This window comes from Carcharhinus amblyrhynchos, chromosome 20 (genome assembly GCF_965287045.1).
Source record: "Carcharhinus amblyrhynchos chromosome 20, sCarAmb.v2.hapA, whole genome shotgun sequence".
Lineage (NCBI taxonomy): Eukaryota > Metazoa > Chordata > Chondrichthyes > Carcharhiniformes > Carcharhinidae > Carcharhinus > Carcharhinus amblyrhynchos.
This window is the reverse complement of record NC_137343.1, coordinates 45,422,526-45,481,644: the sequence shown is the minus strand read 5'-3', so window position 1 is coordinate 45,481,644 and position 59,119 is coordinate 45,422,526. Positions and strand designations below refer to the sequence as shown.

General features: G+C 42.0%; 1 protein-coding gene and 1 gene segment (V, D, J or C); both read left to right on the top strand.

The window, feature by feature from the left end:
* Positions 1-10,239: 10,239 nt before the first annotated feature.
* Positions 10,240-14,068, top strand: LOC145356157 (immunoglobulin lambda-1 light chain-like). The gene is made up of 3 exons (XM_080208768.1): positions 10,240-10,324; positions 10,460-10,807; positions 13,430-14,068. Exons 1-3 carry the CDS (start codon positions 10,276-10,278, stop codon positions 13,750-13,752), a joined length of 720 nt encoding a protein of 239 aa, XP_080064894.1. The 5' UTR covers positions 10,240-10,275; the 3' UTR covers positions 13,753-14,068.
* Positions 14,069-31,864: 17,796 nt separating this feature from the next.
* On the top strand, positions 31,865-57,911 carry LOC145356196 (Ig heavy chain C region-like). The segment is given in 7 exon segments: positions 31,865-31,949; positions 32,085-32,432; positions 35,055-35,369; positions 35,822-35,878; positions 54,360-54,482; positions 54,618-54,965; positions 57,589-57,911. Coding segments are annotated over 7 exon segments (1,563 nt in total).
* The last annotated feature ends 1,208 nt before the right edge of the window (positions 57,912-59,119 follow it).

Sequence of the window (59,119 nt, the reverse complement as noted above, 5' to 3'; positions counted from 1 at the left end):
GAATAAATTTTTCATAATTTAGTGGATGCAGGTGTCAAAATTCGGCTTTGTGAACTTGAAAGCAGGCATCGCCGCGTCTTCGGTAATGGGAGCTTGAAGTCGTCCAAGAAAAATCAATACCTCAGCCTGGAAAGAAATTGACAGGCAGTGATTGCAAGTGCAAGCGTGCCATTTATTTACAGGGGCCATAAAACTATCAATGATTTGGGCGTTGTGCCAGGACATGGATATGAATCTATGATATTTGATCAAAAAAATCTTAGTTTGATTGTAGATAGTTAAAAGGCAATTGGATGTGCATGTTTCCTCATTTCATAAGTGTCGAAAATTCCAGTTGTTTGAAGATAGTGCCGCCCTTGTTATCAACTGTAATCTCTAATCGTCGTTGGCACAATGTGGACGTATCAGTTTGTTTTTGTACCATTAGGTTTGTCTCCATTAACTGTACAAAGGGTTTCAGAAGACTGGGTAGAAAACAAGGTTTTTTATTCATTTATGTATTGAGAAAATGGTTACCCATAATGCCCGGAAGCACTCTGTGACCTGGGCGGTGACGCCTTCCTGTTTGAGCTCACTGAGGTGCTCAGGTAACTGTTGGGAACCATTCAGGTCAGAGTAACCAGTGCTCAGACTAATTCTGGAATGAACAAACGATACGTCACTAACTGAGTGTTTGAACCATGTTAGAGCATGGAAAGTTTATTCATGTAATAAATATTTATAAACATTTCATTCTGACGGATTCAAAGGTGTCCTTTGGCAGATAAGCTGGCGATGTAGTGAGTGCCGTAAGAAATTCAATGCCTCGGAAGTTGAGCCTGGGCACGTGTATGAATCCACGCTGTTCGTTATAAAATATAAATCTTAGGTTACAAGGTCACGTGATATGAGCAGTTCCTCATTTAAGAAGATGTGGTAAATTTCAGTGGTTTTGAGATGGTGCTGACTTCTCAACAAATGTTGTGTCTAATTTTCGTCCTCACAGAATGTTTTTTCTGTTTGCTTTCGGGTAACGGGAGAAAGTGAATCAACATTTCCTTTCAGAAGGAACGGTTGCCCAGAATGTCAGGGGGCACCGTTTACCCAGGGACTGTTTTATCCTCCTGAATGACCGCACTGAACACCGGGAATTTGTCCGGTAACTGTGTGCGTGTGTGGCCGGGGGGGAGGAGGAGGGGGGGTGGGTGCGGTCATTAATCCTCAAGTAGCCTTTGTTCATTCTGGTGCTATAATGCACAAACGAAACGTCATTAACTAAATGTTTAAACGGTGTATGAGGAGGGAAGTTTATTTCATCCGATCAACAATTGCAAACATTTCCCTCTGCTGGATTCACACTTGTCCTTGGACATAGCAGTAGGTCATGGTAGTGAGTCAGTGGAAGAGGTGCTCCTTGGGGAACAGGGCAGAGAGTTGCAGAGGAACGAGATGTCGAAACTGTGCTGGTGGAGGAGAAACAGCATCATCGAATGGAGTAGGGGGATGTACAACCTTTGTGTGAAGGCAGGTGCAGAGGTGCAGTGAGTCGTGTTCGTTTTAAACATTCAAGTTCCTGAAAATGGGGCAATGTGTAAATACCAGGTCACGACTTTGAGGAACGCTGATGTCATGGCTTCAGTGGAAGAAAGTGCCACACCGCAGTCCAAACAGAAGGTGGCGAAGGTGCTGCAAATTTGCAAGTACGTGTTCCGGGAAACTCATTAACATGTGGGAAATGTCAGACCCAATTTCAGACATCAGAAAGGTCAACAGAATACGTGGCCCGGAACTTGCTGCCCATATGCGAGTTAAAGTCGATAGTGCCCCGCACATGCGCGTCGGAACTCGATGCAAGTCCCGGCGCATGCGCAGACAAAGAGCACCAAATTTGAGCCTCCGATTGAGGTTTGCAAAGCTGCCGATATTGAAGCGTTGAGCTGCAATTGTACCAAAACCTTCGTCACCTGCGCTGATATTAACTTAGTTTTTGCCCTTATTTATTTGCACACTTATTCTTTGGTCTACCTGCAGCGAGTAGATGCAGCAGAAATTCCATGGGGGATTTTTTTGTAAAATATTTTAAAAAGATGTTTAACATATTTGGAATACAAGGAAAGGAAGAGAAAGATTTTAAAAAATGTTTTTACCATTTTGTCATGAGAATAATTCTAGTGAAAAGCAGGTTCCTGTATAACTAGGTCGATGTTAGTGTCTGGTATAAATTTCAGGATTTGGATGTTCCAACATATTTGAAGCACTGTCTAACTCTATTCTAAGAGTTTCCCTAATTTAGTGTTACAGAATACAGTGCAGATTCAAAATCTGGGGGCATTTCACACCACCGCTGGAAAGTTGTGTGTTTTGCTTTATTCTTAACTAAAGTTCTTTTTGAGCCTTTGATGCAGGCGTGGAAGAGTGAGTCTATTCATAAAATCCAAAGCCTCCTCTCTCTTTTTCCCTTATCCCACTCCCCACTTTTCCCGCTCCCTCCTTCTCCTGCTCACCATTTTCTCACTCCAGTTTTCTCCATCCACCTTTTGCCCTCCTCCCTTTCCCCCTTCTGTTTTCCTCTTCCCCAATTTTCCCCTCCCCACAATCACCTCTTCATTTCTCCCTCACCGTTCCCCCTACCGTTTTACCTTTCCCGTGTCCCCCCTCCCCATTTGCCCCTCCTTATTTCCTCCTCCCCATCTTTACCACTCCTTTTTATCCTCTCTCTTTTAACCCTCCCAATGTCACCTCTCCCCATATCCCCTCCCCTTCCCCTCCCCTCACACTCCCTCTCCTTCCTCTCCCCACCGCTGTTCATTTCCCTTGCTCACCTCCTTGTTTAGAGACAACAGACTGTTGTGTGAGCGCAGGAAATATTTCACTAACGGTTGTTATAGAAACATAAATTTTATAAGAAACCTGATAAGATGAGGCAACTAAACATGTCAGTGCAGCGACTGAAGTCAAATCTTTAGTTCAACATTAATGTGATAGCAATGTTTTCTACCTATGATATTACTTCTGTTGATAAATGTGTTCTATTAAACCATGAAATTCTACTCATATTTTATTGAACGAAACAAAACATTTAAATTTGGTTTGACGCAAACGCTTTGTAAAAACACTCCGGACAATTAAATATGAGAATTAAAAGTCAATTGAGCAAGGTAGAAGAATACCAATGATGAACACGTTTAGATTTTCCACGGCCCAAAACGTGAAGTCTGTTTTGCTCAATCTTATGCAAATCATAGTCTGAGAAGCTCTGATATCTCAGTTTCCCAATGAAATGTACAGTTTCAATGTTCTAAATTAAAACACAGGAACACTTATACAACTTTTACAATAATATAATGCAGAATGAAATTGTTTCTCAGACTTAGCACATTATAAAGTAAAACATATGAACATTTGTATGCGGACCATACATAAAGTTATATGTTAATATAATGCTGATTTAAATAGTACCTTCACAAATTTAGGAAAACTAATCCAACCTGTTTCTACATTAAATAATGCTCACTTTCAAACATTAAAATATTAATTCTTAACAACAGCATCAAGTACGTAAAATAATTAAACATTAAAAATGCTTCAACATTTTCAGAGAGCAATTTATTATGCTAGCTTTTACTTGAGAGGTTTCTCTTTATTAATTGCAGCTCAGCAAATATGAAGACTCACGGAGACACTTATTGTGGTTGACGACATTCTTTATTGTCCAGGCGTGGTCAACATGGGTAGGAGAATTATTTGTGGAAGCCCAAATTATTCTTATTTACATTGTTAGCAGTATTACAATTACACATTTTTCAGAAATCATCTGCCTGCCTACTCTGTTCATCCGAACCGGATGAGCCAATCATGTTAGTATGAATTATTCGGCCAGTATCATTCAACCCTCATATAGCATAAAAATACATAGATCCATACAGCCCGGGCACCCTTGCCCATTGTCTCCTAACAGCCCTACATACATAAGTCCACAGAGTTCAAAAGTTCCTTTCCCACTGTCTACTAAGGAAATCTTTTATGGGAAAATTGTATTATTCCATTCATTTGGCTGTCTGGGATAGCCCGAACTGTCTGAGACCCACGCTGATTAGAGAGTCATTTTCGATTTCACTTAGTGGCTGTAGTATTTTCAATGAATGTGGTTCTTTTTACTCAGCTCTGTAGTTGGCCAAGGTGTACAGAATATCCACAAATGCATGTTCATAATCTCGAACAGTGGTTATATGTGTTTCTATGCAAACTGTACCTTGGTGACTCCAGGTACTTTGTACCTTTTCTGCACACTATACATTCTAAATTAGGTTATCTTAATCGATTTAGCCTCAAATGGTCATAAACCCCTCCAAAAAACATAGTTTTATAACAGCACGGAAATCCTTCCGTTTTCAATGTAAAATTGCAAATTCCAAACTGGGCCTTAATGGGCGTTCCAAGTCTGCCTGCATCATTAGGGGACCTGGTGAGGACTCTCCTGTGTTGCGCTGGTTCCTGAGGAGATGGTTTTGAGGCGGGAGGATGCTGCTCTGATTGGAAGTTCAGGTAAATTTTTCAAACCAAGTAAGGGCCCAAAATTTCCTTGTCCCATAAATTCCAATGGCCAATGTAGGGTCAGGCAAAATAGAAACAAATTGCACAGTTAGGTCTCCTGACCAACTGCGCCGATACTACCAATGTATGCAGCAGGCTCGAACACGCAACAAAGTCACCTGACCAGGCCCATGGTGTTGCAAGACATCCCTGAACCACACTTCCTTATGTTGCGGCCAGCCTAGTAATGCCCTTTGAGATACAGGTTCCAAAAGGCAGTTTTGCTTAGAAAAGGGCTCCCTGCTCTGAGAAAAGTTCGTATTTGCATTTCATTTTTATTGCTATTTCTTTTATATCGTTCATACAGATTGCTCACTCAACCCGTATTTCGTTAAATTTATTTCAATTATTGAATATGAATATCAGTTAATATGTAAAGTTGAACAAATGTTTTATTGGTTTCAAGTTGGTGAAAGTAGTATTTAGTCATAGGATCATGGGGGTGAATTTTCCCTTTCCCGCTGCCACAAGAATCCTAGTGGTTGAGGAGTGGGCAATGGAAAGACCTGTTCACCTCTGGCAGTATTTTTCAGTTTTGAGTAGAGCACAGCCACACAATTCCGTCCACAGAACCTCTATAGTGTAGAATGGAGCCATTTCACCCATCCAGACAGCACCAACAACAATCCCACCCAGGCCAGTAGCCACTCCGTTCAGATACATTTGCCTGTGGGCAAGATTCACTTCCAGCAGGGATGCAGAAAAAGACGTCAATGGACGGGGCGGGGCCCCGGTGGCGCTGCGTTTCCTCTCCCTCCAACACTCCTACCTCTACCTTAACAAGTCTCCTGGCCGGAATAATGTAGGGGGAAATTATATGATAAAGGGTAAGCCTGTAAGGAGTATAGAGTCGCAGCGAGACCTCGGGGTGCAAGTGCACAAGTCTTTGAAAGTGGCAGTGCAAGTGGAGAGTGTGGTGAAGAAAGCCTATGATACGTTAGCCTTTATAGGAAGGGGTATAGAATATGAGAGCTGGAGTCTAATGTTGCAGTTGTACAGAACGTTGGTTACGCCGCACTTGGAGTACTGCGTACAGTTCCGGTCGCCTTACTACCAGAAGGACGTGGAGACTCTGGAGAGAGTGCAGAGGAGGTTTACCAGGATGTTGCCTGGTATGGAAGGACTGGGGTATGAGGAAAGATTGAAGAAATTGGGGCTCTTTTCCCTTGACAGACGCCGACTGAGGGGGGATCTAATAGAGATATATAAGATTATGAAGGGTATAGATAGAGTAAACAGATTTCCTATAATAGAGTCACGTAGGACAAGGGGCCATGGACTTAAGGTGAGGGGGGAGCGGTACAACACAGATATTAGAGAGAGGTTTTTCACACAGAGGGTAGTGGGGGTATGGAATGCTCTGCCAAGTAAGGTGGTAGAGGCAAACACGCTGGAGTCCTTTAAGAGTAACTTAGACAGGCACATGACTGAGTTGGAGATGGGTGGATATAGGAGAACCTTTAAATAAGGGTCATTAGCATTGGGGTGTCCCTAGAAATGTAAGTGGGTATAGTATGATAATAATGTTTTTCTCTTTTCATTCACAGGTTTTAAGTCGGTCCACCTCGTGTCCAACGAGGGGCATACACGCGATGGGTCGTACTGGGGCTGCTTTTGGTTGTTCGAGATTGGCCCAGTGCTTCATGTCGTTAGTGTGTGCCTAAACTGGACAAGATACTGGGCAAGACGACAGCTCAGTGACTATCGCTGATTGCTGTGCAGACACATGGATTTGGGCCGGTGTCTGTGGGAGTTTGCGCATTCTCCCCGTGCTTGCGTGGGTTTTCTCCGGGTGCTCCGGTTTCCTCCCACACCTCAAAGATGTGCTGTTAGGCTGATTGGCAGGAATAAATTGTCCCCAAATCAGTTTTCCCTCAATCTGGATGGCCATAAAGCATTAGATAGGGGTCATGGGTAGAGAGGTGGTGTTGAGATGGCAGCGTGGGCTCGTTGGCTCGAAGGTTTCCCGGGCTGATGTTGTTCTTTTGTTCTTTGTTCTGAGGCATGTTCCATTTTTCATTGTTTATTCCGATTTGTTTAAGATTAATATTTCTGCATTGTTTATTTAAAGTATTCCATTATTCTAACATTTGAATGTTGCATTTTGACGTTTGACGTTTGAATAAATGATTTTAATCATTTTGTTAAGTTTAATGAAAGAAGATTATTAACCAAATGACAGAAATAATTTTATCACTGTATAAGTTTAATCATGTTCACATTTATCTGAAATAACTATCTGAACTTTTCAAACATTTTTCAATAAAATATATTTCATAACTTTAGAAGCATAAAAAATGCAATCCGTTTTCTACTTTAAGAAAACACTTCTAATCTTTTTGTAGACAAGGAGGTAAGGGGGATGAAGGGCTGGAAGGAAGGAATGGATGCAAGTTTTGCAAGGGGCGTGTTTGGACATACGAATTAATCATTTTAACAGTTCATTGTCCAAAAGCAGCAGCTCCAGGCGTTTTAAAACTGCCATTGTGTCACCTGGAGCTCGGCCTCTCCATCAGGCTCCATTTTGACCTCGTCCAGCTTCCCCATTTCCGTAGGCAAGTCATCTTCGCGGTGAATGCCCGCTGTATGCTGGAGGGCAAAGTTTTGCAATAGACAACACGCGAGAAAAACCTTTGTCACGTTTCCTGGTGCATACCGTAACATGCCACCTGCCCTGTCCAGCCAACGTCACTTCAGTAAGCCAATTACCCTGACCATCACCTGACGAGATGCTATCTGAGCACGGGTGTAACGATCCGGTGCTTCACGTTCGTCTTGTGGAATTTTATCATAAGCCGTGTCCTCAGTCGGTATCCCTTTTCACCCAGTAACCATCCTGTCATTCCAGGTAATGCTGTCATGGTCAGATATTACATTGAACTCTCAATAATATGCATGTGTTGTACCTTTCAGCTCTTGGTATAAGTATATTAAGTTTGTTCAATAATTTCCAAACATATAAAGTTACAACAATTACACACAACTCTTTGTAAAATACATATTAATGTTTGAACGAGATTAGACGTGTTAAATATAACACAATACATTCAACTAACAGATATTAAAATTTGAAAGAACTACAAAGTTACAAATGCTAATTATAGCCCATAATTCTAAACTTACAATGTCAAAGATGTTGCATGGTGTGAAATAAAATGATTTCCCTTAAACATCACAAGTTAAACCGCACTGATTCAATAAATATGGCTGAAAGATTTAGCATTTGCTTTTTCCTGGACAGCAGGACTTTGAATTTAAGGAATGGAGCTGATAATTTTAATTGCTAGCGAGGTGGATAGTTCCATACAGATAATTGTTCATCCTTGACGTTTTACTTTACTGCCTTAAGATCGTGTGTCCTTTATTCCTTATCCAGTTTGACTGTGATGCCAAGATCAAGTCATGTGATGCGTTTGTGTCCCAGAATTCAGCAAAACACCAGGCTGGGTTGACACACTGCGATTGTGTGCACACTAATCTAAAACTGAGAATTAAACTTCACTTTCCCTACAACGGCGACGGTGAGAGTACACATGGAGTATTATGTGCAGTTTTGGTGTCCCTATCTGACGAAGGACGTCCTTGTTGTAGAGGGGTAAAGCGATGGTTTAGCAGGATGATTCCTGGGAAGGAGTCTGTCGTACGAGGACAGACTAAGTCGGTGAGGATTATATTCACTGGAGTTTAGAAGAATGAGAGGAGATCTCATAAAAACTTTCGAAATTCTAGCAGGGTTAGGCAGGGTAGATTCAGAATGAATGTTCCCGATGGTTTCGGAGTCCAGAACGAGGGGGTCATAGTTTGAGGATAAGGGGTAAACCGTTTAGAACTGAGGTGAGGAGAAATTTCTTCACCCAGAGCGGTGAATGCGTGGAATTCACTACCACAGAATGTAGTTGAGGCCAAAACGTTCTCGGATTTTATTAAAATATTAGATATAGCTTTTGGGGCTGAAGGCATCCAGGGATATGGGGGAAGGGAGATCCATTCAGGATTCAACAGGATATTGAATTGGATGATCAGCCATGGTGAAAATGAATGGAGGAACAAACTCGAAGGGCGCAATTCCCTACTCCTGCTTCTAGTTTCTATGTTTCACTGATACCTTGACTCTCTCGACATCTCCACTGCAAAAACTCACAGCTGTAGGGTGGGAGAATGATGTTTCTGTATTTTCTTCTTTTAAGTTGTGCTTTTAATCTTTAGCAAAACTTATGTTTACTTTTCACGGTGTTTGTGTTCCCTACAGCTGTGTTATTTATCTTTGTTATTCAGTGAAAATTTAGAATTGTATTTTCCCTACAATGTCTGCGCTTAATTCAACTCTGTTGTGCCTGTTCTACAGTAGCTGTAGTCATTGTAACATATCGATAAAGTTAATTAATGAAGTTGCAAAACGTTAAATCTTTCAAAACATCGCAAATTAACACTATGTTCCTGTCATTTTGCAGCACTAACACTTTTTCAACGAGCATTTGATGATAAAATGAACTAATCTTTAACTCATTCAAAATTCAAAGAGTGGTGACCCAACTGACTCAGACTCTCACCGTATGGCAACACCGTGTCCGAGGAATTAATGAAATTATATCCTTCCTAAGCGTGCAAGCAAATTGTTTATCTCAGGTGTGCACTGTGGCATTGCAGTTAGCACTGCTGCCTTAAAGTGCTAGAGACCCAGGATCAATTGCGGACTGGGGTCACTATAAGTATGACGTTTTCACATTCTCCCTGCGTCTACTTGTGTTTTCGCTTGCTGTTCCTTCAAAGTAGAAAAATGTGCAGCTTAACTCAATCGGTCACGCAAAATTACCCCTTAGTATCAGCGGGACTAGCAGGGTAACTGGGCCTGGTTCGAATTGTCGGCGTAGTTTCGATGGATGAAATGGCCTCCTCTGAATTTTGGGATTCGATGATTTCTCGACCGTTTCCAGGTTTTACACAACTACAGCAAAATTGTGTTATTCCTGCACTCCAATCCACTTACAGGAAGATAAATCTTGTAATTTGCCTACCTGATTCGTTGTACTTGTTCTAAACTGCAGTCTCACTGATCACCAATATTTATAGATTGCATTTGACCCGCTATTTACAGGAATACATTCGGAAGTAACCATGATAATGGTAAGCTTTTCAAGACATTGGAAGGTTCAGTTCAATAAATTCAAAAACCAGAACAGAAACAAGAAAATATGAGAAATACTCAACACAGCCTCTGTGGAGAAGAGTGGCTCACCTGATGAAGGAGCAGCGCTCCGAAAGCTGGTGATACCAAATAAACCTGTTTGACTTTAAGCTGGTGTTGTGAGACTTCTTACTTTGCCCACCCCAGTCCAACAGCGGCATCTCCACATTTGTGGAGAAGGAAAGAGTTTACGCTTCACGTCGATGTCCTTTCATGAAACAAACTTGAGAAATGCTTTGCAGTTTTAGTCAAGTTTAATTATTGAAAGTAAATAAAGTTTCAGCTCTGAGACAGAAAAGTTAACAGCAATAACAATGGCCAGAAATCGGGAGATTACAGTCACCGTCACAGGTTTTAGGAGCCAATCTGATTGGTTGAGATGAAAAGACTAATTTGCCTTCCAACACAAGGGAACACCTTCTTGGCGACAGGGGTTATTAAAAGAGAGAGAGATTCAGACAGTTAGCCCATCTTGTCAAATAACTGGCAGAACTCGGTACCTCGGCAAACTTTTCACAATGACTGACTGGGTCCATGCGATCATTGTGTTCATTTTTGGCCTGGCATGTGAGTATTTAAAACGTCCGGTCGATGTAAATGCGCGTTTCCGAGGACTACTTCGGTGACTTTTCTAAAGTCGTCTTTTTTCTGTAATTAATTTGAGTAGCTTAACATTAATATTTGGAATTTCTTTTCTTTCAGTTTCTAACGCGGCGATTACTGTTAGTCAACCGCCTTCGAAATCTACTTCTCTCGGAGGAACCGTCCAAATAAGTTGCACCTTGTCTGGCGCCAGTTTAGAAAGCGCTGCCATAAGTTGGTACCAGCAGAAATCTGAAAATGCCCCCCGGTACCTGCTTTATCACTGGGCTGGAAGCAGCACTATCAGAGCCCCGGGAGTTCCAGACCGATTTTCAGGTTCGGTATCCGGTAACACGGGAACTTTAAGTATCGGTCAAGTTGAATCGGAGGACACCGCAGAGTATTTCTGTGCTATATGGAAAAGCAGCATGTACTACTTCGGAGGCGGAACCAAGCTGGGCGTTGGCAGTGAGTAAATTCCCTTCTGTTCCATTGTTCAAAACTCGCGTCCAGTTCAAAACAAAACATTCCCTGGTTTTTTATTTGGAATATTTTGAAATGTTCTCTTAACAACACAGCCATGAATTCAATTTAACCTATACAAGCTGACCCTGCGAATAACGTTAATATTTGTCGACCTCCAATTCGATAATGCTTTTTGATCTATCTGTCAGTCTGCTTTGAGTTGTTTTAGTTCAGGCAGAATAACAACAAGCCGCAAAATTCCTGTATCATCAGATCAGCGGAACGAACAAAGGGCTTTAATCCTAATGTGCCATCAAATGACCTTGCAGAGAAAGGCAACATGTAGACTCCGGTAATGCCAATAAAGGTCTCAACGGTTTAAAATCCCGTTCCTTAAAGACTTTACCAAATCACAGTGCCAGTTGACACAAGTAAATAATGAGCACTTGCGCCAGTTACTTGAACTGATGGACCTCGCGTAGAAAAAGCGCCTTATAAATAGCCCATCAAATATCACAAGAGAAACAGGAAGGCAAAAAATGGACGGTAAATCAAACTAACTAACGCTCCGCATTAGGATCTCCTGCTAACTTTTCAAGTTTATTAATTAGTCACAAGTTTACACTGCAATGAAGTTACTTGAAATTCCCCACGTCGCCACACTTTAGCGCCTGTTGGGGTTAATGCACCGAACCAGCAAGCCTTTCCGAGTGGAAGGAAACCGGAGCACCCGGAGAAAACTCATGTAGACACAGGGAAAAACATGCAAACTCCTCACAGGCAGTGACCCTAGGCGGGAATCGAACCCGGTTGCCTGACGCTGTGAAGCAGACAAGCAAACCACTGTGCCATGGTGCCGCCCATTTTCAGATGGAACTATTGCTACATTGAATATCCCGGATTTGATTTGAACTGCGGTTCAATCCGGAATGTTGATTTGAACAGGCAGTGCAGGATGATTGGCCGCTCATGAGAAAACACTTTCTATCGGACATTGTTTAATTACAAAGCTTTGAATTCACACGGCCACTGTAAGTTAGGCCTGTGTACTTCTCCGCTGAAGCGTATGCTGGGGTGTAAGTAAAATAGCGAATCACTGCCTAGTTTTCTCTGCAATGAATGAAACATGACCAAGTTTCACGACAGCGCAGAGTCTTTTTAAAACTAACATTGTGTGAACATGTTACATTATTAAATTTCATCATTGTGTTCCAACATTCACATTGCCAGATATCCTGTGTATTGAGCATGCGCCTCACAGGAATCTCCAATCACTTCAGCTGTTGAAATCTAACCTGAGTTTGTTGCTTATTTCGAGGCAGAGACCCGTGATCAGAGAAGGCAGAATGTTACCCAGTGTAACAATTCCACTATAGTAATGCTGTTCATCATATTTAACACTGACCTCTTCCACTAATTATGCAGTCGAAGTCGTAAGACTGTCTCTTAGCTCTAAATCTCGCTCAGAAAGTTGCATCAGTATAGCGCCTCCATGCCAGCAGTATGAGAGCGGATTGCAACTCGGCCCAAAGTGTAACACGGTGGACGCTGGGTCGATGAAAGATTTTACATTTCCCCGACTCCTACTTCTGTCAACCTCAATGTAATCCTATCTGTCCAGAGATCATCATTGTTACACTGCTGCACAAAGTCAAGACTTCCATCGTCCTCTCAAACAAAAGACGCACATTTAAGGACACAGCCCGTACTAACAAGTAGTTGCGTTTATTTCGTGGCTTGTATCCGAAACATATCAGAGTGTTTGCCGTAATATTTTTGTTAATGAGATCCGCAAAATGATCTCCGCGGCCACTTTTTCCCCATAGACGGTAGTGAGACCGATCACTGGTTAATCTGATTTCGCACAATGACGGTAGCCTGACGGCACTTCCTCCAAAACTGTAACACGTAGTGAGTTAGGTCCAACAATCGAGGATCTTAGTTTAATTCTAATCCAAAAGCTGTAACTACCGCCTGAGCCACTTTCCCGTCGCTGGACTTCTGTCCAGGTAGCGTGGTCAGCTTCCCGTGTGGAGTTGAAACCGTCAGAGCCGAGAGGGGAGAACATCGCAGGGTGAAACTGCCAGAGAAACTGTAACTACACTGCTCAGGACTATAACATCAAATTTCATCAGTAAAAACATGAAGGTAAAACTGATCAACATTTCTTCCCATCGGAACACAATAGAGCAAATTTAATCTATGTTCAGCTTTTCTAATACTATTTCTTATTTTAACTGGCAACGCAGATTCTCAATGTGGAAACACGGCAGCTAAAAATAACAGGGTTATTTTCAACAATGTATTATGAGCCAAGATGTCATTAATGATCCTCTGGGACACATTGCGAAATATAATGCGCATGTATTGAATTGTTGTCTATAAAATTGAACAGAGTCAACTCCAGTTCAACCCCAGTCAGTCATTAAAAGTGAACTTCGCTTTTTAGATCCAAATGTCCCATCGATCTCCCTCCTTCACCGTTCCTCGGATGAACACACAAAGTAAAGGGATCTATTTATTGTATTTAATGAATGACAGGATTTAGATTTTTTTTGGAAAATCATAATGCGTCAACCAAATCAATCCTCCAACACTACTCAACCTATTTTATTTTTAAACCAGGTCCGCAGAAACCATCTGTCTCCCTCCTCCCACCTTCATCGAATCAAATCACAGCGAAGAACACGGCAACCCTGGTGTGTTTGGTGAGCGGTTTTAAACCGGGAGCTGCGGAGATTGAATGGACTATAGATGGCATCGTCAGGCGGAATGGGGTTGAGACCAGTCGGGTCCAGCAGGAGGCGGACAACACGTTCAGTGTGAGCAGTTATCTGACTCTGTCAGCCTTAGACTGGAAGTCACACGAGCTTTACTCCTGTCTGGTCAAACACGAGGCTCTAGCAAACCCACTTAAAACAACCGTCTCCAGATCCAGCTGTATGTAAATTCAGAAACTGCTGTCGGCCCAGCTGCGAATGTTTGTTCATTTCGGTTCATCTCTTTCATGTGACAAAAAGAGTAGAAATTGATCGTATTTCAGAAATTTAAGAAAATGGCCACCGCGGCTGGAGCTTCGGGTTTTAACAGTTGCTCTTTTAAAAGGGTCTTCAATCGGAACATTGCCGTGTTCAGTGAATCCTCGTTGTTTATCAATTTACATTTATGTATCCGATAATCATAATTAAACTGCAACAATTCGGTTATTGCAATTTAAGAGTCTACTTACTCTCAGACATTTAGATAAAACTGTTCAATAAAATAATTAAGATCAAATGCAATACGACTCACCGTATCCTTTATTGCTATTTTCAAGGTCAGTCAAATCTAATACTTTTTCGGTATTATTCCGCCTTCCGTAACATGTTATATTGAAAACCTTTTATTTTCAGCTGTGGAATCTAAGCTATTGCTCGTACTCCCTGTTGGTGGGGTCACCGAGATGACCGGTACTACCCAAGCTTTAGACCATGCAAGACTCACGAAGCCAGTATCTCTGTATTAAAGACGTAACTTTATTTAAAGCAAAAGTCTCCAGGAGTTCGTCAAAGAGTTAAGTAGCTCTGACTTAGCGCAGCAAAACCTCTCCGATGAATCTAACATATGCAATCAAAAACAAATCAATCTTAGTTTTTTCACTTATGAATCATTTGCGCCTTTCAGTAACTTTGAATCGATTATTTTCCAGATGCACAAATCAACAGTAATACACGTCAGATACCCAACCACATTCTACCCCTCAGCATAATGGTATTTAATTAGTCCGAGAAATCTGGAAGGTAATTCCGTCTGGACTGAGTCTGCATCCTGGTTGCTTAAGTAACCTAAGACCAGTGTTCAAATGAACGCTCTCACGGGTTCCCTTAAAGTTCACTGTACCCCCAACTAACTCGACACCCCGTCTGGACACCAGTCTATCTCGTCTGGACAATGAATAAACCTACTCTTGATATATGATTAGGTGTTCGATATGTTCCTTCCATACAAAACTTTACTGATGGAACTTGCATATTTTCGAGGCCTAAGATTCTCTCGACATTTGGCTTGCGGCAATGACTTTTATCATGCTGCCTTGCGGTAAAATGATGTTTGACTAAAATGAACAATATTCCTTAAAGTCAGTAACAATACACCCAAAATATCAGCACATGTGTTTTATAATCATAATCATTCAGTTGAATCCGGTACTGCATCTCATGTGTACAAATTGCTTCTTGTTAACCGATAAACTTATTTTAACAGTTATTTAAATGAATGCTGCTGGTTCCGTCAGTGCTTTAATGTCTACTGGTTCAAAAATCTTACCACCCCATTAAGGGTTCCACGTACACACTCTTTCATCAAATCTCAGAAACCTCTCTGTTAACCCTTATAGTGTTTAAACCTCCTTGTATCTGGCTTCACTCTATTTCTCTGCTGATTTACACATTAAAGTTTTCTGGAAAAAAGACCCACCGCTGTTGCAGAGTCTGGTGAAATACAATGCCGTAATAGTGAAAGGCTCTTTATCAATTACCATTATGCATCAGATAATATTAATTAAAATGCAGCAAATCAAATCAGTCCAAGCAATATGCTGATTGCAGTTTCAGCTTTCGATCAGTATTAGGATCTCCAAATAAAGCTGATGAATAAATGAACTGACCTAAGATCAAATGCAATACGTTTTTTCGTGTCTCTTATTGATGAAGAAAATTTGCCAAATCTAATACTTCACAGGGATTAGTAAGGATAATTCAGTAAACAAGATGCAATTTTATCCGGAAACAAATTTCACCACTGTTATACGGTCAGGTGAAATACTCAAAGTCATAACACTTAACAGCACAGAAAGAAGCCCTTTGGCCCACCGTGACTGCACCGACCCTCACAGACCTACCTATTGTAATCCCATTTCCATATACAGTATATTCAAAAGAGTCGTAAGATAGGAGTTTTGGAGTTTTCAGAGCTCAACAAAGGAGGACCAAGAAATTCATGAGGTCAGAGCAAAGATTTGACTGGCAAGAGTCCTAAATACAGCTTGTAACTAAACATATTGAGATAAGAAGTTATCCATTGATATAAATGTGTGGTTAGCGGCAAAAGTTGGCGAAATCATAAGGAATTACGAAGGAGAATCAATCCAAAGATAATTAGAAATCAATGGTTCAGCCAGAACGAAGAAGTTAAATAAATCAGTATAAGAGAAGAAGTTGTAGATGTGAAAATAATGAGAATAAATCGTGACAAATCCCATGGGACTGAGGTTCCACAGCACATAGTTTAACCGAGGTAACTGCAAGGAGATATTGTAGTCAAACTTCCGGAATCCCTTGATTCTGCAATAGTTCTCGAAGGTTGGAATGTGGCAAAGTCAATCCTGAAATTTATGAAAGGAGGAAAAAAATTGTGGAATCAGAGGACTGTGAGTCTAGCACCAAGCGCAGGCAAAAACCTAGAACCTCTTTCTTGGCGGGGTTATAATAGCAGACTTTGAAAGTCAGCTTTTTGAGAATGTTACTGGAAAGAAGAATAAGGTGGGATCAGCGGGTTTATTCGTACTTTTACAAAAGAAAAACGATAAATCAGGAACCACCACACACGTTTCATGGATAGAATTCGGACATGTGGGATTGGGTGCAATATCTGAGACTGAATTTAAATTGGTGAATGGACAGAAAACAGGAAACAGGAATAAATTGATCATTATCGCGTTGGCTGCGTTTAGAGAGCAGTGTTTGGACAAGATCAAGACTTGCACCCCAACAATGTGCATCATATTGATAATATTTCAATTTTCTACGCAGAGAACTGTGGAATCGCAGTCACTGTGATCATTCAAGCTGGTGATTTATTTTGACTTATTAAGCTAATCATCGAATTTGGGGATAGCGCAGGAAGGTGGTCTTGAGGTGGATGATCTGTTCATGACCTTGCTGAATGGCGCAACAGATTCGAAGGGCAAAAGGTCATCTTCCTGCTCCTCTTTCTTAGGTCCTTATGTCCAGGTTGTTAAGTGTTTCCTGGTGTTGATTACCGACGAAGGGAATAGGAAGTAATTTAATTTTTATTCGGCTTGGCCCTCGTTGACCAATCACAGGATGAAGAAGATTGCTAAAGCCAGGTTAAAAACTGTCAATGCAAAACTTTAATAGAAACAATGCAAGGTTTCAATCCATCATTTGCTGGAGCGTGTGGCTGCTGATTTTGGCTTCATCACAGATATCCACATTCAATTGCACAGCCTGTTAGTCAATGCACTGTTTGACCAAACACGGTTCTGAAAGCTGCAAACCTGCTCTATCTCCTGTGCCAGCTGAAGAACTCTGTCGAGGTTCTACAAATGACGGTACAGCCATTTAGCAATTAGATTGATGAATTCCATAGGCATTGGACAAAGAAAATTAAACCTGGTACATTGTTTCCTGGCCACTGAAACTGATTTATAGCATTTCAACAGAATTGCATTCTTTAATCATGCCATTCTGTTGACTACGACATCCTTCAGAAGAGTCATGAAACCGTGTCTGCCTATTGTGTCCCATGTAGATGTGAGTTTTATTGAAAGAACAGTATAGCACAGGAACTGGCCCTTCAGCCCACCAGTCTGTGCCGATGCAGATGCCTCTCGAATCTAATATTTTCTTGCCTTTACGTGGTTCACATCACTCCATTAAAGAAAATAAATCCATGAAATCAATCCATGAAAGTATTGGGTAAACAACTTTCCCTTCAATGAACATCACTGGAAATGATTTTGTTTTGATGACCTTTCTGCTTGTGGAAGTGAGATGTGCACAGATTTTTTTGCCCTGATCCCTATCACAACAGTGACTACACTTCAAAACTATTCCATTGACTGTGAAGAGCCTCAGGACGTCCTGATATCGTGAAAGGCGCCATGTAATTGTAATGGGGAGAATTGTCAGGAGGAGAATTGTCAGGGGAAAGATGAGTTGAGTGGGATTTCACGGATCTCAATTCCAAAGCGCCAGTCAGCCTTGATCGGCTGAGCCGCCTCCTTCTGTATGTACTACCGCTCCATGATTGCAAATGAAAAGTTCGAGGGATGGTTTGGAATTGTGAGAGAGGAAGCGTCCAAAAATATTTTGTTTGCCGTGAAGAAATCGGGAGAAATAAATCCATGATCGCCTCATACTACTGAATGGTCTCTAAATAAATGAATGTGTTCATTTCAATTAATTTCTGGAACCAAGTGCTTCGAATTTTCCAGTGCGCCGTTAAGGAACAGGCTCCACTTCGAGCAGTGCATGAACTCGACCCAGATTGATTCAGTCTCATGGATATGCCCAACACGTGACCTCTCCCATTCCCGGGTCCTGATATCGGCGCGCATTTGACACTCAATTCTCTGTAAATAACGTGCTTCCCAAATGAGAGCAAATGATGGCCAAACAGCCGTAAAAACCCAATAGGGGCGCATTGTTTTTCATTCATTGGTGGGACACGGACGTCGCTGGGTGGCCAGCACTTATTCCCTATCCCTAGTTGCTCTTGATCAGAGGGCTGTTGCTGTGGCTCTTGTGTCACATTGAGGCCAGACCAGGCAAGGACGGCAGATTTCCTTCCCTAAAGGTACGTTAGTGAACCAGATGGGATTTTGCCGACAATCGTTTCATGGTCCTCATTCCCACATTTTTTTAATTAGCAACAGCTGCCGTTGCCGAATTCGAATCTCTGGCCACAGGACATCAGCTGGCTTTCTGGATTAATACTGTAGCGATAATAGCACTCGGCCATCGATCCACAGCCTAATCAATTGCTTTCAAGAAATCTTACTGTAGGAAGTTGCAGGAACTCTGGCAGAAATATCCGAGAAAATGCTGAATACTGGGGCGGTATCTGGACACGGGACATAACTCTTTTAATAGTAGCAAAAGTGATTCATGGAAACACATGTGGTGAGTCTGCCGCCCATTGGGTGGAAAAGTCGGGAAACATTTATTAGAAATAATATCATCGAGCATCTGTACAGAAAGCAGATCTACAAAGATAGGGCATTAGAGTCATGGCCGAGAATTCATTCACCTAACTTGTTGTGTTTCTTTGGTAAAGAGCCATGATAGTTGGAAAGCCTGGTACTTGGATTTCAGAGAGACATTTTATAAAGATCCTGCGGAAAGATTGGTACTGGAGTTGAAGAATGCAGCAACGATTGGAAATATGTTACAATGGATAGTCTTACAGCCACTTGAAGAGGGGTGCACACGACTCCCCCATCAGACCTCTCCAAATCTGACCATAACAGACTTTTCGTTTTTGGGGCTGGAAGGGCGGGGTGGTGGGGAGTGGGGGGGGGGGGGGGTGGGGTTGGCGGGGTGGGGTGGGGGGGGCGGTAGCGGGTGGGAGGTGGTGGTGGTGCGGGGGAGGTGGAGCTGTTGTGGGTGGTGACCGGCGTCTAAAATGAAGATGAAGTTAGCAGTCTGTTCTTAAACGTTTATATGATGTTATCAAATAACTTAATCTGGCTCGGCTCCATGCGTTTAAAACAGGAAAAAAGGTTAACTTGCGTGGATATAAAAACCCACCCAGGTAAAGTGATGGACTATTTCACAAGATAACTCTCAATTTCGGAATATGATCACCGACACAGGAAAACACGTTGAATTACCAAGCTTTGCAGTCGTTCGCTGTTTCCTTAGCCAAATTAAAATTCAATGACAAAAGGAAAAGTAAAGCAAAAGTTCACTGAGATGGGAATTTGACTGGTATCTGTGGCAGATTTTCTTCATGCTGGTGTTGGGACTGCAGGAATTGAAGTTCATATAAAAGTGCATTTCCGCAAGGAATTTATTTTAAAATTGTCATCCGCCTTTTCCTAAAGCTGATGATTTTTGCACCCGCTCTTTTTTTCATTGTATAGGCACTGCCTCTGTGCTTAAACTGTAACAGAGAGAGGAACTTAACTGTGGAGAGAAGAGGAGTGGTCAGTCCCAGCTCGCGGACTCGAAGCATGAGGGCTGACATCTTTGTGGAGGCAGTTAAAGTCATATTTTCAATTCTCCAGAATAAGTTCTCAAAGTGGCTCAGTATTTTGCACTACTGCCTCACAGCGCCAGGGGCCCGTGTCACTAATTGTGCAGAATCTGCACTTTCTCTCCGTGTCTGCGTGGGTTTCCTCGGGTGCTCCATTTTCCGTCCACCGTCCCAAAGATGTGCTGCTTAGGTGCATTGGCCATTCTAAATTCTACCTCAGTGTACCCGAATAGGCACTGCCGTATGGCAACAAACGGATTGCAGAGTGACTTCATTGCAGAGTTAATGTAAGCCTATTTGTGACACTAATAAATAAACTTAAACAATCGAATACAGTGTAGTAACCATAAGCTGGCATTCACTTATAAATCTATTGAATCGGATGTTGTTCAGGGAGAGGAAAGTTCTCAAATTTTTCAGATCGCGTAAGTAGTCTAATTTCTGCCTATAGTGCGTGTGTGAGCTTAATAGTTCCTACATTTCGCTGTTTTCGATCGTTACAGTGCTATTAGTGTATATACGTCGTTTTTATTGTATTTATTAGTGTTGTACTCCGACTGGGCTGTCCACTGTTCTGGTTGGGTCTTGCACATTATTCCTCACACCGATCCGGTAAACACATTTATACACACCCATTTCCCGGTGCTTCAGTTTGGGACATCGTCGCAGATAATATCAGCCGGGTTCCTGACAACTGCAATCAGCTCCAAACTATTGAATTTTCAAGAAGTTGTGTTATTTCACCATCAGGCTCTCTGCTTAAACTGCTCTATACATCTTCCAGAATGAGGTTTGTCTCGGCTTTTAATGACGGGCGAGTTTGTACTTCTTAATTTATTGTCTGTAAAAATGCTGTAATGCCGTTAGTTCCTTACAATGCTTGGTGACATCACAGCAATGCGAATCGTAAGTATCTCTTAAATATTCACCCAGAGGATCCGGTTGGCTGCGAGGCTGTCGTGCCGCTGACCACTATTGAATCTGCTGCCTTAACGTTTACCACTGCAGGTTTCGGGTCTTCATCTCCCTGCTGCCGGACTCAGCTGTCTACGGAGACAGGCACCAGGAGTATAGGCGAGTCTCAGAAGTGGCAGCCCGAGTGAAATCATCATTTGACGGAACGGCCGTTGAAATCCCTTCAGTCCTCCGCCGGGCGCTTTCCAAATTTCTAAATGAATTTAAAGGATTTCAAAACTAATTTCAAACATTTCAATTGTTTTCATGGGTCTGTACACATTTAACATAATTTAAAGAACGTGGAACGCGTTGAATTAAACCATAAAATGCTGACAGTAAAATAAATGGGGAAGTACATTTTAGAAAATTGTTACCTTAGCCAAGTAGAAATCAATCATTTAACTGACTTCAAAACGTGTTGCATCGCAGAATGTGAATCAGAATAAATTATTTCATAATTTAGTGGATGCAGGTCTCAAAATTCGGCTTTGTGAACTTGAAAGCAGGCATCGCCGCGTCTTCGGTAATGGAAGCTTGAAGTCGTCCAAGAAAAATCAATACCTCAGCCTGGAAAGAAATTGACAGGGAGTGATTGCAAGTGGAAGCGTGTCATTTATTTACAGGGGCCGTAAAACTATCAATGATTTGGGCGTTGTGCCAGGACATGGCTATGAATCTATGATATTTGATCAAAAAAATCTTAGTTTGATTGTAGATAGTTAAAAGGCAATTGGATGTGCATGTTTCCTTATTTCATAAGTGTCGAAAATTCCAGTTGTTTGAAGATAGTGCCGCCCTTGTTATCAACTGTAATCTCTACTCGTCGTTGGCACAATGTGGACGTATCAGTTTGTTTTTGTACCACTGGGTTTGTCTCCATTAACTGTACAAAGGGTTTCAGAAGACAGGGTAGTAAGAAAACAAGGTTTTTTTATTCATTTATGTATTGAGAAAATGGTTACCCATAATGCCCGGAAGCACTCTGTGACCTGGGCGGTGACGCCTTCCTGTTTGAGCTCACTGAGGTGCCCAGGTAACTGTTGGGAACCATTCAGGTCAGAGTGACCAGTGCTCAGACTAATTCTGGAATGAACAAACGATACGTCACTAACTGAGTGTTTGAACCATGTTAGAGCATGGAAAGTTTATTCATGTAATAAATATTTATAACCATTTCATTCTGACGGATTCAAAGGTGTCCTTTGGCAGATAAGCTGGCGATGCAGTGAGTGCCGTAAGAAATTCAATGCCGTGGAAGTTGAGCCTGGGCACGTGTATGAATTCACGCTGTTCGTTATAAAATATAAATCTTAGGTTACAGGGTCACGTGATATGAGCAGTTCCTCATTTAAGAAGATGTGGTAAATTTCAGTGGTTTTGAGATGCTGCTGACTTCTCAACAAATGTTGTGTCTAATTTTCGTCCTCACAGAATGTTTTTTCTGTTTGCTTTCGGGTAACGGGAGAAAGTGAATCAACATTTCCTTTCAGAAGGAACGGTTGCCCAGAATGTCAGGGGGCACCGTTTGCCCAGGGGCTGTTTTATCCTCCTGAATGACCGCACTGAACACCGGGAATTTGTCCGGTAACTGTGTGCGTGTGTGGTCTGGGGGGCGGAGAGGGGGGGAGCGGTCATTAATCCTGAAGTAATCTTTGTTCATTCTGGTGTTATAATGCACAAAAGAAATGTCATTAACTAAATGTTTAAACGGTGTACGAGGAGGGAAGTTTATTTCATCCGATCAACAATTGCAAACATTTCCATCTGCTGGATTCACAGTTGTCCTTGGACATAGCAGTAGGTCATGGTGGTGAGTCAGTGGAAGAGGTGCTCCTTGGGGAACAGGGCAGAGAGTTTCAGAGGAACGAAATGTCGAAACTGTGCTGGTGGAGGAGAAACAGCATCATCGAATGGAATAGGGGGATGTACAACCTGTGTGTGAAGACAGGTGTAGAGGTGCAGTGAGTCGTGTTCATTTTAAACATCCAAGTTCCTGAAAATGGGGCAATGTGTAAATACCAGGTCACGACTTTGAGGAACGCTGATGCCATGGCTTCAGTGGAAGAAAGTGCCACACCGCAGTCCAAACAGCAGGTGGCGAAGGTGCTGCAAATTTGCAAGTCCATGTTCCAGGGAATTCATCAACGTGTGGGAAATGTCAGACCCAGTTTGAGAAATCAGAAAGGTCAACAGAATACGTGGCCGGGAACTTGCTGCCCGAATGCGACTTAAAGTCGATTATGCCCCGCACATGCGCGTCGGAACCCGATGCAAGTCTCAGCGCATGCGCAAAGAGCAGCAAATTTGAACCTCCGATTGAGGTTTGCAAAGCTGCCGATATTGAAGCGTTGAGCTGCAATTGTACCAAAACCTCCGTCACCTGCGCTGATATTAAGTTAGTTTTTGCCCTTATTTATTTGCACACTTATTCTTTGGTCTAGCTGCAGCGAGTAGAGGCAGCAGAAATTCCATGGAGGATTAGAACATAACATAAGAACATAAGAAATAGGAGCAGGAGTAGGCCAACTAGCCCTTCAAGCCTGCACCCCCCATTCAATAAGATCATGGCTGATCTGTCGTGGCTCAGTTCCACATTCCCCCCCTCTCCCCATAACCCTTAATCCCCTCTCTTATCAAAAACCCATCAACCCGCGTCTTAAAAATATTTAGCGAGGTAGCCTCCACCACCTCAACGGGCAGAGAATTCCAGAGATTCACCACCCTTTGAGTGAAGAAGTTCCTCCTCAACTCTGTTCTAAACCGCCCCCCCTTTATCTTGAGGCTGTGCCCCCTAGTCCTACTATCCTTTCTGAGCAGGAAGATTCTCTCCAACTCTATCCTATCCATCCCATTCATCATCTTATACGTCTCAATGAGATCTCCCCTCATTCTTCTAAACTCTAACGAGTACATTTTTTTTGTAAAATATTTTAAAGAGATGTTTAACATATTTGGAATACAAGGAAAGGAAGAGAAAGATTTTAAAAAATGTTTTTACCATTTTGTCATGACAATAATTCTAGTGAACAGCAGGTTCCTGTATAACTCGGTCGATGTTAGTGTCTGGTATAAATTTCAGGATGTGGATGTTCCAACATATTTGAAGCACTGTCTAACTCTATTCTAAGAGTTTCCCTAATTTAATGTTACAGAATGCAGTGCAGATTCAAAATCTGGGGGCATTTTACACCACCGCTGGAAAGCTGTGCGTTTTGCTTTATTCTTAACTAAAGTTCTTTTTGAGACTTTGATGCAGGCGTGGAAGAGTGAGTATATTTATAAAATCCAAAGCCTCCTCTCTCTTTTTCCCTTATCCCACTCCCCACTTTTCCCGCTCCCTCCTTCTCCTGCTCACCATTTTCTCACTCCAGTTTTCTCCATCCACCTTTTGCCCTCCTCCCTTTCCCCCTTCTGTTTTCCTCTTCCCCAATTTTCCCCTCCCCACATTCACCTCTTCATTTCTCCCTCACCATTCCCCCTACCGTTTTACCTTTCCCGTGTCCCCCCTCCCCATTTGCCCCTCCTTATTTCCTCCTCCCCATCTTTACCACTCCTTTTTATCCTCTCTCTTTTAACCCTCCCAATGTCACCTCTCCCCATATCCCCTCCCCTTCCCCTCCCCTCACACTCCCTCTCCTTCCTCTCCCCACCGCTGTTCATTTCCCTTGCTCACCTCCTTGTTTAGAGACAACAGACTGTTGTGTGAGCGCAGGAAATATTTCACTAACGGTTGTTTTAGAAACATAAATTTTATAAGAAACCTGATAAGATGAGGCAACTAAACATGTCAGTGCAGCGACTGAAGTCAAATGTTTAGTTCAACATTAATGTGATAGCAATGTTTTCTACCTATGATATTACTTCTGTTGATAAATGTGTTCTATTAAACCATGAAATTCTACTCATATTTTATTGAACGAAACAAAACATTTAAATTTGGTTTGACGCAAACGCTTTGTAAAAACACTCCGGACAATTAAATATGAGAATTAAAAGTCAATTGAGCAAGGTAGAAGAATGCCAATGATGAACACGTTTAGATTTTCCAAGGCCCAAAACGTGAAGTCTGTTTTGCTCAACCTTATGCAAATCATAGTCTGAGAAGCTCTGATATCTCAGTTTCCCAATGAAATGTACAGTTTCAATGTTCCAAATTAAAACACAGGAACACTTATACAACTTTTACAATAATATAATGCAGAATGAAATTGTTTCTCAGACTTAGCACATTATAAAGTAAAACATATGAACATTTGTATGCGGACCATACATAAAGTTATATGTTAATATAATGCTGATTTAAATAGTACCTTCACAAATTTAGGAAAACTAATCCAACCTGTTTCTACATTAAATAATGCTCACTTTCAAACATTAAAATATTAATTCTTAACAACAGCATCAAGTACGTAAAATAATTAAACATTAAAAATGCTTCAACATTTTCAGAGAGCAATTTATTATGCTAGCTTTTACTTGAGAGGTTTCTCTTTATTAATTACAGCTCAGCAAATATGAAGACTCACGGAGACACTTATTGTGGTTGACGACATTCTTTATTGTCCAGGCGTGGTCAACATGGGTAGGAGAATTATTTGTGGAAGCCCAAATTATTCTGATTTACATTGTTAGCAGTATTACAATTACACATTTTTCAGAAATCATCTGCCTACCTACTCTGTTCATCCGAACCGGATGAGCCAATCATGTTAGTATGAATTATTCGGCCAGTATCATTTAACCCTCATATAGCATAAAAATACATAGATCCATACAGCCCGGGCACCTTTGCCCACTGTCTCCTAACAGCCCTACATACATAAGTCCACAGAGTTCAAAAGTTCCTTTCCCACTGTCTACTAAGGAAATCTTTTATGGGAAAATTGTATTATTCCATTCATTTGGCTGTCTGGGATTGCCCGAACTGTCTGAGACCCACGCTGATTAGAGAGTCATTTTCGATTTCACTTAGTGGCTGTAATATTTTCAATGAATGTGGTTCTTTTTACTCAGCTCTGTAGTTGGCCAAGGTGTACAGAATATCCACAAATGCATGTTCATAATCTCGAACAGTGGTTATATGTGTTTCTATGCAAACTGTACCTTTGTGACTCCAGGTACTTTGTACCTTTTCTGCACACTATACATTCTAAATTAGGTTATCTTAATCGATTTAGCCTCAAATGGTCATAAACCCCTCCAAAAAACATACTTTTATAACAGCTTGGAAATCCTCCCGTTTTCAATGTAAAATTGCAAATTCCAAACTGGGCCTTAATGGGCGTTCCAAGTCTGCCCGCATCATTAGGGGGCCTGGTGAGGACTCTCCTGTGTTGCGCTGGTTCCTGAGGAGATGGTTTTGAGGCGGGAGGATGCTGCTCTGATTGGAAGTTCAGGTAAATTTTTCAAACCAAGTAAGGGCCCAAAATTTCCTTGTCCCATAAATTCCAATGGCCAATGTAGGGTCAGGCAAAATAGAAACAAATTGCACAGTTAGGTCTCCTGACCAACTGCGCCGATACTACCAATGTATGCAGCAGGCTCGAACACGCAACAAAGTCACCTGACCAGGCCCATGGTGTTGCAAGACATCCCTGAACCACACTTCCTTATGTTGCGGCCAGCCTAGTAATGCCCTTTGAGATACAGGTTCCAAAAGGCAGTTTTGCTTAGAAAAGGGCTCCCTGCTCTGAGAAAAGTTCGTATTTGCATTTCATTTTTATTGCTATTTCTTTTATATCGTTCATACAGATTGCTCACTCAACCCGTATTTCGTTAAATTTATTTCAATTATTGAATATGAATATCAGTTAATATGTAAAGTTGAACAAATGTTTTACTGGTTTCAAGTTGGTGAAAGTACTATTTAGTCATGGGATCATAGGGGTGAATTTTCCCTTTCCCGCTGCCACAAGAATCCTCGTGGTTGAGGAGTGAGCAATGGAAAGACCTGTTCACCTCCGGCAGTATTTTTCAGTTTTGAGTAGAGCACAGCCACACAATTCCGTCCACAGAACCTCTATAGTGTAGAATGGAGCCATTTCACCCATCCAGACAGCAACAACAACAATCCAACCCAGGCCAGTAGCCACCCCGTTCAGATACATTTGCCTGTGGGCAAGATTCACTTCCAGCAGGGATGCAGAAAAAGACGTCAATGGACGGGGCGGGGCCCCGGTGGCGCTGCGTTTCCTCTCCCTCCAACACTCCTACCTATACCTTAACAAGTCTCCTGGCCGGAATAATGTAGGGGGAAATTATATGATAAAGGGTAAGCCTGTAAGGAGTATAGAGTCGCAGCGAGACCTCGGGGTGCAAGTGCACAAGTCTTTGAAAGTGGCAGTGCAAGTGGAGAGTGTGGTGAAGAAAGCCTATGGTATGTTAGCCTTTATAGGAAGGGGTATAGAATATAAGAGCGGGAGTCTAATGTTGCAGTTGACAGAACGTTGGTTAGGCCGCATTTGGAGTACTGCGTACAGTTCCGGTCGCCTTACTACCAGAAGGACGTGGAGACTCTGGAGAGAGTGCAGAGGAGGTTTACCAGGATGTTGCCTGGTATGGAAGGACTGGGGTATGAGGAAAGATTGAAGAAATTGGGGCTCTTTTCTCTTGAAAGACGCCGACTGAGGGGGGATCTAATAGAGGTATATAAGATTATGAAGGGTATAGATAGAGTAAACAGAGGTAAGCTATTTCCTATAATAGAGTCACGTAGGACAAGGGGCCATGGACTTAAGGTGAGGGGGGAGCGGTACAGCACAGATATTAGAGGGAGGTTTTTCACACAGAGGGTAGTGAGGGCATGGAATGCTCTGCCAAGTAAGGTGGTGGAGGCAAACACGCTAGAGTCCTTTAAGAGTAACTTAGACAGGCACATGACTGAGTTGGAGATGGGTGGATATAGGAGAACCTTTAAATAAGGGTTATTAGCATTGAGGTGTCCCTAGAAATGTAAATGGGTATAGTATGATAATAATGTTTTTCTCTTTTCATTCACAGGTTTTAAGTCGGCCCACCTCGTGTCCAACGAGGGCATACACGCGATGGGTCGTACTGGGGCTGCTTTTGGTTGTTCGAGATTGGCCCAGTGCTTCATGTCGTTAGTGTGTGCTTAAACTGGACAAGATACTGGGCAAGACGACAGCTCCGTGACTATCTCTGTTTGCTGTGCAGACACATGGATTTGGGCCAGTGTCTGTGGGAGTTTGCGCATTCTCCCCGTGCTTGCGTGGGTTTTCTCCGGGTGCTCCGGTTTCCTCCCACACCCCAAAGATGTGCTGTTAGGCTGATTGGCAGGAATAAATTGTCCCCAAATCAGTTTTCCCTCAATCTGGATGGCCATAAAACATTAGATAGGGGTCATGGGCAGAGAGGTGGTGTTGAGATGGCAGCGTGGGCTCGTTGGGCCGAAGGGCCTGTTTCCCAGGCTGATTTTGTTCTTTTGTTCTTTGTTCTGAGGCATGTTCCATTTTTCATTGTTTATTCCGATTTGTTTAAGATTAATATTTCTGCATTGTTTATTTAAAGTATTCCATTATTCTAACATTTGAATGTTGCATTTTGACGTTTGACGTTTGAATAAATCATTTTAATCATTTTGTTAAGTTTAATGAAAGAAGATTATTAACCAAATGACAATAATAATTTTATCACTGTATAAGTTTAATCATGTTCACATTTATCTGAAATAACTATCTGAACTTTTCAAACATTTTTCAATAAAATATATTTCATAACGTTAGAAGCATAAAAAATGCAATCTGTTTTCTACTTTAAGAAAACACTTCTAATCTTTTTGTAGACAAGGAGGTAAGGGGGATGGAGGGCTGGAAGGAAGGAATGGATGCAAGTTTTGCAAGGGGCGTGTTTGGACATACGAATTAATCATTTTAACAGCTCATTGTCCAAAAGCAGCAGCTGCCAGGCGATTTAAAACTGCCATTGTGTCACCTGGAGCTCGGCCTCTCCATCAGGCTCCATGTTGACCTCGTCCAGCTTCCCCATTTCCGTAGGCAAATCATCTTCGCGGTGAATGCCCGCTGTATGCTGGAGGGCAAAGTTTTGCAATCGAGAACATGCGAGAAAAACCTTTGTCACGTTTCCTGGTGCATACTGTAACATGCCACCTGACCTGTCCAGCCAACGTCACTTCAGTAAGCCAATTACCCTGACCATCACCTGACGAGATGCTATCTGAGCACGGTTGTAACTATCCGGTGCTTCACGTTCGTCTTGTGGAATTTTATCATAAGCCGTGTCCTCAGTCGGTATCCCTTATCACCCAGTAACCATCCTGTCATTCCAGGTAATGCTGTCATGGTCAGATATTACATTGAACTCTCAATATTATGCATGTGTTGTACCTTTCAGCTCTTGGTATAAGTATATTAAGTTTGTTCAATAATTTCCAAACATATAAAGTTACAGCAATTACACACAACTCTTTGTAAAATACATATTAATGTTTGAACGAGATTAGACGTGTTAAATATAACACAATACATTCAACTAACAGATATTAAAATTTGAAAGAACTACAAAGTTACAAATGCCAATTATAGCCCATAATTCTAAACTTACAATGTCAAAGATGTTGCATGGTGTGAAATAAAATGATTTCCCTTAAACATCAGAAGTTAAACGAGACTGATTCAATAAACATGGCTGAAAGATTTAGTATTTGCTTTTTCCTGGACAGCAGGACTTTGAATTTAAGGAATGGAGCTGATAATTTCAATTGCTGGGGAGGTGGATAGTTCCATACAGATAATTGTTCAACCTTGACGTTTTACTTTACTGCCTTAAGATCGTGTGTCCTTTATTCCATATCCAGTTTGACTGTGATGCCAAGATCAAGTCATGTGATGCGTTCGTGTCCCAGAATTCAGCAAAACACCAGGTTGGGTTGACACACTTCGATTGTGTGCACACTAATCTAAAACTGAGAATTAAACTTCAATTTCCCTACAACGGCGACGGTGAGAGTACACATGGAGTATTGTGTGCAGTTTTGGTGTCCCTATCTGACGAAGGACGTCCTTGTTGTAGAGGGGTAAAGCGATGGTTTAGCAGGATGATTCCTGGGAAGGAGTCTGTCGTACGAGGACAGACTACGTCGGTGAGGATTATATTCACTGGAGTTTAGAAGAATGAGAGGAGATCTCATAAAAACTTCCGAAATTCTAGCAGGGTTAGGCAGGGTAGATTCAGAATGAATGTTCCCGATGGTTTCGGAGTCCAGAACGAGGGGGTCATAGTTTGAGGATAAGGGGTAAACCGTTTAGAACTGAGGTGAGGAGAAATTTCTTCACCCAGAGTGGTGAATGCGTGGAATTCACTACCACAGAATGTAGTTGAGGCCAAAACGTTCTCGGATTTTATTAAAATATTAGATATAGCTTTTGGGGCTAAAGGCATCCAGGGATATGGGGGAAGGGAGATCCATTCAGGATTCAACAGGATATTGAATTGGATGATCAGCCATGGTCAAAATGAATGGAGGAACAAACTCGAAGGGCGCAATTCCCTACTCCTGCTTCTAGTTTCTATGTTTTACTGATACCTTGACTCTCTCGACATCTCCACTGCAAAAACTCACAGCTGTAGGGTGGGAGAATGATGTTTCTGTATTTTCTTCTTTTAAGTTGTGCTTTTAATCTTTAGCAAAACTTATGTTTACTTTTCACGGTGTTTGTGTTCCCTACAGCTGTGTTATTTATCTTTGTTATTCAGTGAAAATTTGGAATTGTATTTTCACTACAATGTCTGCGCTTAATTCAACTCTGTTGTGCCTGTTCTACAGTAGCTGTAGTCATTGTAACATATCGATAAAGTTAATTAATGAAGTTGCAAAACGTTAAATATTTCAAAACATCGCAAATTAACACTATGTTCCTGTCATTTTGCAGCACTAACTGTTTTTCAACGAGCATTTGATGATAAAATGAACTAATCTTTAACTCATTAAAAATTCAATGAGTGGTGACCGAACTGACTCAGACTCTCATCGTATAGCAACACCGTGTCCGAGGAATTAATGAAATTATATCCTTCCTAAGCGTGCAAGCAAATTGTTTATCTCAGGTGTGCACTGTGGCATTGTAGTTAGCACTGCTGCCTTAAAGTGCTAGAGACTCAGGATCAATTGCGGACTGGGGTCACTATAAGTATGACGTTTTCACATTCTCCCTGCGTCTACTTGTGCTTTCGCTTGCTGTTCCTTCAAAGTAGAAAAATGTGCAGCTTAACTCAATCGGTCACGCAAAATTATCCCTCAGCATCAGCGGGACTAGCAGGGTAACTGGGCCTGGTTCGAATTGTCAGCGTAGTTTCGATGGATGAAATGGCCTCCTCTGCATTTAGGGATTCTATGATTTCTCTACCGTTTCCAGGTTTTACACAACTACAGCAAAATTGTGTTATTCCTGCACTCCAATCCACTTACAGGAAGATAAATCTTGTAATTTGCCTACCTGATTCGTTGTTCTTGTTCTAAACTGCAATGTCACTGATCACCAATATTTATAGATTGCATTTGACCCGCTATTTACAGGAATACATTCGGAAGTAACCATGATAATGGTAAGCTTTTCAAGACATTGGAAGGTTCAGTTCAACAAATTCAAAGACCAGAACAGGAGCAAGAAAATGTGAAAAATACTCAACACAGCCTCTGTGAAGAAGAGCGGCTCACCTGATGAAGGAGCAGCGCTCCGAAAGCTGGTGATACCAAATAAACCTGTTTGACTTTAACCTGGTGTTGTGAGACTTCTTACTGTGCCCAACCCAATCCAACAGCGGCATCTCCACATTTGTGGAGAAGGAAAGAGTTTACGCTTCACGTCGATGTCCTTTCATGAAACAAACTTGAGAAATGCTTTGAAGTTTTAGTCAAGTTTAATCATTGAAAGTAAATAAAGTTTCAGCTCTGAGGCAGAAAAGTTAACAGCAATAACAATGGCCAGAAATCGGGAGATTACAGTCACCGTCACAGGTTTTAGGAGCCAATCTGATTGGTTGAGGTGAAAAGACGAATTTGCATTCCAACACAAGGGAACACCTTCTTGGTGACAGGGGTTATTAAAAGAGAGAGCGATTCAGACAGTTAGCCCATCTTGTCAAATAACTGGCAGAACTAGGTACCTCGGCAGACTTTTCACAATGACTGACTGGGTCCATGCGATCATTGTGTTCATTTTTGGCCTGGCATGTGAGTATTTAAAACGTCCGGTCGATGTAAATGCGCGTTTCCGAGGACTACTTCGGTGATTTTTCTAAAGTCGTCTTTTTTCTGTAATTAATTTGAGTAGCTTAACATTAATATTTGGAATCTCTTTTCTTTCAGTTTCTAACGCGGCGATTACAGTCAGTCAACCGCCTTCGAAATCTACTTCTCTCGGAGGAACCGTCCAAATAAGTTGCACCTTGTCTGGCGCCAGTTTAGGAAGCAGCAACATATATTGGTACCAGCAGAAATCTGAAAATGCCCCCCGGTACCTGCTTTATCACTGGGCTGGAGGCAGCACTAACAGAGCCCCGGGAGTTCCAGACCGATTTTCAGGTTCGGTATCCGGCAGCACGGGAACTTTAAGTATCGGTCAAGTTGAATCGGACGACACCGCAGAGTATTACTGTGCTATATGGAAAAACAGCTTGGGCTACTTCGGAGGCGGAACCAAGCTGGGCGTTGGCAGTGAGTAAATTCCCTTCTGTTCCATTGTTCAAAACTCGCGTCCAGTTCAAAACAAAACATTCCCTGGTTTTTTATTTGGAATATTTTGAAATGTTCTTTTAACAACACAGCCATGAATTCAATTTAACCTATACAAGGCGACCCTGCAAATAACGTTAATATTTGTCGCCTTCTAATTCGATAATGCTTTTTCACCTATCTGTCAGTCTGCTTTGAGTTGTCTTAGTTCAGGCAGAATAACAACAAGCCGCAAAATTCCTGTATCATCAGATCAGCGGAACGAACAAAGCGCTTTAATCCTAATGTGCCATCAAATGGCCTTGCAGAGAAAGGCAACATGTAGACCCCGGTAATGCCAATAAAGGTCTCAACGGTTTAAAATCCCGTTCCTTAAAGACTTTACCAAATCACAGTGCCTGTTGACACAAGTAAATAATGAGCACTTGCGCCAGTTACTTGAACTGATGGACCTCGCGTAGAAACAGCGCCTTATAAATAGCCCATCAAATATCGCAAGAGAAACAGGAAGGCAAAAAATGGACGGTAAATCAAACTAACTAACGCTCTGCATTAGGATCTCCTGCTAACTTTTCAAGTTTATTAATTAGTCACAAGTTTACACTGCTATGAAGTTACTTGAAATTCCCCACGTCGCCACACTTTAGCGCCTGTTGGGGTTAATGCACCGAACCAGCAAGCCTTTCCGAGTGGAAGGAAACCGGAGCACCCGGAGAAAACCAATGTAGACACAGGGAAAAACATGCAAACTCCTCACAGGCAGTGACCCTAGGCGGGAATCGAACCCGGTTGCCTGACGCTGTGAAGCAGACAAGCAAACCACTGTGCCATGGTGCCGCCCATTTTCAGTTGGAACTATTGCTACATTGAATATCCCGGATTTGATTTGAACTGCGGTTCAATCCGGAATGTTGATTTGAACAGGCAGTGCAGGATGATTGGCCGCTCATGAGGAAACACTTTCTATCGGACATTGTTTAATTACAAAGCTTTGAATTCACACGGCCACTGTAAGTTAGGCCTGTGTACTTCTCCGCTGAAGCGTATGCTGGGGTGTAAGTAAAACAGCGAATCACAGCCTAGTTTTCTCTGCAATGAATGAAACATGACCAAGTTTCACGACAGCGCAGAGTCTTTTTAAAACTAACATTGTGTGAACATGTTACATTATTAAATTTCATCATTGTGTTCCAACATTCACATTGCCAGATTGTCCTGTGTATTGAGCATGCGCCCCACAGGAATCTCCAATCACTTCCGCTGTTGAAATCTAATCTGAGTTTGTTGCTTATTTCGAGGCAGAGACCCGTAATCAGAGAAGGCAGATTGTGACCCAGTGTAACAATTCCACTATAGTAATGCTGTTCATCATATTTAACACTGACCTCTTCCACTAATTATGCAGTTAAATTCGTAAGACTGTCTCTTAGCTCTAAATCTCGCTCAGAAAGTTGCATCAATATAGCGCCTCCATACCAGCAGTATGAGAGCGGATTGCAACTCGGCCCAAAGTGTAACACGGTGGATGCTGGGTCGATGAAAGATTTTACATTCCCCCGACTCCTACTTCTGTCAACCTCAATGTAAACCTATCTGTCCGGAGATCACCATTGTTACTGTTGCACAAAGTCAAGACTTCCATCGTCCTCTCAAACAAAAGACGCACATTTAAGGACACAGCCCGTACTAACAAGTAGTTGCGTTTATTTCGTGGCTTGTATCCGAAACATATCAGAGTGTTTGCCGTAATATCTTTGTTAATGAGATCCGCAAAATGATCTGCGCGGCCACTTTTTCCCCATAGACGTTAGTGAGAACGATCACTGGTTAATCTGATTTCGCACAATGACGGTAGCCTGACGGCACTTCCTCCAAAACTGTAACACTTAGTGAGTTAGGTCCAACAATCGAGGATCCTGGTTTGATTCTAATCCAAAAGCTGTAACTACGGCCTTGAGCCACTTTCCCGTCGCTGGACTGCTGTACAGATAGCGCGGTCAGCTTCCCGTGTGGAGTTGAAACCGTCTGAGCCGAGAGGGGAGAACCTCGCAGGGAGAAACTGCCAGAGAAACTGTAACTACACTGCTCAGGATTATAACATCAAATTTCAGGAGTAAAAACATGAAGGTAAAACTGATCAACATTTCTTCCCATCGGAACACAATAGAGCAAATTTAATCTTTGTTCAGCTTTTCTAATACTATTTCTTATTTTAACTGGCAACGCAGATTCTCAATGTGGAAACACGGCAGCTAAAGATAACAGGGTTATTTTCAACAATGTATTATGAGCCAAGATGTCATTAATGGTGTTCTGAGACACATTGCGAAATATAAAGCGCATGTATTGAATTGTTGTCTATAACATTGAACAGAGTCAACTCCAGTTCAACCCCAGTCAGTCATTAAAAGTGAACTTCGCTTTTTAGATCCAAATGTCCCATCGATCTCCCTCCTTCACCGTTCCTCGGATAAACACACAAAGTAAAGGGATCTATTTATTGTATTTAATGAATGACAGGATTTAGATTTTTTTTGGAAAATCATAATGCGTCAACCAAATCAATTCTCCAACACTACTCAACCTATTTTATTTTTAAAACAGGTCCGCAGAAACCATCTGTCTCCCTCCTCCCACCTTCATCGGATCAAATCACCGCGAAGAACACGGCGACCCTGGTGTGTTTGGTGAGCGGTTTTAAACCGGGAGCTGCGGAGATTGAATGGACTATAGATGGCATCGTCAGGCGGAATGGGGTTGAGACCAGTCGGGTCCAGCAGGAGGCGGACAACACGTTCAGTGTGAGCAGTTATCTGACTCTGTCAGCCTTAGACTGGAAGTCACACGAGTTTTACTCCTGTCTGGTCAAACACGAGGCTCTAGCAAACCCACTTAAAACAACCGTCTCCAGATCCAGCTGTATGTAAATTCAGAAACTGCTGTCGGCCCAGCTGCGAATGTTTGTTCATTTCGGTTCATCTCTTTCATGTGACAAAAAGAGTAGAAATTGATCGTACTTCAGAAATTGAAGAAAATGGCCACCGCGGCTGGAGCTTCGGGTTTTAACAGTTGCTCTTTTAAAAGGGTCTTCAATCGGAACATTGCCGTGTTCAGTGAATCCTCGTTGTTTATCAATTTACATTTATGTATCCGATAATCATAATTAAACTGCAACAATTCGGTTATTGCAATTTAAGAGTCTACTTACTCTCAGACATTTAGATAAAAGTGTTCAATAAAATAATTAAGATCAAATGCAATACGACTCACCGTATCCTTTATTGCTATTTTCAAGGTCAGTCAAATCTAATACTTTTTCGGTATTATTCCGCCTTCCGTAACATGTTATATTGAAAACCTTTTATTTTCAGCTGTGGAATCTAAGCTATTGCTCGTACTCCCTGTTGGTGGGGTTACCGAGATGACCGGTACTACCCAAGCTTTAGAACATGCAAGACTCACGAAGCCAGTATCTCTGTATTAAAGACGTAACTTTATTTAAAGCAAAAGTCTCCAGGAGTTCGTCAAAGAGTTAAGTAGCTCTGACTTAGCGCAGCAAAACCTCTCCGATGAATCTAACATATGCAATCAAAAACAAATCAATCTTAGTTTTTTCACTTATGAATCATTTGCGCCTTTCAGTAACTTTGAATCAATTATTTTCCAGATGCACAAATCAACAGTAATACACGTCAGATACCCAACCACATTCTAACCCTCAGCATAATGGTATTTAATTAGTCCGAGAAATCTGGAAGGTAATTCTGTCTGGACTGAGTCTGCATCCTGGTTGCGTAAGTAACCTAAGACATTTAGCCCAGTGTTCAAATGAACGCTCTCACGGGTTCCCTTAAAGTTCACTGTACCCCCAACTAACTCGACACCCCGTCTGGACACCAGTCTATCTCGTCTGGACAATGAATAAACCTACTCATGATATATGATTAGGTGTTCGATATGTTCCTTCCATACAAAACTTTACTGATGGAACTTGCATATTTTCGAGGCCTAAGATTCTCACGACATTTGGCTTGCGGCAATGACTTTTATCATGATGCCTTGCGGTAAAATGATGTTTGACTAAAATGAACAATATTCCGTAAAATCAGTAACAATACATCCAAAATATCAGCACATGTGTTTTATAATCATAATCATTCAGTTGAATCCGGTACTGCATCTCATGTGCATAAATTGCTTCTTGTTAACCGATAAACTTATTTTAACAGTTATTTAACTGAATGCTGCTGGTTCCGTCAGTGCTTTAATGTCTACTGGTTCAAAAATCTTACCACCCCATTAAGGGTTCAACGTACACACTCTTTCATCAAATCTCAGAAACCTCTCTGTGAAACCTTATAGTGTTTAAAGCTCCTTGTATCTGGCTTCGCTCTATTACTCTGCTGACTTACACATTAAAGTTTTCTGGAAAAAAGACCCACCGCTGTTACAGAGTCTGGTGAAATGCGATGCCGTAATAGTGCAAGGCTCTTTATCAATTACCATTATGCATCAGATAATATTAATTAAAATGCAGCAAATCAAATCAGTCCAAGCAATATGCTCATTGCAGTTTCAGTTATGGATCAGTGTTAGGATCTCCAAATAAAGCTGATGAATAAATGAACTGACCTAAGATCAAATGCAATACGATTTTTCGTGACTCTTATTGATGAAGAAAATTTGCCAAATCTAATACTTCACAGGGATTAGTAAGGATAATTCAGTAAACAAGATGCAATTTTATCCGGAAACAAACTTCACCACTGTTATACAGTCAGGTGAAATACTCAAAGTCATAACACTTAACAGCACAGAAAGAAGCCCTTTGGCCCACCGTGACTGCACCGACCATCACAGACCTACCTATTGTAATCCCATTCCCATATACAGTATATTCAAAAGAGTCGTAAGATAGGAGTTTTGGGGTTTTCAGAGCTCAACAAATGAGGACCAAGAAATTCATGAGGTCAGAGCAAAGATTTGACTGGCAAGAGTCCTAAATACAGCTTGTAACTAAACATATTGAGATAAGAAGTTATCCATTGATATAAATGTGTGGTTAGCGGCAAAAGTTGGCGAAATCATAAGGAATTACGAAGGAGAATCAATCCAAAGATAATTAGAAATCAATGGTTCAGCCAGAACGAAGAAGTTAAATAAATCGGTATAAGAGAAGAAGTTGTAGATGTGAAAATAATGAGAATAAATCGTGACAAATCCCATGGGACTGAGGTTCCACAGCACATAGTTTAACCGAGGTAACTGCAAGGAGATATTGTAGTCAAACTTCCGGAATCCCTTGATTCTGCAATAGTTCTCGAAGGTTGGAATGTGGCAAAGTCAATCCTGAAATTTATGAAAGGAGGAAAAAAAATTGTGGAATCAGAGGACTGTGAGTCTAGCACCAAGCGCAGGCAAAAACCTAGAACTCTTTCTTGGCGGGGTTATAATAGCAGACTTTGAAAGTCAGTTTTTTGAGAATGTTACTGGAAAGAAGAATAAGGTGGGGTCAGCGGGTTTATTCGTATTTTTACAAAAAAACCGATAAATCAGGAACCACCACACACGTTTCATGGATAGAATTCGGACATGTGGGATTGGGTGCAATATCTGAGACTGAATTTAAATTGGTGAATGGACAGAAAACAGGAAACAGGAATAAATTGATCATTATCGCGTTGGCTGTGTTTAGAGGGCAGTGTTTGGACAGGATCAAGACTTGCACCCCAACAATGTGCATCATATTGATAATATTTTAATTTTCTACGCAGAGAACTGTGGAATCGCAGTCACTGTGATCATTCAAGCTGGTGATTTATTTTGACTTATTCAGCTAATCATCGAATTTGGGGATAGCGCAGGAAGGTGGTCTTGAGGTAGGTGATCTGTTCATGACCTTGCTGAATGGCGCAACAGATTCGAAGGGCAAAAGGTCATCTTCCTGCTCCTCTTTCTTATGTCCTCATGTCCAGGTTGTTAAGTGTTTCCTGGTGTTGATTACCGACGAAGGGAGTAGGAAGTAATTTAATTTTTATTCGGCTTGGCCCTCGTTGACCAATCACAAGATGAAGAAGATTGCTAAAGCCAGGTTAAAAACTGTCAGTGCAAAACTTTAATAGAAACAATGCAAGGTTTCAATCCATCTTTTGCTGGAGCGTGTGGCTGCTGATTTTGGCTTCATCACAGATATCCACATTCAATTGCACAGCCTGTTAGTCAATGCGCTGTTTGACCAAACACGGTTCTGAAAGCTGCAAACCTGCTCTATCTCCTGTGCCAGCTGAAGAACTCTGTCTAGGTTCTACAAATGACGGTACAGCCATTTAGCAATTAGATTGATGAATTCCATAGGCATTGGACAAAGAAAATTAAACCTGGTACATTGTTTCCTGGCCACTGAAACTGATTTATAGCATTTCAACAGAATTGCATTCTTTAATCATGCCATTCTGTTGACTATGACATCCTTCAGAAGAGTCATGAAACCGTGTCTGCCTATTGTGTCCCATGTAGATGTGAGTTTTACTGAAAGAACAGTATAGCACAGGAACTGGCCCTTCGGCCCACCAGTCTGTGCTGATGCAGATGCCTCTCGAATCTAATATTTTCTTGCCTTTACGTGGTTCATATCACTCCATTAAAGAAAATAAATCCATGAAATCAATCCATGAAAGTATTGGGTAAACAACCTTCCCTTCAATGAACATCACTGGAAATGATTTTGCTTTGATGACCTTTCTGCTTGTGAAAGTGAGATGTGCACAGATTTTTTTGCCCTGATCCCTATCACAACAGTGACTACACTTCAAAAGTATTCCATTGACTGTGAAGAGCCTCAGGACGCCCTGATATCGTGAAAGGCGCCATGTAATTGTAATGGGGAGAATTGTCAGGAGGAGAATTGTCAGGGGAAAGATGAGTTGAGTGGGATTTCACGGATCTCAATTCCAAAGCGCCAGTCAGTCTTGATCGGCCGAACCGCCTCCTTCTGTATGTACTACCGCTCCATGATTGCAAATCATAAGTTCGAGGGATGGTTTGGAATTGTGAGAGAGGAAGCGTCCAAAAATATTTTGTTTGCCGTGAAGAAATCGGGAGAAATAAATCCATGATCGCCTCATACTACTGAATGGTCTCTAAATAAAGGGATGTGTTCTTTTCAATTAATTTCTGGAACCAAGTGCTTCGAATTTTCCAGTGCGCCGTTAAGGAACAGACTCCACTTCGAGCAGTGCATGAACTCGACCCAGATTGATTCAGTCTCATGGATATGCCCAACACGTGACCTCTCCTATTCCCGGGTCCTGATATCGGCGCGCATTTGACACTCAATTCTCTGTAAATAACGTGCTTCCCAAATGAGAGCAAATGATGGCCAAACAGCCGTAAAAACCCAATAGGAGCGCATTGTTTTTCATTCATTGGTGGGACACGGACGTCGCTGGGTGGCCAGCACATATTCCCTATCCCTAGTTGCTCTTGATCAGAGGGCTGTTGCTGTGGCTCTTGTGTCACATTGAGGCCAGACCAGGCAAGGACGGCAGATTTCCTTCCCTAAAGGTACGTTAGTGAACCAGATGGGATTTTGCCGACAATCGTTTCATGGTCCTCATTCCCACATTTTTTTTATTAGCAACAGCTGCCGTTGCCGAATTCGAATCTCTGGCCACAGGACATCAGCTGGCTTTCTGGACTAATAGTGTAGCGATAATAGCACTCGGCCATCGATCCACAGCCTAATCAATTGCTTTCAAGAAATCTTACTTTAGGAAGTTGCAGGAACTCTGGCAGAAATATCCGAGAAAATGCTGAATACTGGGGAGGTGTCTGGGCACGGGACGTAAGCAGATTAACTCTTTTAATAGTAGTAAAAGTGATTCATGGAAACACATGTGGTGAGTCTGCCGCCCATTGGGTGGAAAAGTCGGGAAACATTTATTAGAAATAATATCATCGAGCATCCGTACAGAAAGCAGATCTACAAAGATAGGGCATTAGAGTCATGGCCGAGAATTCATTCACCTAACTTGTTGTGTTTCTTTGGTAAAGAGCCATGATAGTTGGAAAGTCTGGTACTTGGATTTCAGAGAGACATTTTATAAAGATCCTGCGGAAAGATTGGTACTGGAATTGAAGAATGCAGTAACGATTGGAAATATGTTACAATGGATAGTCTTACAGCCACTTGAAGAGGGGATGCACACGACTCCCCCATCAGACCTCTCCAAATCTGACCATAACAGACTTTTCGTTTTTGGGGCTGGAAGGGCGAGGTGGTGGGGAGGGGGGGGGGGGGGGGGGGGGCGGGTGGGGGGCGGGGGGCGTGGGGTTGGCGGGGTGGGGTGGGGGGGGGGCGGTAGCGGGTGGGAGGTGGTGGTGGTGCGGGGGAGGTGGAGCTGTTGTGGGTGGTGACCGGCGTCTAAAATGAAGATGAAGTTAGCAGCCTGTTCTTAAACGTTTATATGATGTTATCATATAACTTAATCTGGCTCGGCTCCATGCGTTTAAAACAGGAAAAAAGGTTAACTTGCGTGGATATAAAAACCCACCCAGATAAAGTGATGGACTATTTCACAAGATAACTCTCAATTTCGGAATATGATCACCTACACAGGAAAACACGTTGAATTACCAAGCTTTGCAGTAGTTCGCTGTTTCCTTAGCCAAATTAAAATTCAATGACAAAAGGAAAAGTAAAGCAAAAGTTCACTGAGATGGGTATTTTACTGGTATCTGTGGCAGATTTTCTTCATGCTGGTGTTGGGACTGCAGGAATTGAAGTTCATATAAAAGTGCATTTCCGCAAGGAATTTATTTTAAAATTGTCATCCGCCTTTTCCTAAAGCTGATGATTTTTGCACCCGCTCTTTTTTTCATTGTATAGGCACTGCCTCTGTGCTTAAACTGTAACAGAGAGAGGAACTTAACTGTGGAGAGAAGAGGAGTGGTCAGTCCCAGCTCGCGGACTCGAAGCATGAGGGCTGACATCTTTGTGGAGGCAGTTAAAGTCATATTTTCAATTCTCCAGAATAAGTTCTCAAAGTGGCTCAGTATTTTGCACTACTGCCTCACAGCGCCAGGGGCCCGTGTCACTAATTGTGCAGAATCTGCACTTTCTCTCCGTGTCTGCGTGGGTTTCCTCGGGTCCTCCATTTTCCGTCCACCGTCCCAAAGAGGTGCTGCTTTGGTGCATTGGCCATTCCAAATTCTACCTCAGTGTACCCGAATAGGCACTGCCGTATGGCAACAAACGGATTGCAGAGTGACTTCATTGCAGAGTTAATGTAAGCCTATTTGTGACACTAATAAATAAACTTAAACAATCGAATACAGTGTAGTAACCATAAGCTGGCATTCACTTACAAATCTATTGAATTGGATGTTGTTCAGGGAGGAAAGTTCTGAAATTTTTCAGATCGCGTAAGTAGTCTAATTTCTGCCTATAGTGCGTGTGTGAGTTTAGTAGTTCCTACATTTCACTGTTTTCGATCGTTACAGTGCTATTAGTGTATATATGTCGTTTTTATTGTATTTATTAGTGTTGTACTCCGACTGGGCTGTCCACTCTACTCGTTGGGTCTTGCACATTATTCCTCACACCGATCCGGTTTACACACCCATTTCTCGGTGCTTCAGTTTGGGACATCTTCGCAGATAACATCAGCCGGGTTCCTGACAACTGCAATCAACTCCAAACTATTGAATTTTCAAGAACTTGTGTTATTACACTATTAGGCTCTCTGCTTAAACTGCTCTATACATCTTCCTGAATGAGGTTTGTCTCGGCTTTTAATGACGGGCGAGTTTGTACTTTTTAATTTATTGTCTGTAAAAATGCTGTAATGCCGTTAGTTCCTTACAATGCTTGGTGACATCACAGCAGTGCGAATCGTAAGTATCTCTTAAATATTCACCCAGAGGATCCGGTTGGCTGCGAGGCTGTCGTGCCGCTGACCACTATTGAATCTGCTGCCTTAACGTTTACCACTGCAGGTTTCGGGTCTTCATCTCCCTGCTGCCGGACTCAGCTGTCTAGGGAGACAGGCACCAGGAGTATACGCGAGTCTCAGAAGTGGCAGCCCGATTGAAGTCAACATTTGACGGAACGGCCGTTGAAATCCCTTCAGTCCTCCGCCGGGCGCTTTCCAAAGTTCTAAATGAATTTAAAGGATTTCAAAACTAATTTCAAACATTTCAATTGTTTTCATGGGTCTGTACACGTTTAACATAATTTAAAGAACGTGGAAAGCGTTGAATTAAACCATAAAATGCTGACAGTAAAATAAATGGGGAAGTACATTTTAGAAAATTGTTACCTTAGCAAAGTAGAAATCAATCATTTAACTGACTTCAAAACGTGTTGCATCGCAGAATGTGAATCAGAATAAATTATTTCATAATTTAGTGGATGCAGGTCTCAAAATTCGGCTTTGTGAACTTGAAAGCAGGCATCGCCGCGTCTTCGGTAATGGAAGCTTGAAGTCGTCCAAGAAAAATCAATACCTCAGCCTGGAAAGAAATTGACAGGCAGTGATTGCAAGTGGAAGCGTGTCATTTATTTATAGGGGCCGTAAAACTATCAATGATTTGGGCGTCCTGCCAGGACATGGATATGAATCGATGATATTTGATCAAAAAAATCTTAGTTTGATTGTAGATAGTTAAAAGGCAATTGGATGTGCATGTTTCCTCATTTCATAAGTGTCGAAAATTCCAGTTGTTTGAAGGTAGTGCCGCCCTTGTTATCAACTGTAATCTCTAATCGTCGTTGGCACAATGTGGACGTATCAGTTTGTATTTGTACCATTAGGTTTGTCTCCATTAACTGTACAAAGGGTTTCAGAAGACAGGGTAGTAAGAAAACAAGGTTTTTTATTCATTTATGTATTGAGAAAATGGTTACCCATAATGCCCGGAAGCACTCTGTGACCTGGGCGGTGACGCCTTCCTGTTTGAGCTCACTGAGGTGCTCAGGTAACTGTTGGGAACCATTCAGGTCGGAGTAACCAGTGCTCAGACTAATTCTGGAATGCACAAACGATACGTCACTAACTGAGTGTTTGAACCATGTTAGAGCATGGAAAGTTTATTCATGTAATAAATATTTATAACCATTTCATTCTGACGGATTCAAAGGTGTCCTTTGGCAGATAAACTGGCGGTGTAGTGAGTGCCGTAAGAAATTCAATGCCTTGGAAGTTGAGCCTGGGCACGTGTATGGATTCACGCTGTTCCGTATAAAATATAAATCTTAGGTTACAGGGTCACGTGATATGAGCAGTTCCTCATTTAAGAAGATGTGGTAAATTTCAGTGGTATTGAGATGGTGCTGACTTCTCAACAAATGTTGTGTCTAATTTTCGTCCTCACAGAATGTTTTTTCTGTTTGCTTCCGGTAACGGGAGAAAGTGAATCAACATTTCCTTTCAGAAGGAACGGTTGCCCAGAATGTCAGGGGGCACCGTTTGCCCAGGGGCTGTTTTATCTTCCTGAATGACCGCACTGAACACCGGGAATTTGTCCGGTAACTGTGTGCGTGTGTGGTCGGGGGGGCGGAGGGGGGGGGGCGGACATTAATCCTGAAGTAATCTTTGTTCATTCTGGTGTTATAATGCACAAACGAAATGTCATTAACTAAATGTTTAAACGGTGTACGAGGAGGGAAGTTTATTTCATCCGATCAACAATTGCAAACATTTCCATCTGCTGGATTCACAGTTGTCCTTGGACATACCAGTAGGTCATGGTGGTGAGTCAGTGGAAGAGGTGCTCCTTGGGGAACAGGGCAGAGAGTTTCAGAGGAACGAGATGTCGAAACTGTGCTGGTGGAGGAGAAACAGCATCATCGAATGGAATAGGGGGATGTACAACCTGTGTGTGAAGGCAGGTGTAGAGATGCAGTGAGTCGTGTTCATTTTAAACATCCAAGTTCCTGAAAATGGGGCAATGTGTAAATACCAGGTCACGACTTTGAGGAACGCTGATGCCATGGCTTCAGTGGAAGGAAGTGCCACACCGCAGTCCAAACAGCAGGTGGCGAAGGTGCTGCAAATTTGCAAGTCCATGTTCCAGGGAATTCATTAACATGTGGGAAATGTCAGACCCAGTTTGAGAAATCAGAAAGGTCAACAGAATACGTGGCCCGCAACTTGCTGCCCGAATGCGACTGAAAGTCGATTATGCCCCGCACATGCGCGTCGGAACCCGATGCAAGTCTCGGCGCATGCGCAGACAAAGAGCAGCAAATTTGAACCTCCGATTGAGGTTTGCAAAGCTGCCGATATTGAAGCGTTGAGCTGCAATTGTACCAAAACCTCCGTCACCTGCGCTGATATTAAGTTAGTTTTTGCCCTTATTTATTTGCACACTTATTCTTTGGTCTAGCTGCAGCGAGTAGAGGCAGCAGAAATTCCATGGAGGATTAGAACATAACATAAGAACATAGGCATGACCTCCCTCGCACAAAAAAACCATACTGTCTATCGCTAATAAGACTATTCAGTTCTAAATGTGTACAGATCCTATCTCTAATTCACTTTGAAGTGAGGTAATTCACTTTGGTAGGAGCAACAGATGTGTCGAGTATAGGGCTAACGGGAGGACTTTGAATAGTGTGGATGAACAGAGGGATCTAGGTGTGTGTGTACATAGATCCCTGAAAGTTGGGAATCAAGTAGATAAGGTTGTTAAGAAGGCGTACGGTGTCTTGGCGTTTATTGGTAGGGGGATTGAATTTAGGAGTCGCAGTGTAATGTTGCAACTGTACACTACTCTAGTGCGGCCGCACTTGGAGTACTGTGTGCAGTTCTGGTCCCCGCATTACAAGAAGGATGTGGAGGCGTTGGAGAGGGTGCAGAGGAGGTTTACTAGGATGTTGCCTGGTATGGTGGGGAGGTCCTATGAGGAGAGACTGAGGGATTTAGGGTTGTTTTCGTTGGAAAGAAGGCGGCTAAGAGGGGATCTTATTGAAACATATAAGATGATTAGAGGTTTAGATAGGGTGGATAGTGATAGCCTTTTTCCTCGGATGGAGAAAGCTAGCACGAGGGGGCACGGCTTTAAATTAAGGGGGGGTAGCTACAGGACGGATGTCAGGGGTAGGTTCTTTACCCAGCGGGTGGTGAGGGATTGGAATGCCCTGCCTGCTGCAGTTGTAAATGCGTCTAGTTTGGGGGCGTTTAAGAGATCTCTGGATAGGTTTATGGACGAAAAGGGATTGGTATAGGCTAGTGGGTCATTGTTTTTGTAACTGGTCGGCGCAACATCGTGGGCCGAAGGGCCTGTTCTGCGCTGTAATGTTCTATGTTCTATGTTCTATAAGAAATAGGAGCAGGAGTAGGCCAACTAGCCCTTCGAGCCTGCACCCCCCATTCAATAAGATCATGGCTGATCTGTCGTGGCTCAGTTCCACATTCCCGCCCTCTCCCCATAACCCTTAATCCCCTCTCTTATCAAAAACCCATCAACCCGCGTCTTAAAAATATTTAGCGAGGCAGCCTCCACCACTTCAACGGGCAGAGAATTCCAGAGATTCACCACCCTTTGAGTGAAGAAGTTCCTCCTCAACTCTGTTCTAAACCGCCCCCCCCCCTTTATCTTGAGGCTGTGCCCCCTAGTCCTACTATCCTTTCTGAGCAGGAAGATTCTCTCCAACTCTATCCTATCCATCCCATTCATCATCTTATATGTCTCAATGAGATCTCCCCTCATTCTTCTAAGCTCTAACGAGTACATTTTTTTTGTAAAATATTTTAAAAAGATGTTTAACATATTTGGAATACAAGGAAAGGAAGAGAAAGATTTTAAAAAATGTTTTTACCATTTTGTCATGACAATAATTCTAGTGAAAAGCAGGTTCCTGTATAACTCGGTCGATGTTAGTGTCTGGTATAAATTTCAGGATTTGGATGTTCCAACATATTTGAAGCATTGTCTAACTCTATTCTAAGAGTTTCCCTAATTTAATGTTACAGAATACAGTGCGGATTGAAAATCTGGGGGCATGTTACACCACCGCTGGAAAGTTGTGCGTTTTGCTTTATTCTTAACTAAAGTTCTTTTTGAGCCTTTGATGCAGGCGTGGAAGAGTGAGTCTATTTATAACATCCAAAGCCTCTTCTGTCTTTTTCCCTTATCCCACTCCCCACTTTTCCCGCTCCCTCCTTCTCCTGCTCACCATTTTCTCACTCCAGTTTTCTCCATCCACCTTTTGCCCTCCTCCCTTTCCCCCTTCTGTTTTCCTCTTCCCCAATTTTCCCCTCCCCACATTCACCTCTTCATTTCACCCTCACCATTCCCCCTACCGTTTTACCATTCCCGTGTGCCCCCTCCCCATTTGCCCCTCCTTATTTCCTCCTCCCCATCTTTACCACTCCTTTTTATCCTCTCTCTTTTAACCCTCCCAATGTCACCTCTCCCCATATCCCCTCCCCTTCCCCTCCCCTCACACTCCCTCTCCTTCCTCTCCCCACCGCTGTTCATTTCCCTTGCTCACCTCCTTGTTTAGAGACAACAGACTGTTGTGTGAACGCAGGAAATATTTCACTAACGGTTGTTATAGAAACATAAATTTTATAAGAAACCTGATAAGATGAGTCAACAAACATGTCAGTGCAGCGACTGAAGTCAAATCTTCAGTTCAACATTAATGTGATAGCAATGTTTTCTACCTATGATATTACTTCTGTTGATAAATGTGTTCTATTAAACCATGAAATTCTACTCATATTTTATTGAACGAAACAAAGCATTTAAATTTGGTTTGACGCAAACGCTTTGTAAAAACACTCCGGACAATTAAATATGAGAATTAAAAGTCAATTGGGCAAGGTAGAAGAATACCAATGATGAACACATTTAGATTTTCCAAGGCCCAAAATGTGAAGTCCGTTTTGCTCAATCTTATGCAAATCATAGTCTGAGAAGCTCTGATATCTCAGTTTCCCAATGAAATGTACAGTTTCAATGTTCTAAATTAAAACACAGGAACACTTATACAGCTTTTACAATAACATAATGCAGAATGAAATTGTTTCTCAGACTTAGCACATTATAAAGTAAAACATATGAACATTTGAATGCGGACCATACATAAAGTTACATGTTAATATAATGCTGATTTAAATAGTACCTTCACAAATTTAGGAAAACTAATCCAACCTGTTTCTACATTAAATAATGCTCACTTTCAAACATTAAAATATTAATTCTGAACAACAGCATCAAGTACGTAAAATAATTAAACATTAAAAATGCTTCAACATTTTCAGAGAGCAATTTATTATGCTAGCTTTTACTTGAGAGGTTTCTCTTTATTAATTACAGCTCAGCAAATATGAAGACTCACGGAGACACTTATTGTGGTTGACGACATTCTTTATTGTCCAGGCGTGGTCAACATGGGTAGGAGAATGATTTGTGGAAGCCCAAATTATTCTTATTTACATTGTTAGCAGGATTACAATTATACATTTTTCAGAAATCATCTACCTGCCTACTCTGTTCATCCGAACCGGATGAGCCAATCATGTTAGTATGAATTATTCGGCCAGTATCATTTAACCCTCATATAGCATAAAAATACATAGATCCATACAGCCTGGGCGCCCTTGCCCACTGTCTCCTAACAGCCCTACATACATAAGTCCACAGAGTTCAAAAGTTCCTTTCCCACTGTCTACTAAGGAAATCTTTTATGGGAAAGTTGTATTATTCCATTCATTTGGCTGTCTGGGATTGCCCGAGCTATCTGAGACCCACGCTGATTAGAGAGTCATTTTCGATTTCACTTCGTGGCTGTAATATTTTCAATGAATGTGGTTCTTTTTACTCAACTCTGTTGTTGGCCAAGGTGTACAGAATATCCACAAATGCATGTTCATAATCTCTAACAGTGGTTATATGTTTTTCTATGCAAACTGTACCTTTGTGACTCCAGGTACTTTGTACCTTTTCTGCACAACATACATTCTAAATTAGGTTATCTTAATCGATTTAGTCTCAAATGGTCATAAACCCCTCCAAAAAACATACTTTTATAACAGCACGGAAATCCTTCCGTTTTCAATGTAAAATTGCAAATTACAAACTGGGCCTTAATGGGCGTTCCAAGTCTGCCCTCATCATTAGGGGGCCTGGTGAGGATTCTCCTGTGTTGCGCTGGTTCTTGAGGAGATGGTTTTGAGGCGGGAGGATGCTGCTCTGATTGGAAGTTCAGGTAAATTTTTCAAACCAAGTAAGGGCCCAAAATTTCCTTGTCCCATAAATTCCAATGGCCAATGTAGGGTCAGGCAAAATAGAAACAAATTGCACAGTTAGGTCTCCTGACCAACTGCGCCGATACTACCAATGTATGCAGCAGGCTCGAACACGCAACAAAGTCACCTGACCAGGCCCATGGTGTTGCAAGACACCCCTGAACCACACTTCCTTATGTTGCGGCCAGCCTAGTAATGCCCTTTGAGATACAGGTTCCAAAAGGCAGTTTTGCTTAGAAAAGGGCTCCCTGCTCTGAGAAAAGTTCGTATTTGCATTTCATTTTTATTGCTATTTCTTTTATATCGTTCATACAGATTGCTCACTCAACCCGTATTTCGTTAAATTTATTTCAATTATTGAATATGAATATCAGTTAATATGTAAAGTTGAACAAATGTTTTATTGGTTTCAAGTTGGTGAAAGTACTATTTAGTCATGGGATCATAGGGGTGAATTTTCCCTTTCCCGCTGCCACAAGATTCCTCGTGGTTGAGGAGTGAGCAATGGAAAGACCTGTTCACCTCTGGCAGTATTTTTCAGTTTTGAGTAGAGCACAGCCACACAATTCCGTCCACAGAACCTCTATAGTGTAGAATGGAGCCATTTCACCCATCCAGACAGCAACAACAACAATCCAACCCAGGCCAGTAGCCACCCCGTTCAGATACATTTGCCTGTGGGCAAGATTCACTTCCAGCAGGGATGCAGAAAAAGACGTCAATGGACGGGGCGGGGCCCCGGTGGCGCTGCGTTTCCTCTCCCTCCAACACTCCTACCTCTACCTTAACAAGTCTCCTGGCCGGAATAATGTAGGGGGAAATTATATGATAAAGGGTAAGCCTGTAAGGAGTATAGAGTCGCAGCGAGACCTCGGGGTGCAAGTGCACAAGTCTTTGAAAGTGGCAGTGCAAGTGGAGAGTGTGGTGAAGAAAGCCTATGGTATGTTAGCCTTTATAGGAAGGGGTATAGAATATAAGAGCTGGAGTGTAATGTTGCAGTTGACAGAACGTTGGTTAGGCCGCATTTGGAGTACTGCGTACAGTTCCGGTCGCCTTACTACCAGAAGGACGTGGAGACTGTGGAGAGAGTGCAGAGGAGGTTTACCAGGATGTTGCCTGGTATGGAAGGACTGGGGTATGAGGAAAGATTGAAGAAATTGGGGCTCTTTTCTCTTGAAAGACGCCGACTGAGGGGGGATCTAATAGAGGTATATAAGATTATGAAGGGTATAGATAGAGTAAACAGAGGTAAGCTATTTCCTATAATAGAGTCACGTAGGACAAGGGGCCATGGACTTAAGGTGAGGGGGGAGCGGTACAACACAGATATTAGAGGGAGGTTTTTCACACAGATGGTAGTGAGGGCATGGAATGCTCTGCCAAGTAAGGTGGTGGAGGCAAACACGCTAGAGTCCTTTAAGAGTAACTTAGACAGGCACATGACTGAGTTGGAGATGGGTGGATATAGGAGAACCTTTAAATAAGGGTTATTAGCATTGAGGTGTCCCTAGAAATGTAAATGGGTATAGTATGATAATAATGTTTTTCTCTTTTCATTCACAGGTTTTAAGTCGGCCCACCTCGTGTCCAACGAGGGCATACACGCGATGGGTCGTACTGGGGCTGCTTTTGGTTGTTCGAGATTGGCCCAGTGCTTCATGTCGTTAGTGTGTGCCTAAACTGGACAAGATACTGGGCAAGACGACAGCTCAGTGACTATCTCTGTTTGCTGTGCAGACACATGGATTTGGGCCAGTGTCTGTGGGAGTTTGCGCATTCTCCCCGTGCTTGCGTGGGTTTTCTCCGGGTGCTCCGGTTTCCTCCCACACCCCAAAGATGTGCTGTTAGGCTGATTGGCAGGAATAAATTGTCCCCAAATCAGTTTTCCCTCAATCTGGATGGCCATAAAACATTAGATAGGGGTCATGGACAGAGAGGTGGTGTTGAGATGGCAGCGTGGGCTCGTTGGGCCGAAGGGCCTGTTTCCCAGGCTGATTTTGTTCTTTTGTTCTTTGTTCTGAGGCATGTTCCATTTTTCATTGTTTATTCCGATTTGTTTAAGATTAATATTTCTGCATTGTTTATTTAAAGTATTCCATTATTCTAACATTCGAATGTTGCATTTTGACGTTTGACGTTTGAATAAATCATTTTAATCATTTTGTTAAGTTTAATGAAAGAAGATTATTAACCAAATGACAAAAATAATTTTATCACTGTAAAAGTTTAATCATGTTCACATTTATCTGAAATAACTATCTGAACTTGTCAAACATTTTTCAATAAAATATATTTCATAACTTTAGAAGCATAAAAAATGCAATCTGTTTTCTACTTTAAGAAAACACTTCTAATCTTTTTGTAGACAAGGAGGTAAGGGGGATGGAGGGCTGGAAGGAAGGAATGGATGCAAGTTTTGCAAGGGGCGTGTTTGGACATACGAATTAATCATTTTAACAGCTCATTGTCCAAAAGCAGCAGCTGCCAGGCGATTTAAAACTGCCATTGTGTCACCTGGAGCTCGGCCTCTCCATCAGGCTCCATGTTGACCTCGTCCAGCTTCCCCATTTCCGTAGGCAAATCATCTTCGCGGTGAATGCCCGCTCTATGCTGGAGGGCAAAGTTTAGCAATCGAGAACACGCGAGAAAAACCTTTGTCACGTTTCCTGGTGCATACTGTAACATGCCACCTGACCTGTCCAGCCAACGTCACTTCAGTAAGCCAATTACCCTGACCATCACCTGACGAGATGCTATCTGAGCACGGTTGTAACTATCCGGTGCTTCACGTTCGTCTTGTGGAATTTTATCATAAGCCGTGTCCTCAGTCGGTATCCCTTATCACCCAGTAACCATCCTGTCATTCCAGGTAATGCTGTCATGGTCAGATATTACATTGAACTCTCAATATTATGCATCTGTTGTACCTTTCAGCTCTTGGTATAAGTATATTAAGTTTGTTCAATAATTTCCAAACATATTAAGTTACAGCAATTACACACAACTCTTTGTAAAATACATATTAATGTTTGAACGAGATTAGACGTGTTAAATATAACACAATACATTCAACTAACAGATATTAAAATTTGAAAGAACTACAAAGTTACAAATGCTAATTATAGCCCATAATTCTAAACTTACAATGTCAAAGATGTTGCATGGTGTGAAATAAAATGATTTCCCTTAAACATCAGAAGTTAAACGAGACTGATTCAATAAATATGGCTGAAAGATTTAGTATTTGCTTTTTCCTGGACAGCAGGACTTTGAATTTAAGGAATGGAGCTGATAATTTCAATTGCTGGGGAGGTGGATAGTTCCATACAGATAATTGTTCAACCTTGACGTTTTACTTTACTGCCTTAAGATCGTGTGTCCTTTATTCCATATCCAGTTTGACTGTGATGCCAAGATCAAGTCATGTGATGCGTTTGTGTCCCAGAATTCAGCAAAACACCAGGTTGGGTTGACACACTTCGATTGTGTGCACACTAATCTAAAACTGAGAATTAAACTTCAATTTCCCTACAACGGCGACGGTGAGAGTACACATGGAGTATTGTGTGCTGTTTTGGTGTCCCTATCTGACGAAGGACGTCCTTGTTATAGAGGGGTAAAGCGATGGTTTAGCAGGATGATTCCTGGGAAGGAGTCTGTCGTACGAGGACAGACTACGTCGGTGAGGATTATATTCACTGGAGTTTAGAAGAATGAGAGGAGATCTCATAAAAACTTCCGAAATTCTAGCAGGGTTAGGCAGGGTAGATTCAGAATGAATGTTCCCGATGGTTTCGGAGTCCAGAACGAGGGGGTCATAGTTTGAGGATAAGGGGTAAACCGTTTAGAACTGAGGTGAGGAGAAATTTCTTCACCCAGAGTGGTGAATGCGTGGAATTCACTACCACAGAATGTAGTTGAGGCCAAAACGTTCTCGGATTTTATTAAAATATTAGATATAGCTTTTGGGGCTGAAGGCATCCAGGGATATGGGGGAAGGGAGATCCATTCAGGATTCAACAGGATATTGAATTGGATGATCAGCCATGGTCAAAATGAATGGAGGAACAAACTCGAAGGGCGCAATTCCCTACTCCTGCTTCTAGTTTCTATGTTTCACTGATACCTTGACTCTCTCGACATCTCCACTGCAAAAACTCACAGCTGTAGGGTGGGAGAATGATGTTTCTGTATTTTCTTCTTTTAAGTTGTGCTTTTAATCTTTAGCAAAACTTATGTTTACTTTTCACGGTGTTTGTGTTCCCTACAGCTGTGTTATTTATCTTTGTTATTCAGTGAAAATTTGGAATTGTATTTTCACTACAATGTCTGCGCTTAATTCAACTCTGTTGTGCCTGTTCTACAGTAGCTGTAGTCATTGTAACATATCGATAAAGTTAATTAATGAAGTTGCAAAACGTTAAATATTTCAAAACATCGCAAATTAACACTATGTTCCTGTCATTTTGCAGCACTAACGGTTTTTCAACGAGCATTTGATGATAAAATGAACTAATCTTTAACTCATTAAAAATTCAAAGAGTGGTGACCGAACTGACTCAGACTCTCATCGTATAGCAACACCGTGTCCGAGGAATTAATGAAATTATATCCTTCCTAAGCGTGCAAGCAAATTGTTTATCTCAGGTGTGCACTGTGGCATTGTAGTTAGCACTGCTGCCTTAAAGTGCTAGAGACTCAGGATCAATTGCGGACTGGGGTCACCATAAGTATGACGTTTTCACATTCTCCCTGCGTCTACTTGTGCTTTCGCTTGCTGTTCCTTCAAAGTAGAAAAATGTGCAGCTTAACTCAATCGGTCACGCAAAATTATCCCTCAGCATCAGCGGGACTAGCAGGGTAACTGGGCCTGGTTGGAATTGTCAGCGTAGTTTCGATGGATGAAATGGCCTCCTCTGCATTTAGGGATTCTATGATTTCTCTACCGTTCCCAGGTTTGACACAACTACAGCAAAATTGTGTTATTCCTGCACTCCAATCCACTTACAGGAAGATAAATCTTGTCATTTGCCTACCTGATTCGTTGTACTTGTTCTAAACTGCAATGTCACTGATCACCAATATTTATAGATTGCATTTGACCCGCTATTTACAGGAATACATTCGGAAGTAACCATGATAATGGTAAGCTTTTCAAGACATTGGAAGGTTCAGTTCAACAAATTCAAAGACCAGAACAGGAGCAAGAAAATGTGAAAAATACTCAACACAGCCTCTGTGAAGAAGAGCGGCTCACCTGATGAAGGAGCAGCGCTCCGAAAGCTGGTGATACCAAATAAACCTGTTTGACTTTAACCTGGTGTTGTGAGACTTCTTACTGTGCCCACCCCAATCCAACAGCGGCATCTCCACATTTGTGGAGAAGGAAAGAGTTTACGTTTCAGATCGATGTCCTTTCATGAAACAAACTTGAGAAATGCTTTGAAGTTTTAGTCAACTTTAATCATTGAAAGTAAATAAAGTTTCAGCTCTGAGACAGAAAAGTTAACAGCAATAACAATGGCCAGAAATCGGGAGATTACAGTCACCGTCACAGGTTTTAGGAGCCAATCTGATTGGTTGAGATGAAAAGACGAATTTGCATTCCAACCCAAGGGAACACCTTCTTGGTGACACGGGTTATTAAAAGAGAGAGAGATTCAGACAGTTAGCCCATCTTGTCAAATAACTGGCAGAACTCAGTACCTCGGCAGACTTTTCACAATGACTGACTGGGTCCATGCGATCATTGTGTTCATTTTTGGCCTGGCATGTGAGTATTTAAAACGTCCGGTCGATGTAAATGCGCGTTTCCTAGGACTACTTCGGTGATTTTTCTAAAGTCGTCTTTTTTCTGTAATTAATTTGAGTAGCTTAACATTAATATTTGGAATCTCTTTTCTTTCAGTTTCTAACGCGGCGATTACAGTCAGTCAACCGCCTTCGAAATCTACTTCTCTTGGAGGAACCGTCCAAATAAGTTGCACCTTGTCTGGCGCCAGTTTAGGAAGCAGCAACATATATTGGTACCAGCAGAAATCTGAAAATGCCCCCCGGTACCTGCTTTATCACTGGGCTGGAAGCAGCACTTACAGAGCCCCGGGAGTTCCAGACCGATTTTCAGGTTCGGTATCCGGTAACACGGGAACTTTAAGTATCGGTCAAGTTGAATCGGAGGACACCGCAGAGTATTTCTGTGCTATATGGAAAAGCAGCATGTACTACTTCGGAGGCGGAACCAAGCTGGGCGTTGGCAGTGAGTAAATTCCCTTCTGTTCCATTGTTCAAAACTCGCGTCCAGTTCAAAACAAAACATTCCCTGGTTTTTTATTTGGAATATTTTGAAATGTTCTTTTAACAACACAGCCATGAATTCAATTTAACCTATACAAGCTGACCCTGCGAATAACGTTAATATTTGTCGCCCTCCAATTCGATAATGCTTTTTGATCTATCTGTCAGTCTGCTTTGAGTTGTTTTAGTTCAGGCAGAATAACAACAAGCCGCAAAATTCCTGAATCATCAGATCAGCGGAACGAACAAAGCGCTTTAATCCTCATGTGCCATCAAATGACCTTGCAGAGAAAGGCAACATGTAGACCCCGGTAATGCCAATAAAGGTCTCAACGGTTTAAAATCCCGTTCCTTAAAGACTTTACCAAATCACAGTGCCTGTTGACACAAGTAAATAATGAGCACTTGCGCCAGTTACTTGAACTGATGGACCTCGCGTAGAAACAGCGCCTTATAAATAGCCCATCAAATATCGCAAGAGAAACAGGAAGGCAAAAAATGGACGGTAAATCAAACTAACTAACGCTCTGCATTAGGATCTCCTGCTAACTTTTCAAGTTTATTAATTAGTCACAAGTTTACACTGCAATGAAGTGACTTGAAATTCCCCACGTCGCCACACTTTAGCGCCTGTTGGGGTTAATGCACCGAACCAGCAAGCCTTTCCGAGTGGAAGGAAACCGGAGCACCCAGAGAAAACCCATGTAGACACAAGGAAAAACATGCAAACTCCTCACAGGCAGTGACCCGAGGCGGGAATCGAACCCGGTTGCTTGACGCTGTGAAGCAGTCATGCAAACCACTGTGCCATGGTGCCGCCCATTTTCAGATGGAACTATTGCTACATTGAATATCCCGGATTTGATTTGAACTGCGGTTCAATCCGGAATGTTGATTTGAACAGACAGTGCAGGATGATTGGCCGCTCATGAGGAAACACTTTCTATCGGACATTGTTTAATTACAAAGCTTTGAATTCACATGGCCACCGTAAATTAGGCCTGTGCAATTCTCCGCTGAAGCTTATGCTGGGTTGCAAGTAAAATAGCGAATCACTGCCTAGTTTTCTCTGCAATGAATGAAACATGACCAAGTTTCACGACAGCGCAGAGTCTTTTTAAAACTAACATCGTGTGAACATGTTACATTATTAAATTTCATCCTTGTGCTCCAACGTTCACATTGCCAGATTGTCCTGTGTATTGAGCATGCGCCCCACAGGAATCTCCAATCACTCCTGCCATTGAAATCTGATCTGAGTTTGTTGCTTATCTCGAGGCAGAGACCCGTAATCAGAGAAGACAGAATGTGACCCAGTGTAACAATTCCACTATAGTAATGCTGTTCATCATATTTAACACTGACTTCTTCCACTAATTATGCAGTCGAAGTCGTAAGATTGTCTCTTATCTCTAAATCTCGCTCAGAAAGTTGCATCAATATCGCGCCTCCATACCAGCAGTATGAGAGCGGATTGCAACTCGGCCCAAAGTGTAACACGGTGGATGCTGGGTCGATGAAAGATTTTACATTTCCCCGACTCCTACTTCTGTCAACCTCAATGTAAACCTATCTGTCCAGAGATCATCATTGTTACACTGCTGCACAAAGTCAAGACTTCCATCGTCCTCTCAAACAAAAGACGCACATTTAAGGACACAGCCCATACTAACAAGTAGTTGCGTTTATTTCGTGGCTTGTATCCGAAACATATCAGAGTGTTTGCCGTAATATTTTTGTGAATGAGATCCGCAAAATGATCTCCGCGGCCACTTTTTCCCCGTAGACGGTAGTGAGACCGATCACTGGTTAATCTGATTTCGCACAATGACGATAGCCTGACGGCACTTCCTCCAAAACTGTAACACGTAGTGAGTTAGGTCCAACAATCGAGGATCTTGGTTTAATTCTAATCCAAAAGCTGTAACTACGGCCTGAGCCACTTTCCCGTCGCTGGACTGCTGTCCAGATAGCGCGGTCAGCTTCCCGTGTGGAGTTGAAACCGTCTGAGCCGAGAGGGGAGAACCTCGCAGGGAGAAACTGCCAGAGAAACTGTAACTACACTGCTCAGGATTATAACATCAAATTTCATCAGTAAAAACATGAAGGTAAAACTGATCAACATTTCTTCCCATCGGAACACAATGGAGCAAATTTAATCTATGTTCAGCTTTTCTAATACTATTTCTTATTTTAACTGGCAACGCAGATTCTCAATGTGGAAACACGGCAGCTAAAAATAACAGGGTTATTTTCAACAATGTATTATGAGCCAAGATGTCATTAATGGTATTCTGAGACACATTGCGAAATATAATGCGCATGTATTGAATTGTTGTCTATAAAATTGAACAGAGTCAACTCCAGTTCAACCCCAGTCAGTCATTAAAAGTGAACTTCGCTTTTTAGATCCAAATGTCCCATCGATCTCCCTCCTTCACCGTTCCTCGGATGAACACACAAAGTAAAGGGATCTATTTATTGTATTTAATGAATGACAGGATTTAGATTTTTTTTGGAAAATCATAATGCGTCAACCAAATCAATTCTCCAACACTACTCAACCTATTTTATTTTTAAAACAGGTCCGCAGAAACCATCTGTCTCCCTCCTCCCACCTTCATCGGATCAAATCACCGCGAAGAACACGGCGACCCTGGTGTGTTTGGTGAGCGGTTTTAAACCGGGAGCTGCGGAGATTCAATGGACTATAGATGGCATCGTCAGGCGGAATGGGGTTGAGACCAGTCGGGTCCAGCAGGAGGCGGACAACACGTTCAGTGTGAGCAGTTATCTGACTCTGTCAGCCTTAGACTGGAAGTCACACGAGCTTTACTCCTGTCTGGTCAAACACGAGGTTCTAGCAAACCCACTTAAAACAACCGTCTCCAGATCCAGCTGTATGTAAATTCAGAAACTGCTGTCGGCCCAGCTGCGAATGTTTGTTCATTTCGGTTCATCTCTTTCATGTGACAAAAAGAGTAGAAATTGATCGTACTTCAGAAATTGAAGAAAATGGCCACCGCGGCTGGAGCTTCGGGTTTTAACAGTTGCTCTTTTAAAAGGGTCTTCAATCGGAACATTGCCGTGTTCAGTGAATCCTCGTTGTTTATCAATTTACATTTATGTATCCGATAATCATAATTAAACTGCAACAATTCGGTTATTGCAATTTAAGAGTCTACTTACTCTCAGACATTTAGATAAAACTGTTCAATAAAATAATTAAGATCAAATGCAATACGACTCACCGTATCCTTTATTGCTATTTTCAAGGTCAGTCAAATCTAATACTTTTTCGGTATTATTCCGCCTTCCGTAACATGTTATATTGAAAACCTTTTATTTTCAGCTGTGGAATCTAAGCTATTGCTCGTACTCCCTGTTGGTGGGGTTACCGAGATGACCGGTACTACCCAAGCTTTAGAACATGCAAGACTCACGAAGCCAGTATCTCTGTATTAAAGACGTAACTTTATTTAAAGCAAAAGTCTCCAGGAGTTCGTCAAAGAGTTAAGTAGCTCTGACTTAGCGCAGCAAAACCTCTCCGATGAATCTAACATATGCAATCAAAAACAAATCAATCTTAGTTTTTTCACTTATGAATCATTTGCGCCTTTCAGTAACTTTGAATCAATTATTTTCCAGATGCACAAATCAACAGTAATACACGTCAGATACCCAACCACATTCTAACCCTCAGCATAATGGTATTTAATTAGTCCGAGAAATCTGGAAGGTAATTCTGTCTGGACTGAGTCTGCATCCTGGTTGCGTAAGTAACCTAAGACATTTAGCCCAGTGTTCAAATGAACGCTCTCACGGGTTCCCTTAAAGTTCACTGTACCCCCAACTAACTCGACACCCCGTCTGGACACCAGTCTATCTCGTCTGGACAATGAATAAACCTACTCATGATATATGATTAGGTGTTCGATATGTTCCTTCCATACAAAACTTTACTGATGGAACTTGCATATTTTCGAGGCCTAAGATTCTCACGACATTTGGCTTGCGGCAATGACTTTTATCATGATGCCTTGCGGTAAAATGATGTTTGACTAAAATGAACAATATTCCGTAAAATCAGTAACAATACATCCAAAATATCAGCAC

Coding starts and splice junctions, on each gene's coding strand:
- LOC145356157 (XM_080208768.1), top strand. CDS start 10,276: ATGACTGACTGGGTCCATGCGATCATTGTGTTCATTTTTGGCCTGGCA. Junction 10,325..10,459: donor GTTCATTTTTGGCCTGGCAT/GTGAGTATTTAA, acceptor CTTTTCTTTCAG/TTTCTAACGCGGCGATTACT. Junction 10,808..13,429: donor AACCAAGCTGGGCGTTGGCA/GTGAGTAAATTC, acceptor TTTTTAAACCAG/GTCCGCAGAAACCATCTGTC.